The sequence below is a fragment of the Haemaphysalis longicornis genome, unplaced genomic scaffold (assembly GCF_048455015.1).
Source record: "Haemaphysalis longicornis isolate Haplotype H1 unplaced genomic scaffold, Haemaphysalis longicornis Haplotype H1 scaffold_1, whole genome shotgun sequence".
Classification (NCBI taxonomy): Eukaryota; Metazoa; Arthropoda; class Arachnida; order Ixodida; family Ixodidae; genus Haemaphysalis; species Haemaphysalis longicornis.
Window position 1 is genome coordinate 461,129,886 of NW_027526203.1, and position 71,758 is coordinate 461,201,643.

General features: G+C 46.7%; 2 protein-coding genes across 3 annotated transcripts; one reads left to right on the forward strand and one right to left on the reverse strand.

Moving 5' to 3' along the window:
* Positions 1 to 20,392: 20,392 nt before the first annotated feature.
* Slu7 (Pre-mRNA-splicing factor Slu7) lies at positions 20,393 to 42,833 on the reverse strand. Of its 2 annotated transcripts, none has more exons than XM_077687976.1 (15): positions 42,746 to 42,833; positions 42,227 to 42,425; positions 41,977 to 42,124; positions 41,823 to 41,903; positions 40,598 to 40,762; positions 40,449 to 40,520; positions 39,247 to 39,381; positions 37,124 to 37,221; positions 36,645 to 36,712; positions 35,597 to 35,793; positions 34,042 to 34,146; positions 32,213 to 32,323; positions 25,699 to 25,848; positions 21,735 to 21,899; positions 20,393 to 20,652 (listed from the first exon to the last, which is right to left on the reverse strand). In XM_077687976.1, exons 2-15 carry the CDS (start codon positions 42,379 to 42,381, stop codon positions 20,491 to 20,493), a joined length of 1,812 nt encoding a protein of 603 aa, XP_077544102.1. In that variant the 5' UTR covers positions 42,382 to 42,425; positions 42,746 to 42,833; the 3' UTR covers positions 20,393 to 20,490. The 2 variants fall into 2 exon arrangements, with proteins under 2 accessions (XP_077544102.1, XP_077544103.1); XM_077687977.1 differs by lacking the exon at positions 42,746 to 42,833 and adding an exon at positions 42,594 to 42,739.
* Positions 42,834 to 42,956: 123 nt separating this feature from the next.
* On the forward strand, positions 42,957 to 54,148 carry LOC144156145 (NADPH-dependent diflavin oxidoreductase 1). The gene is made up of 5 exons (XM_077687978.1): positions 42,957 to 43,810; positions 44,151 to 44,373; positions 50,157 to 50,468; positions 51,837 to 52,151; positions 53,266 to 54,148. The coding sequence occupies exons 1-5, from the start codon at positions 43,141 to 43,143 to the stop codon at positions 53,489 to 53,491; spliced, it is 1,746 nt and encodes a 581-aa protein (XP_077544104.1). The 5' UTR covers positions 42,957 to 43,140; the 3' UTR covers positions 53,492 to 54,148.
* Positions 54,149 to 71,758: the final 17,610 nt, after the last annotated feature.

Sequence of the window (71,758 nt, forward strand, 5' to 3'; positions counted from 1 at the left end):
GCTGCACAGAGATACGGCCACCGCGGGGTGAGGGGGAAACGACGCTGGCGGAGGCTTTGGGATTTGGGGCGAGGGGGAACCTCAACTTCAAGGCCATAGAGGTGACGAAGAGGCGACTGGAGTGGTGGTGGAGGAAAAGTAGGGAAGGGATGGGTACGCAGGCGGAGTAATCATGCGGACGAGAATTTAGAACAGCGAGGGGAGAAAAAAGGGGGGTGGGGGCGATGAGTTTAAAACAGAAAAGAGGGAGAGATGGGAGGGAGGAAGCAAATCTATAGGTTAACCTGGGAGTAGGGCAGGTAAACGTAATAAAACAGGCAAGTTGGTTGCTGACAACCGACGCCCCGATTCAAAGGGAAAGCCACTAATCATCATCATCATCATCATCAGGCGAATGGAGGAGGAGACGATGCAGCGGTGGACATTGAGTCACAGGCAGAGACCACCGAGCGGACGAAGCGTCGTCTCGAAAACTGGTTTGCGGTAGGGAAAAAGAGGTGTGGCGTCGTAGGCTAGGACCCGTGCGGAACATTTTTCCGAACGTTGTGCTCCGCCCGTTTCAAAGGGAACAGCCATCAAGACATCATTTGTTTTTGACCGTATTTACACCTGGCTTTTTTTGTTGTTGTTGTTACGGTAGAAATTAATCGCTTCGTAAAACATGGGGTATGCTTGACAAACAGGGTCACGTAAGGCAACGTCGCTTACGGCAAACAACCAGCGTCGTATAAGACAACTCCAAAGCGTCGGACTGCTGTGCAGCTAAAACAAGCATAGTACGCCCAGTACCAACAGCAGTGCGCATCGGTACTTCTTTGTTTACATGTATTTTCGTAACTGTTGCTATTTACCGCACCATTCTAATTGCTGTAAAATGGATATGCATTACATTTAGGCGCGAATAGCTCGTTCGACAAGCTTATAAGCTCTGCCTAATTCGCGTTTGCTTTTGCCGGCCTCCGCCTATCTCAGAGCAGGCTGGTATGACATCATAGGCTCTGCTGCGGGAAATGAGCTAGTGGGTCGCATGGTCATTCCCTTTTTTCCTAATTATGTAGCTTATTTGAGCGAAGTTTACGTTAACAGTGGTGTCAGTATGATTCTAACTAGGCAATCTTTTGAATGAACCAAAGTTGTGTTTTGTCTTCATGGCTCCTTTAAGGGCCATCGTTTCTCGTAAAATTTCTTGAGTGCAGTTAATCAATTTTTGACCACAACTCTCGTAGAGAGTTCTTCACTCTCTGAAGTTCAACGAACTCTGAGACGCTTTCCCGAAAATGCTGTCGCGTTGGTCGGGCGTCTACATCACAATGAAGACAAGCCATGCACGAACGCCAAATAATTTGCAGACCCAAAAACATGATACTGTCAAATGGCACGCCGTCCTATTTATCAATGCGCACAAAACGTATGCCGTATGGGCATAACTTATTCACCTTAGGAATACACGTGCTCTTGCTTTTATAGCCAGCAGCGGAAAGCCTACTGATATAGTCGGTGATCTTGTCACAAAAATCAAATATTTTAGCGCTAACTTCGTAATTATGCATTTTAATATTAGCATGTATACAAATCAGCAAACGGATTTGCAATATCTTTTTCGTCGTAAGGCGGAGTGGAAAAAGTGCTGTATAGTTATCATGTTCAATAAGTCATGCAGTTTTGTTAAATACCAAACACCTGTTCCACACCCTTTCAGCTCCCTCCAAAGCGGGCGCTGGTTATATCAACACCCTTTTTGCCACATAGGTGTAAACCTACAAATTAAGGTGTTGGAACCTAAGAGAAAGGATGTAAAAAAACCTCCACGTTTGTAGGTCTTTTCAGCCCTTTTACAGGAGCGGACTTGAACATTTTCTACGAGCGGGGAGGAATTTGTACCTCACGCTGTGTAAAACAATATGAGTTGGCATAATTTACTAACAGCGGAGCTTTTTAAGGTTGACCTTGGTCCGGTGGCGTTATAAAAAAAAAATACCAATAAGAAACGAAGCCGCTTGTAAAGGGCGCACCACCGCAGATAGGGTATTATAACTTTCGCACCTGCTCGAGTGGGGGGAACACGAAGGGCATATGCGTATATGCGCACCTGTTACTATATCATTTTAAATGCGAGTCTTTTTTTTTGGATACTAGAAAGCAAAAGAATTGGCGCAGCTTGCACTAGTGGTGCAACGCTGGAGAAGCAGCAGAGCTGTGGGTCGACCTAGCTTATTTCCCCTGGGATACGTTGTCAGTGTGGGGGACCGACCAGAACGGCTTTGTGAAATCTGGCGAAACACGGTCTCACCCTTCAGCACTTCGCCTAGCTTAGCAAGGACATCGAAAAACCTAACAAAACCCAGCAAAGCCTAGCAAAACCAGAAGAAGCAAGGTCGACCCCAACCTCCGCTGTTTCTTTCATAACTGAACACCAATTTCACACCATTTCAACAACCTACAGAAAACCGAAGGTGTTGCAGTCGGTCAACACCATTTTCGCCACACAAAACGGGTGTAAAGCCGCAAATTAGGGTGTTGGAACCTAAGAAAAAGGGCGTAACGACTTCGCGACACCGTTATTCGACCTACACTACACCTTTTCTATGCGATAAGGGTGTAAAAATGCTTAGTGTCGATTGGGAAGCATTCTGAACGTAGATGGCCGAACGAGAAGAGGAAGAAATCACGGACATAAGCGCCTGGATGGAGAGAGTCACCAGTGACGTCAAGACGGTCACGAGGGAGATTACAACGGACGACGACAGGATCGATGGAGGCGATTGCCGGCTAGCACACCTTCTGGAGGCCAAGCGCTCTATACGAGAACGATGGAAAAAGCGAATACTTTACAGGAGATTGTGAAAACAGGTGGCTGAGCTCAATCGCAAAATCGAGGAGCACAGCCGTGTGCTCAGCAACCAAAAATGAAACGAAATTTGCAACGCGGCAGACGGCCAAATGCATCATGGAAAAACTTGGAATCTGTTTCGCCACTTCTTGGACGAAACCAAGATAAAATCTCATCAACGGAACAGACTAGCGAAAATTATTCATTGGGAAATAAAAGATAAGTGAGTTTATTTATACCGAAATTTCGCGTCACTGCGATTTTATTTTCGCGACATGCAGGTTGAATTGGACAATATGAATTGGACAATTCGAATTAATGATACGACGTAAATAATTCCAGGTGCAAATTATTTATTACATAAATTTGCATCGCCCAAAGAGTTCACAAGCGGGGGACTTCGCGGGAAAGGGGCTACCGCCGCTGAATTGGCGGAAGCAGCTGAACAGAGACTCAACTGGATCACTGTTGAGGCCCCGCGTCAAGACATACTTGAAATTGAAAATAGTAATGAAATAGTTATTAGGAATCATTTCACAAACTGGTCAGCGACTTTATTGAAGTCAATCAAGTGTTTTTTTTATTATTTATACTTGCCCAAAGTTGTTCAGAAGGTACTCCACGAGAGCGACCGTTGATTTTGTCGTCATGATGGTTGCTTCGTAATTCTCCTTAGTGAAGGACTTCGTTCGAGCCCTCGCGCTTTCCAGCTTGATGTTCTCGAGGTATCCGATGAAGTCGGCGACAAGCCACGTGAGTCAATCGCCTTCACTTGCGACACATGGCCTTTGCCTGGATTTTCAGCCAGATATGTCATGTAGGCCGTACCACATGCCAACAATTTTCATGAATGCGGTGGCCGATCCGCAAACACTAAATTCTGAGGCCCGTTCATGAGCTTTGGGATCTTTCTGAAGAAACTAAGGGCTGCTGTGACAATATCAAGGTGGCGCGGGACACCTTCATTTTTTTTTCAGGTTGTTCGGCTCAACGTGCGGTCGGCTTCGAAGTGGCTTTACCAACAGCGTTTGTTGTATCTCAAACAGGGCCTTGAGAAAAAAAAAATCCTCTAATTTTCTGCGTTCCGTCAAACATCTCTCCCTCCAGCAGGTTTGTCCTGAGGTTCTTAAAGAGGTGGTTCGGGTCAAATGAAAGGAACAGATCGAGGGCCATTTTCCCGCACTGGATGCAGCGCAAAATGCTGCAGTGTGTTGTCATTCTATGTTCGAAGCATGGCGGTGTTCGGAGGATGTCCGTGACAATACGGATAAGGGGAACCCCGCTTCCTCAGCTCTGAGCACACTGAAATTCAGGTTACGGAGCCGGTTACTTTTCAGGTTCCCGGTAAAAAAAAAACCCTACGGGGATAACGTAAGCCCTGGAAAGACCCCGCAGGACAAAGGAAAGGAGCCTGTTGGCTATTTCAGTGGCACCGCCGGTTCGAGGTTCACAGCCGATATCAACAAGACCGAAAATTTTGTCGACTTGGCGGTCATAAATAACTTTTTGCTGTATTGACATTTCGTCAATAATCAGGCTGCAGTATGGCTCTTTTTGTGACCGCAAGCTCTGTTTCTGCACTTGGATCCGTTCCCTTATAAGGCTTGTTACGCCAGTCTTTACTGTAGAACATACCACGAACTTTTGTAGTGTTCTTCGACAGAGCAGCTTCAGCAGTTTTCTGCCCCTCACATGGTCGTAGCCTTTGCAAGATGTCGTCTTCTACAACACACATTCCCGTAGCGTGGGCTCCTACCGAGTCGGCTGCGCCTTATCAAAGTTGATAATCTGTTGGCACACCTATCTCCTTGTTTTGCGTTTCATTCCTGCCTTGTAATCGTGTGCGGTGAAGTGAAGCGAACACGCAACGGTCCGGAGCTTGGCTGCCACTGGCAGCCCTTGTCGCTCCCTCGTCGGAAAATGTTCCCCAGCCAGGCATCCCGGAGGTTTTCTTTCGACGGCAACTCATGGTAGCACAGTTCCGGGTCTCATGAGGCATTCGATTACAAAGCGGCACTCAACAATCTTTAGGCATCACGTGCAGTGTTTTCATCCACAGACTGACCTAACAGCAGTCACGGAAAAAACAATTGAGGTCGCATGTCGACCGGACGACAGCCGGGTAAAAGTGTCCAGAGTAGAAAGAATGCCACCTTCGCGCGAGGCGGTGCGAGCAGAGGCAAGGCGCTTTCTTCGCACATCAGCGCCCCCACCTACCGCCGTGGCCAGTAAATCAACTTCTCCTTTCACAGCAGTTCTTTTGTTCGCGAGACGAGTCGGCAGGCTGCACCAAAGGGTGGAGAGGGAGCGGCCGTGCTGATACCACCCAGTGAAATTCAAATTTCCCTCCTTCGCAGTGCTCGCGCGCCCCCTCCCTGAAACAGCCTCAGCGGGAATTCTGTTCTTTTAAATGCAGAGCATTTCAGTAACTCACGATGTCACCCGCGTTGACGTCCGTAGTCGTAGTCCGCACCCCTCCCCCTACACTATATAAAAGAAAATACTATCCGGCGCCAGGTTTCGATCCCTCGACCCTGCGGGCGGAACGCAATGTACATGGTGCTCTACCCACTGCGCCACAAAGCCGACACAGAACGGGAGGCTACGAACGCGCCTTATATCCTTGACTCATTCAAATTACTGCTGACGAGCGCTCTCTCGTCAGCAATAATTTGAATGAGTCAAGGATATAAGGCGCGAGCGCTCTCTCGTCAGCAGTTGCCACAAGTGCAACAACATTAACGTAACGCAAACTACTTAACGTCGTGCGCCCCCGGAAATGATCTGCATTTGATCGTGCCCCTCGCGAGGGGGATGTTTGACGCTACCTCTTGCAAGATCGAGTGCAACCGCCGAGAACAAGGTCCCACGAGCGGCGCGCGCGCCGTGGACTGGTGGCGCCATCTGTCAGCTGCGACGCGAACTACCATCAAGGCAGTCAGAAAACCGAACGCGCGAAATACAAACTGGGCTTTTTTTATACTTATTTTTCCTCCCGCACGTGCCGGCGTTGCACTGCCACTTTTTTCGCTTAATATCGTAAAAACCAAACCAACGAGCGCTCCGAACTAAGTGAATGCGGGTGCTGCCGGTTAGTTACATATATTTTGCCTCAAATGTACCTGCAGTTTTTGTTTGCTTGTTTTTTTGCGCTAGACAACGGGAAGATGTGGGACAAGTTCCAGCGGTTCTCGAGTTTCGCGCGGTTATGTTTCGAAGCCTTAGCGGGACGCCGGGCTCTTGGTGGGTCCGTTATCTCGCTGCGCTACCTGATTCCGGAAGAGTCGCTTGACATCAAGCGTTACAGCTAGCTACGACGACAAGACGAGGCCCTAAAGTGATCTGCACTGATAAGTTATGAGACGGCATGGCGTCATGCAGCCTTCATTCGCAAGCCCACTCCGTTGACGCCGCTCCCTTGCTGTTTCTTTCCCGAGCAACCGGAGTCAGCCCCAGCGCGTGACCCACGAGAGAGAGAGAGCGAGAGAGAAAACGTCTTTATTTGTAAGGCAGATATGACGCGGCCAAACGTCGCGCTGGGCGGTCCCTTGCCATCAGCTACCTATTCGCACCCATGACCCAGCCTCCGAGGAGACAGTGCTTTCGGCCGCTGACGCTCGAGGGCTTTCAACACTTGCTGGACGGCCTCACGCCGGGCGTCGTAGTCCTTGCTAACTACCGCACCGGCCAGGTGCGGTGGTAACGTCTCTGTAGTACCTTCTTTCACGTTACAGTTCCACAGGATGCGAGCCATCGTGGCTCTGTCCTCACACACCGCACACACGTCACTGGGATACACTTCCGGGCATACGTGCTTGGCTATCACTGGTGTCCAAACCGCGTGCGCTTGTAGCTGTCGCAGCGTTACCGCTTCTTGCCTGGTGACCTTATGATGGGGCGGCGGAAACACCCGCCTGCTATCCCGATATACATTCCAGAGTGTCTTTGTATGAGGTGAGCGGTATTACCTCGTCGTCGTCCGTCCCCATAGGTCGGGGGTCCGAGCTTACACCGCGACTGGTGAGCGCGCGCGCCGCTCGGTCCGCCTCCTCGTTGCGGTTCTCGCCCGTGCTGACCGGGCCGACGTGTGCCGGGAACCACTTCACCGTCACCGGCAGCCGCCTGGATTACCCCGCACACCCTCACTGCGCTGGGGGACACGTTGTCTGTAGCGTAGTTCATGATCGCCGTTCGCGAATCACTAATCACTGTAGAGCACTTCGGGTTCACAAGCGCCAGCGCAATGGCCAGCTCCTCAGCCTGATCCGAGCTCCGCGCCCGAACGCTGCCCGCCGTGTACAGCTCCCCGGAGGTAGCCGCGATCACGACCGCTGCGTACGTGCCCGGCCGGTTCTGACCCACGATACATCTTTGATGGTAGCGAAGTCCTTGTAGCTTCATGCCTGCGTTTGTTCGGCTGGAGCTGGCGCGCTCCCATACTGTGTGCTCTCGGGGCACTGTGACGACCGGCGGCTGCGGCGGCGGCTTCGATTTAACTTGTTATGACTACCCTTCGCGTTTCTGGAGTGGCGCCTTTTTTCTTCCATGGAGGTGGGGTTGCTAAGGCTGGCTGCATGACGTCATGCTGACCCCTAACTTTTTTTTTCCTCCGTGCATTCTGCGCTATGCTTCGTGCTCGCCCAGTTACAACGGTGCTAAACCGCAAAAACGAGCGCTTGCTGCGCTTCAAAATCTACCTAATTTAGGCCTGATAAGACAGCAGAGCCTTGTTCTGGGTAATTAAAGCACAATGCTTCGAGCGAATCACACCGCGTTTTTATTATTTTTCAATGTACACGAATAGGTACGGCGAAGCCGCATAGAGCTCCCGGGAGACGTCTTCACATGTAATTATACGCTAGAATCAGCTGGAGCCCCACTTGCCACCACACAGAGTGCGTAGTTCGATGAGGTGACGCTTCGGCCTTGCTTGTAAGAGGAAGGGTGGGCTAGCGTTGATGGAGAGGAAGGCGCTGGGGTGGAGTCGCTGCCTTGGCCTTGAGTTGAGGAGTAGGCTACCCTTGACGTCGAGGACGGCGCTGGGGGCTCAGCTGCTGGCACCACCTCGGCGGTCGAGGGCGAACTGGGCTGGTGCACTCTCCGCGGGAAGAGTTCCGAAGAGGACACTCGTACCGCCAGGCATCAGCCGAGCCAACGTGCCGACGACCATCGGGGATGAGGGAGCAGAAGCAGAGGCTAGTGGAACAGAACTAGTCGCACAACAAGGGGCGCACGAGGTCGTACCCGCCGAACTGGCCTCGCAGCACATGTCGCAGTCCCACGAATCTGAACTCAACCTGAGCTGACTCGGCCGCGGAAGAGGCCCCGTGGATGCCCGCTTCGGTGGCTTGTGAGGCACCCTCTGCTCCATGGACAAGTCGGCCGCCTTGCCTCTCAGCAGTTCTTTCAGTGACGTCGGCTGTCCCGAGGACTGGGTTCCGCAGCTGATGCTCTGAGATGCGCGCTGGGCGCAGGCTGGCGTCAGAATGGCACAGGCTGGCGGAGTGGCGTGGAATGGCGCGTGGCGCTGCCTTCGCGCCGCCACGCTCGCCCCACTGGTTGGTTCGTTCGCCTGAACAACCAGCCAACCAGTGGAACACGCGTGGCGCCACTCGTAGAAGTAGCCACCATAGTAGAAGTAGTAGTAGCAGAAGGAGATGATGATGATGATGATGATCCTTGGGGAATGGCGCATACCCAATAAGAGGAGCGGTCAATGCGGGGAAAACCTGAACTGAATAAACTGTAACAGAATGTGCTGTCGGGCTAGTTGGTACATACTGAATGGGAGGCTTAGCGCAAAAAAAGAGGAGGGCGGTGGCAAACGTGACAGGCGCTACTAACAACTAAGTTTATTTCGAAAAGCACAAACATATATATATATATAACAGGCATGCACTGAAGAAAAAGAAAGGAGGGGAAAAAGTATCTGGAACATCAGAAAAAAGTATGTAGAAATGCACTTTCCTTATCATAAATAGATAGCGATGGTACACTTACGCACAAGGGCCCTTTTCTTTTTATGAAAAACGCCTCGGAAAGCGGTAGCATCTCTGCTTCTTTCGATTATTTTTGTTTTGTCCAGATCGGGTTTACAGACTGAATCACAATCTTTACAATGTTGTGGCAAGTGCGAACCAGTTCCATTTTTCATCGACAGGGCATGTTCTCTCAGGCGATCATTAATGCATCCGCCGATTTGGCCGATGTACACTTTACCACAAATCAGAGGGATATCGTACACACCACCAATCGCAAACTTAATAAAAGGCGTGACATGCTTCTCGCATGTTTTGCGTTTCTGCTCCGGCGCTATTCTTGAGCACAGCGTGGCAAGTTTCAAGGGCGCAGAAAACACAGGTACGTTGTACTTGGAAGCGACCTTCTTAAGGTTGTGTGCAACTCGGTGCGAGTACGGTATGACCGCAGGCCTTGGCTCATTTTGGAAGTGCTCAGCATTAGCCCTTTGAGGAGCACCTTTCGTTTTCTTTAGCCGACCCTCCAACAGAATCAGTCGATCGGCCGGCGGCCGGCGGGTCGTCGCCATTCGTTCGCTCAGTTAAAACCACGGTGGAGGAATGTGGTTGAAACTCCCTAGATGTGTCGTGGTTGAAACTAAGCCACGGCACTTTAGTTTGTTAATTTTTAGACTGTATCGAGCTTAAGTCCAAGTCGCTCCACACAAGCGCACACGCGACGCTTCGCTGACTGGTACGCTAGTAGAAAAATCTAAGGCCAATTGAAGCCGGTAGAAGAGTCAACGAAATTAATATAGGTACTAGGGAATAGAAATCAACCGCAACTTTTATCGTACAACGTAAAACCTTGGTGCAAAAAGCACTTTTTTTACGCTCGGTGAACTAGCACAGGAGTCAGCAGCCAGACCACACATCTGCGAACGCTTTCCCGTCTGAGGAATGCAGTCGCTAGACATGAGATATTGTGAGAATTCGGGGGACGCTTACTGCACGAGCGCTATACAAGAAATAGTTATCTAAGCTGCGTGAAATGCTAAAAGTAAATGATGAAAATGTAAAATACCTTCTATTTGCGCGCCTGGTATACCTGGCATGTGGCCAACTGGTTTGGAGCAGTACCTTCGTTATTTTGCAAGTCGCAATTTCGAATCCCCGAAAGCGCATGTTTTTTTTTAGTTGATTTATTTGTTTGGGGGCAATAGTTTCTATACACTGCATTCACCATTTTTGCGCTGTAACGTCCATTGCTCCACGAGCGAGTTCGCGGAACTGCACAGACTGACATTGACACACTGGCGAGTTCTCGTTGGCGTGGCCATAAGCACAGAGCGTATGCTGTGCTTATGATATGGTGAATAAGCACACTGCATTCACCATTTTTGCGCTGTAACGTCCATTGCTCCACGAGCGAGTTCGCGGAACTGCACAGACTGACATTGACACACTGGCGAGTTCTCGTTGGCGTGGCCATAAGCACAGAGCGCATGCTGTGCTTATGATATGGTGAATAAGCACACTGCATTCACCATTTTTGCGCTGTAACGTCCATTGCTCCACGAGCGAGTTCGCGGAACTGCACAGACTGACATTGACACACTGGCGAGTTCTCGTTGGCGTGGCCATAAGCACAGAGCGTATGCTGTGCTTATGATATGGTGAATAGGCACACTGCATTCACCATTTTTGCGCTGTAACGTCCATTGCTCCACGAGCGAGTTCGCGGAACTGCACAGACTGACATTGACACACTGGCGAGTTCTCGTTGGCGTGGCCATAAGCACAGAGCGTATGCTGTGCTTATGATATGGTGAATAAGCACACTGCATTCACCATTTTTGCGCTGTAACGTCCATTGCTCCACGAGCGAGTTCGCGGAACTGTACAGACTGACACTGACACACTGGCGAGTTCTCGTTGGCGTGGCCATAAGCACAGAGCGCTTGCGGGCTAAGTCCAGAATCAGCCGACCCTTGGCCTGGTGCGAACACGCCTCTTATGATAGAGGCACGAGCCAGGCAAGCTCCAAAGATAGTGAAGAAGCGCATCGCATTCCAAGCAGTGCTGGTAGGCTTATCTGACGCATTTTACAGCGGACAACATGACAGAACCGCGGTATACCGATTACTGAAATATAGAATGCTCGCCCAATGAAAACGTCAGATGCAAGCACGTTTCACAGAACCGAAACCGAAACTGGTTTGAATTCTAATTGCTGACATCGTCCAATCACGTAGCACCTTTTATTGACGTCTCTGCTGTTAGTTGGTGCGGCCGCCGCGAACCGCGCATGCTAGTTTTTTTTTCTTCTTCTTTCAGACCTTATAAATTAAATGCCGCCTTATCGCCCGGATACACAATGAAAAGTGTGTTTATTTGAGCCAGTCTACGCAGTGCAAGCAAAAACAGGGGCTTCACAAATTCATTTAGATGTCCCTTTAATACAATGACCTTTAGATATAGGCACTTCCTCAAACACGTACTACTTATCGGCTGATCCTCTCGTTTGGTGTGTGCCATTCACCAAGGAACTGTTAGGAACACCGTCACCTTCATCTACTTCTTTGGGCGCGCGTGGCTGCCATGCTTGTTCCACCGGATGTCTGCTTCTTTAAGTTGCGGTGTCAGAGTCAACCGATTAACCACTGGGACGGACGTGGCAGCGCCCTTCTACGCAGCTCCGTCAGCCTGTGCCAGAAGAAATTGCACTAGGCCATCCGCGAAATAGAGATTATTCAGTTCAGTTTTCCCCCGCATTGACCGCTCCTCTTATTGGGTATGCGCCATTCCCCAAGGATCATCATCATCATCATCATCTCCTTCTTCTACTACTACTTCTACTATGGTGGCTACTTCTACGAGTGGCGCCACGCGTGTTCCACTGGTTGGCTGGTTGTTCAGGCGAACGAACCAACCAGTGGGGCGAGCGTGGCGGCGCGAAGGCAGCGCCACGCGCCATTCCACGCCACTCCGCCAGCCTGTGCCATTCTGACGCCAGCCTGCGCCCAGCGCGCATCTCAGAGCATCAGCTGCGGAACCCAGTCCTCGGGACAGCCGACGTCACTGAAAGAACTGCTGAGAGGCAAGGCGGCCGACTTGTCCATGGAGCAGAGGGTGCCTCACAAGCCACCGAAGCGGGCATCCACGGGGCCTCTTCCGCGGCCGAGTCAGCTCAGGTTGAGTTCAGATTCGTGGGACTGCGACATGTGCTGCGAGGCCAGTTCGGCGGGTACGACCTCGTGCGCCCCTTGTTGTGCGACTAGTTCTGTTCCACTAGCCTCTGCTTCTGCTCCCTCATCCCCGATGGTCGTCGGCACGTTGGCTCGGCTGATGCCTGGCGGTACGAGTGTCCTCTTCGGAACTCTTCCCGCGGAGAGTGCACCAGCCCAGTTCGCCCTCGACCGCCGAGGTGGTGCCAGCAGCTGAGCCCCCAGCGCCGTCCTCGACGTCAAGGGTAGCCTACTCCTCAACTCAAGGCCAAGGCAGCGACTCCACCCCAGCGCCTTCCTCTCCATCAACGCTAGCCCACCCTTCCTCTTACAAGCAAGGCCGAAGCGTCACCTCATCGAACTCATAGCACGGTAGACGGCGTGATTCAAAGATGAATGAATGTACAGCGCGGCAAAGATCCCCGCGGCAAAAACCCAGTGCTGTCGCCCCGAATGATAATATTAGAGGAACAGTGATTGGGTGGGCCAATTGATTAAAACGGTTTTCCAGATATCTTTTTCATATGGAGGTGAACCGTCGGCAGAAGAGGAGAAAATGTTCTATAGTCTCTAATTCCTTGCAAAATACACAAAGGGGTGAAGGGGCCAGATCACAGCGGTGCAAATAATAATTTAAATTTGGTACGCCACAGCGAAAGTTAGTTAGGCTAACTTAATTGCATTCGTTAGGCTAACTTCGCATTCGCATGATTGGCTAATCCGGCACTTCCAGGAGAACCGGAGGTGCTCGAACTCTGAACCTACGCACGCAGTTTCAGCCATGCTTTTTAGGAGGCCTAATCTGCGAAAACGTGCCGAGGTGAGGAACTGTATGTGCGGCAAGATTTCCACCACTGGGCCGTCCAGTGCAAATCCCGCCAACGTATCTGCCGATTCGTTAATCCAGATGCCAGCGTGTCCAGGCACCCACACCAAACGTAGCTCTCGTAATGATGTAGGCAATAAATAATTAAGGGCTCTACGTAGAGGAGAGCTATTTGTGGACGAAAGAGCAGTGCAAACTGATCGAGAGTCAGTGATTACTATTACATGTTGCTCAGTAGAATCTAACTTTCGAAGGGCTGAGATAATTGCCAAGTGTTCTGCATGAAAAGAGCTAGTGAAATCAGGTAGTCGGAGGGAAAAGGACCAATCTAAACAGGGAGAAACAATACCTACGCCTGCCTTCTCATTACGGACGGAGGCATCAGTGCCGATAATGACGTGACCAGGAAAACCTGTAAGGTGATCCTGCAAAATGCCGGATAAGAGATTCGACCCGCTGGCGCTTGTCATACATCTGCCCGTTGTTTAGCGCAGAAAAAAACAAAACTGCAGGTACACTTGAGAGTCAGTAGTATTAACTCTATGCACTTGAGAATATACATGTAGTTAACCAGCAGCACCCGCGTTCATTTAGTTGGGAACGATCATTGGGTTGGTTTTATGATAGTAAGCGAAAAAAAAAAAAAAAAAAGGCCGTGCAACGCCGGCACGTGCGGGAGAAAAAGCAAGCACAAAAAAGAAACAAAATTTCCGCTGGCGCTGTATCGGGCAGGGGGCGCGCGAGCACTGCGAAGGCGGGAAATTTGAATTCCATTGGGTGGTAGCACTGAGCGGATAACGGCGCTTCAACCCATTATGGCGAATCACTGCTCTGCACTTCCGACAGCTTTCACATTGAGTGGAACGGCTTTAGTATTTTTGCCTAACTTTGGCTCCCTCGCTTTTTCCCTTTCCCGCCGAAGTCCGCCCAGCATATGTGACCATGCACGTGACCCACGATACTTTTCTTGCTAGCGTTGGTTAGTTTGGAGCCAACGGTTTTATATTAGATCTAAAAACGTTGGTTGGAGCAGGCGCGCTCACTCAAGGCGGGGTCACGTGGCACAGCGACGTGAAGGCTGACTTCCATTTTACTTTTTATGACTAGGAACACACTTCTCTAGTGGCGCCATATCCTAACTTTTCTTACGGTTTATTCAAAAGACTGCAGTGACTAAATGACAATAATGCCAATGTTCACGCAAACTTCCAAAAACTGATACATATCGAGGAAAACAGATGAAGCAAATGGTGACCCATTCACTGGGTCTTTATGATATCACAGGGATTCAAGCTTTGATATGATCGGCGGCTGGCGGGCCACCACCTAGAAATATGACCTTGCGAACGTAGTGCTGCAATTTCAATTTTAACGAGCACTTTGTGCGCTGATAGCCATGCTTTTAGTGTCTCACTCATTACATGACTGCTGAAACTGTGCAGTGAAGTTTTGTCTTTTTCTCGTGAAAAACTGCCCTTCGTGGCTGAAATTGATTGGGTTTACCAAAGGCCAGTTCCTTCCAACTAAAGAGAGTTGTATTTTGTCTCCCTGGCCCTTTAAGCTCCCGTTTGCATGTTGAGAGGTGTTGGCTTCATCGGTAGGGTGTGCGGTGCACATGCCCACTGCTAGCATCATTGGAAACACAGCGCGCAGCACGAGCTAAAGGAGAGCGCCAGTGTGGTCGGTTCACCCACCACTCCTCTCTCCCTTTTCCTGAATGTTTTGCAACAATATCAACTAACCTAAATACATGCATTTAAATTTTGGAATATGGAGTATCGCAATTTGCATAATATAAAAACGATATGAAAATTCAGACAATATAACTGTCACTGAATTTTTTATGATGCTTCAACAGTGACAGTGAAATATTTCCAAAGTGCTGAGTAGTAGTGACTTACTAGACCCATATATACACACATGTATGCATGCATACATACGTACGTACACACATGCATCATGCATACATACATACGTACGTTGTTGTTGCAGCTTTTATTGGCTACGACGGCTCTATGCCACGGAGGGGGTAGAGGGTGGGCGGTATGGGAGGTTGTAGCCAGTGGTTGTCTTAGAGAGCGGAGGATGGTATCGCAGACTTGCAAAAGGGTCCCAGTAGTCACAGAAGGCAATGTCGACTGCTTTCTACGACTCCTACGACTCCCTTCTACGAACCTGGTGCAGGAGTAGACCTACGCTATACTGTCCATGCTGGACCGCTTTTAACTTTAATAATACAGCGGGAGCGACGACCGACCGGCATGTCAGCGCCTTATCACGGTGCTCAGCAGCGAAATAGGCGAGAGTATGTGCACGTGCATAGGGCCATCTGCTGTATGAGTGTCGTCTGCTACGCTGTTTCCTTGAGAGTGGCACACTCCCTGCCACTGCATCTGAATGACTTTAAGCCCACGCTGCTTAGCTACCTTTGGCGGTAGCGAAACAGCCTGGCAAGATAAGAAAAACAGGGGGTGTGTTGCCCTGAGAAGAACAGAGGAGCAGACAACGCTCCCACAACAGATAGTTTCTATGCACGTGCGCGTACCCTCGCCTATTTTGCCGGTGAACACCGTGATAAGGTGCTGACATGCCGATCGGTCGTCGCTACCTCTATATTATTAAAAATTTGGGAAGCTGTACGTATGTATGCACGTACATACAGTCGCCCAAAAATGAAAGGTGATCATTCGAGTGGCCTTCAGTACAAGGTGCTTTCTGAAGGCCACTGAATTTGAGCCACGCTCAAATTCATATTAGTAGGACATGCAACCTCGCACCCTTCTCCCAGATTCCGCATGTCCGACGCTTCCAATGGGCGACGTTAGATCGCACACCCTGTAGTGAAGGTCACACACTCGCGTGATCACCTTTCATTTTTGGGCGACTGTACATGCAGTCACAGACAAATTCAATCCAAACGCAGAAATGTGAATTGGAACACACAAATAGTGCAGTTAATAGTGCAGTTTCTTTCCATGGAAGCCAAATTGTCGCATGGCTCTGTAAGGGTAACAAGGTTTGGAAATGTGACTTTACAAAGATGCCACAATCACGTCATTATGTGGTTTCCACAAACCATTAACTTCGATTTTGTGTGTAGGGGTTCATTTTCACATTCACTTTTCATTTGTCCTTGACTGTACATAGACGTGCATGCATGCATTCATTTATGCATGCAGACATACCTCCACACAGGCTTTAAGTCAGTGCAACAGAAACATCAATATGTACTACACATTCACTCTGTTTTTGAGAAAATACCAGATATATACAAAATACTGCATACAAGACAAGAGAAAAGGGAAGAAAGAAAAGAAAGAACGTTGGACTGCATGTAGAAAATAAGTTTTGGTTTCCCATCTAAAGGCACATGACAGGCAACACTGCATGCCTGGTTTGTGCATATAGCATTTGGACTGAAGCTTCTCTCCTGTCATTACAGTGCACCAGCTTACGCAGGAGAAAGGGGGGATATAGATGAGGCCACTGATTTTGCCCGTCATGATACGACGAATACTGATCATCCTTTTGCTGTTCCATACACGTAAGTACAGCACCAAGTTTCATCAGCCCTTTTTCTATAGCCCACAGAAAACAAACGAAAGAAAAAAAAATTCAGGTTATGTAGGTACTAGCACTGCATCCCAGTTTTATTTTTTTATCACCATTTACCCCAAAAAGATCATCCATACACAACTGTTGCCGTGCGATTCCTTATTATTCTCAAGGATAAAGGCCTTGTGCCAATTAGTGGGAGCCTGCTGCGGCTTAAGACTACACCAGAGTGCTCAGAGCATGCTCCAGTGATGGAGTGCTGTTTGAGTCCCAGGGAGTCTGCCTAGTATGGGTGAACCTTTCTGGTTTAGTCTCAATGGTATCTGATCATGTTATACCCATGAAACCCTGCTTGGGTAACCTCCATGCTTGGGACTGTCCAGCAACATAGGGTTGGTACCCTAATTAGAAGGTAATGTTAAAAAGGATACGAATTCCAAAGACAAGCGTTCCTTTATGTATACCGTGGTTATGTTCCTGTCACCTCTCCCACAAACAATGAGGAGGAATGCCAAACAACAGTGATGGCTACTGAAACAAATGGCAGACAAGCGATCAGTGTTCTGTTACAGCCAAATACTGCACCAGGGCAGTCTGATCCTGTTCCGGTGAGAAAAAAATCTGATTCTTTAAGCCATCAGTGCTTCCAGACTGCAACTGCAGTGAGTGCTGACCAAATGGCCTGCCACACTCTTTGGCTGCATGATGCGTGATCATTTAATGAGTCTCAAATCAAGGAATTCAACTGTTGTGCACAGGACACTCCGATGTACATGCTTTCCAAGGAAATTGTTCAAGAGCTCTACAATGACCCATATCTCAGCGTTGGACTGGGAAAGAGGCTAAATGTGCTTGGCAAAACTGAGTTTGACATAAGCAATAAGGACAGAATACTAGTATTGGTTTTGCCCTTCCTGTTTTGTGCTAAGCCACATTTCTTGTAGTGCTTTCTACATGAAATGCCAAATGCTTTGCAAGCCTTAAAACTGGCCTTATTTGGTAACCAGGTCAACAAAACAGGATCCCTCAAGGAGCTGAGAGGAAGCAAGTTATTTGTACACTGTGTTCAGCACTACACTTGATTTTGCTCAACAAATTACAGGATATGTTTGCCTGCTGCGGTAATGCTGTACAGCTCTGCTAAGTTTCATAACGCTAATTAACTTAAAAAGGTATGTTAAATCCAAACTGCAAAGCATTCGCAATCTTTTATCGTGCATCTCTTTGGGCACCATTATAGAGACCTTTGGCTGCCTTCAGCAGCTTGCGACGCTCACCTTTGTCCTAGCCCTTACGTTTCTTGGCAAGGGCCTCAGCCTCACTTTTGCTGCAGTCTGCTACAGGTTTAGGTGGTCCACAATGTCGTGGTACTCGGATGAACTATCATTTGGAGTCTCGTGCATTGTCACAACTATCACTTTGTTTCCCCATGCAACATGTTCTACCAGGCAAACCATGCAGACTTTACTTTTCTAGTGCATATTTCTTGGCCACTGTGGTAGTAGGCCCCTGCTGAAGGGAAACAAGTTCATTTGTCAGACTTTTATTTATGGCTGCATTGTGTCATTCCCTCGTGCATTGCTTTGTTTCCATACTTAGTAGAAGCATCATTTGTAAAGCTTGAAAGGCAAGAAAGCATATTGAAAGGAAAGAAAGCATCAGGTGCTCTTCGCACCCACCTGATGAACCATTGCAATGATGAACTAGTTTGCAGTCAGTGGCCTTTGCTATAGCGAGATTTAATTTCTCCCCCATTTCAGAGTAACATCACTTTATCCACACATATTTTATGCAGGTTGAAGGTGCCCTGATCACTCAAATTATGCCCTGCAGGTTTGCAAGTGTGCCCCCATAACTGATGCCAGCAGGACGTTTAGGAGGGAGGGCATGTGGGGGAAATGGCTCGCTTGATTGCTGCTCTCAAAAAAAAAAGGGGGTTCAACTTGTCCAGAAAGACTCCATACGTAGCCTGCACACTGTAGATGAACTTGGTAAAGCAAGTAGCCTATGTCCACCATTCTCTTCAGTGTCCTTTTAACGAGTATTTTTTCCACCAAGCTGTTTTTTTTTCCACCGTTGTAAAAGTAACGTGCAGGTTAGATTTTAGCAAATCTACAGGTGACATATTGGTTTATAAATCACATAAGCAATAGGTTGTGTAAATTTTAACTTCCAAGTTTTTAGTCCTTTAGTGGAAAACACACAACTTTTTCATTCAGCCATCAGCAAGTTAATTAGGACTAGGTAAGGTATTTAAACCATTTGTGGTACATGTTAGTGAAGCACCAAACACTAAAGAAGGTTCACGAACCTTCACAGAAAGCGAAATCCAGCGCAAGTTGCACCATCTGCCACAACCTAGGCAATACCTTCTCTCTTCTTGACATCAATTTCCTATCTTTGTACTTCCCTAGGACTGCTATAAACAATTTTTTTCTCACTGAAAACATGCCTCACAGTGTAAGCAGGAGATCTGTATTAATGAAGACTCAAAGAAAGCAACAGTGCTTGGTACAGATGCATTGTATGTCAAGGATCCAAGCGCTTTGTTTTACAAAAAGAAGGAAGAATTTATCTCGTCGCCTCATTTTTCATTGAGCTCTAAACCAACCTACGGCTTTTGCAATGCCTTTTTTTTTTCTTGGACCAAAGTCTTCATGATGTAATTCTTTCAAAGTTGTTGGTCTTCCATACAGTCTGTTTTATAAAGAACACAATGCAAGTTTATTTCTGTAAATAACCAGTGAAGAGCACCGACTTCATCGTGATCACCGACTCCTGATTTTCAGCAAACTAAATTCCTTTTAGGATCTAATTTTTGTATATTGTGGATCACTTTACGTCAAAAATAGTCCTTGCAAAACATCTTTGGGGACACTAGGTTGCAAAAGGCAACCCGAGATTCTGAGCTCATTATTGTTCCACTAAAACAGCATGCTTTTGTATACTATTTAAGATGAATCTTGCCAGACTGACTGACTGACTGACTGACTAAGAATAAAACTGAACAGGCACATAAGTCGAGAGAAAAACAGGTTTCAAGAAATAACCCCAGAACCATTGCCAGCAATTTCATTCCGTTTTTTTTTTTTACACTATTAGACACCACATTACACTACTTTAAAGGCAGTGGTGGCCACAATAATTTCTTGCAATATACTAATGCAAATTTGAAAAATGCATGAATCTAAGTTGAAGTAGCAAATACAAATGGAGAAAAATTGGGTTAGTTACCTGAAATATCTTGGTATTTACTCATCACCTGTCAGCATTTTTCTTTTCTTCTTTGCGGGGGGGAGGGTTGCACGGCGCTGCTTTATAAACACGTGCAGTTGGCGCCAAAAATTGACACACTGTGAACAAGCAATTTCCAAGCGAAGCTTTCTCTGCCTCACTGATGGCCCCCTTCCAGTCACCAAAACATGCTGCAGGAAAGCCAACTTTATACACTGGGTTTCACAAAGCAATGATGATAAGCAAGGGAGCATCAAGCGCCTCAAGAAAAAAAAAAAAAAAAAAAAAACACGCTTCCCGTGATTGGAATTGAACCTGAGTCCCCGCATTATGAAGCAGACGTCTATCCACTTGGGCCATCCCAACAAAGTTTCTGAGGAAGCTGCAGAGCTTTCCCTTGTAGCTGTATGGCTGCATTGAGGTGGATGCCAAATTTTCTTTCACGGTTGACGCACTCTTCGACTCTGACTCAGGTTGCATGGAAAGGGGCTTTCCTTTTTTTCTTTGATAAAAACTCATTTATTGGCGAGCGCTAGCAGAGTTTGACATGTAATGGTAGTGGTTTATATAATGGAACATTGTGACCACTGCTCGCACAATTTGTTTGCAAGAGAATACAGACTGCGACATGGGAATGCACACTACGACATGGAAAGGCGGCTGACCGAAAGGGGCCAGTTATTTGCAGGAGGTGAATGTCAATGGACGTCATTATGTTTCACAAACGTGCCTCGAGTGAACAAGACCAACTAAAAACCACATGTTACTGTTTTGCATTTGTGCAGTTAAAATAGGTCCTGATTTAATGGCAATATTTACAAACCATGAAAAGAGTGAGGAACGTTTCCACAATGACAGCAATCATGGAATAAACGCTGCCATTGGGTCGTCGTCTCTTTTCCGCTTCATGTAGTAGGCTTCCATTTCTTCTTCAGTTGGCGCCTTGACGTCATACATGCTGTTGTACTTGCGTTTTCGCTCATCAGTCTCTTGAGTTTGAGCCTTGTCAATTTCCTCCATGGCCTGCCAGAAATAGGTGAAACAAGCATGAAACTTTCATATTGAATTTTGTGAAGTGTTACATCACAAGAGCAGCTTTTCCTGCTACTATAAATTCACAATTTCTTCTGTAATGTTAACAACTTTTTTAATGTTCGTCATTTGCGGCCAAAACGTCACAGTATAATAGCATGTTTCACTGCCATTAGTTCAGGAAAAAATCACTGAACATTGCACTCAAATTGCAACCTTAAAAAGAAGTGTTGGGTATTTCATGCCAAAGTGGGCTGCACTATGTTTGTTTCATGCACATGGTTATCTTTCTAGTCTTGATTTGCTTTTAGCTTACCTGTAAAATATAAAAAGTTGTGTTCTATTGCCCATTTGCTTTTTTCTTAGTTGGGCTACCGCATTCTGTTTAGAAATTTACTGATCCATCCTCACTGATCTACGCATGATCTCAATGTTACGCTAATAATTTTAACCACGTGCCTTCATAAGTCTATACAAAGGCACAGGCTGCGACCGAACAGTGCACTGAGGACATGATGTGAAATTGCACACACACCGTCCTACTGAGTTTGTTTGGGCAACTTTCCTACTGCATCATTAAAGCTTCAAAAGGAGGTTGTTGGTGCAATATCTTGGACCATCTTATTTCCTTTCGGTAGACCAGTTTTAAATTTGACCTTCTACCTTTACAATTTTTCTCAACTTTGTTTCTTTCCTCCTGATGTAGGGCTCATTTCTTGTTGTTTATGCTTGAGAAGTACTTAGTTCTTGGAAGCAGCACTTAGCTCAAGCCCTTATTTCCAACCTTCAATGGTGCTGCAAAGAAACATTTAGTTGGGCCTTAGGAAATAAATTGAACCATTAACCATCCAAAACTGTAGGTGGTTTCAAGCAACAGCCCCTCAAAGTCAGCAAGCACCAATTATATGTACTAAATCCGATGAAGTTGTATAATCTTGCCTAATTGTGATCGCAAGTAAAGCGACAACAGCATGGTGCATTGAGGCTTTCAGCTGTAAATGTTACCAACAGGCACCCGCAGCAGCTCTGATATGAAATGGTTGAGGAATAGCAGAAAAAGCAAATGGTCTTGCCTTCTTGATTTTCTCCATCCTTTCTTTTTCAGCCTTGGCGTCGGGATCCTCAGTGTCTGAGCCGCTGCTGCTGCTGCCGCTGTCCTTCACCCGTTTCTGTTTCTTGGCCTTCTTGGACTTCTTCTTCTTCTTCTTTTTCTTGGTCTTCTCCACACACTCGGACTTCTGAAAAGCACCAAAAAAGCAGGGACCACACCGCTCAACAAGCTTCCCCTAAACATGTCGCAGCACCTTTCCATGAACAATGCACTGCCTTGAAGTCAGGGCGCCAGTACAGGCCCATTCTTTCCAGCAGGGTAAATTTTCACCTTCAAATGCAACATGCAGTGAAAATAAAACTAACCCACACCAGTGTTGCGGAGTTACCACTCCATAATCGGAATGACTCCGAATTCATTCTGCTTTTTCGTGACCCCGGAATGGAATGGAAATGGAATGGAGACAACACTTACAGTAGTGGAATGGGAATGGAACTAGGCCCCTTTTGCCCAGAATGGAATGGGAATAGAATGCGCTGGATTTTTAGACGAGCTGTCAATTTTCAGCTGGGATCTAGAGCCAAGCTGGTGCTTGAACCAGCGGAGTTTGCATACATTTTATTCGCCGTAATTTCATTTCTAGGGAGGTGTTTTAGGGCTGTGAGAAAATCCGCACCAGAGGGGTGGGGGGGGTTACTGAAGGCACTGATGACGGAGGATATTTGCATGGCAATAGTTTTGTGTCCTGTGGGAGTGGGCCCGAGGAAGCCACAGGAGGATGTGAGAGACACTCCTGGGCCGCTGTGTGCGCTAACGAGTTACCTGTGACCCCCTCGGTGTGCACCAAGGTGCAAACCAAATGAATGTATAACAAAAATCAAGCGGTACGATTTGCTCCGAAACCAGCCACTAAGGGCTCGCAGCATGCATTGTTCACAGAAAAATGTGCCAACTTGTGAAGGAGTGACTAGAGCAGTTCTAAACAATGTGCTGTATTGAACAAGTAGAGCCAAGTGAATGCCACAACAATCAACAAGCAAAATAAGGTTAATGAGAAAGAAGTGGCGGCTTTCACAAGGCGAATGCCAGACTACGCTTTTTTGTGAAGCGACCCTACTATCCCTCGCGCTGTCACAATAGCAATTCTCTTCAGTACTGCGCACAGCAAAGGATAACGAGTGCATGTAGGTGTGAACAAGGTGTGGACAACGTGCCTGTGGCTTAGCTACTGCAGTGTATTAACACTGGTGTGATGATACGCGAAGCGCATATCCAGGTAACACAACTCGCTGTGCAAAACGAAGCAAGTAGACAGCAATGTATTCTTCCTGTTTTGGTCAGCAAGTGTTTGCCGTGGCCATGTTAGCAATTGAAGACAAATATTTCTTGGGATTGGCTGAGGGGTAAGTTCTTAATGCTGCCGAGAGGAGTGAAGTGATGCATTTCAGCCTCTCGCAGTGAAGGAACCGGAGGTGGCGTCATACTCGCGCCATTTCAAAGTTGCCACCTGGCGGTGAGTCCGCATGGGTCTGGTTGCGGAAATCGAAAGATACGTGTCAGAGAGGCTGGAGATGAGCAGGTAGAACTACAGACTATGAGGCGGCAAGACCGTGCACTGCCTAGTTACCTCCCCCCTCTCTCCAGGGCTCCCACCTGCACCGGCGTCCAGGTGATGCCACTGCCCCCAACATATGTACATATTGCCACTCCATGCCTGAAGGCAACATGCAATATCTTATTCTACACTGTTCCGCTTTTGATCTGCATCAACAAGATTACAGTGTTTTTCAACATTCTGATATTGAAGCTGTGCATAAAGACGCACTCAAACAGCCTCAGCCCCTGGTCACGTTAGCCCAAGTCGGCCTGGCGCGCTTGATATGGTGGGTGCCACCGCCGACATCCAGTCCTAGTCTCCCAAATACAAGAATTTATCAACCAATCAATCCTTTCTCTAGCGCCACGTAAGAGCAAGCCATTACAACATGCTGAACATCCAAATATTATAATAGGGATCGGAAATACTGATCCTTCGCGAGTTATGAAGGCGGCTGTTCTGCACGAGATGCCACCAAGGGGCTCCCATCCCTCGACATTGTCAACGTGCATGCATATTTCCGCAGTTCTCAACGCGTCTGATAACCTCACCTTCATGTTGCATTCATAGGCAACTCGATACGAACACCAGGAGGTAGTTTCAATATTCAGGAATTACAGGAATGGAATTGGGCTTCCCGGCCATTCCAGATGTGGGAATGGGCAATATTTTGGCATTCCGTGGAATTGAAAGGAACGGAGAGGCGGTAGTTCTACTTCCTCGGAATGGAACTGGAATGGAATGGGACTGCCAATTCCGCAACACTGCCCCACACAGCCTTGCTTACAAAGTGCAAGCGTACATTACTCAAAATCCTGCTCTGCGACAGACAAGTAATACCAACAGGACAGAAGTCTTCGCAAGTGTACTAAAATGAATGCAAGAGACCAGGCAGAACAAGTGTTCACTTATAGACATCCAGGCCATGACAACAGTAAGCAGGGCCAATGTCTTTTGGCTCAGTTGTGGTGCATGGGTACAGAGCGCAACACATTTGTCTATAACAGCCAGTTCAGTTTCATCTGGTTACCTTCGAGAACTGCAGGTACAAACTTTTTACAAATGCATCGAGCACAAAAGTGGTGGACCTAAAGGGGCCATGCAGACAAAACAAGTTCGGTTCATTCGAAAAATTGCCTCGTTAGAATTATAATGACACCACTTTTAACGTACGCTTCACTAAAATAAGCTATATATTCAGGAAAGAAGGGAATGGGCATGCGACCCACTAGCTCATTTCCCGCAACAGAACCTATGATGTCATATGTGTAGAGCTGTGCATTGGCTGAGGCCAGCAAAAGCAAACGCAAATTAGGCATGGCTTATAAGCTTGCCAAGCGAGCTATTTGCACTTAAATGTAATGCATAGTCATTTTACACCAGTAAGAATGGTGTGGTAAACAATGAAAGTTACGAAAATACATGCAAGCATAGAAGTACCGATCCGCACTGCTGTTGGTACTGGGCGCACCATGCTTGTTTTAGCTGCACAGCACTCGGCCGCTTTGGAGTTGTCTTACATGACACTGGCCGATTGGCGTAAGTGACGTCTTACGTGACCCTGTTTGTCGAGCATACCCCATGTTTCACGAAATGATTACTTACTACAGTAACAAAAACAAGCAGGTGCAAATACGGTCAAAAACAAAGCAACGGCGGGCAACGGCCCGCAGCTCAGTATGGCAGCATCATCTGGGAGGACTGACAGTAAGCAAGGCTGCAGAGCTGATTGAAGCAGTGGAAGTTCGTCTGAATAAGTGCTCTTCTGACTTCATGGTGGACATTACGAAAACACACATTTTGGTGGGAGAATCGAAATTTTAACCTAAATTGAAAATTTCTCAGTGAATACAGCATCATTTGCTGCCGGACAAGGAAGCACTGGGGACACTATAAAACACGAAATCTTTCCAATAAAACAAACTGGTATTTTGTCTGCATGGCCCCTTTAAGACTTCAGAACGCTGCAGTAGTGTTCTGTAAATACTCTTCAGGCGAGGCAGGATAAGGTTGGAAATACAAAAGCTGTGTTATAGACAAGTGTGTTGCCCTCTGTACAACAATACTAGTTATGAAAGCTTTCCTGGCAGAGTAATGCTTATTTTGTTTAAGCATTACTTAAGCAGTTATCAAATGAACACCTTGAGCAAGAACACTACCATGAATTTCAGGTTTTTGCACAGCTCTCAAGTTGCACGTTGTATGCAACTAAGGCGCAATGAGCAATCCGAGACATGGTGAAGAGCTTATAAGTGATGTGGCCCGTCTAGTGGTTAGAAAAGTTGGGCACAGCCTGAGGAACAAGAAAAGTTGAACAACAACAAAGCAGCAAACCTTTGAACCAGACGGGAGAAATACCCTGGTGAGAAAACACGAGCTAAGAACTCACCGCTGGCGACGAAGCTTCATCCACTTGCGGTTTTGATGCACCTGAACCTTCTGGCGAGTCTTCCTTGGCCTTCTCCGGGTCTTGGGCCACTTCAGTGTTCGCTGGTGGACCTGCTGCCATTTTGGCCGGCATCAGCATCGCACCTACCGCCTGCAAAGAGCCACCAGCATGCTAAGCACACGAGCCCACAGGGCGCTGCTCACTGGATTTTTACGGTGGTCAACTAATCATGAAATGATAACCTACATCCCACCACAAAAACAGGGACAGTTACGAGATTGGGCACGAGCTTATAGTTTGGGTCTCGCATAAAAAAGCCACAGCTTGGACAGCAGACTTTTCAGCTCTATCAGAGAAAGAAAAAAAGAAAAAAAAAAAAAAAAAAAAACTCGCACTGAAGGCCACCTGCCATTGGCTACTGCCAAAATGTGGTCGCAATAACAAGAAATGGAAGCTCACACATCACCTCGGAGCAAGTTGATGGCATAGGCCAGTTAATATTTGAAACATCACAATATTGTCACGGGCTCCGTCCCTTGGCTCCTTACTATAAACGGAACCAGTGCCCAACCCCTACTCTGCGGGTATGCGCCCTCTGGGATAAGTGAACCCATAGGCTAGAGAAGAAGAAGACGCTCGCAGATGTTGGTGTGCGTGCAGTACTTGGGACATCGCGGCGCACGCACTTGGGACATCGCGGCTGCCTTGTCTGCCTTTAATATCCCGTCTATTTTTGTAATTACAATATCTGAATACATCCCCTTCGTTGCCACGTCACAATATGCAAAATCAGACCCACTGACACCCGACACAGCAAATGTGAATCTGCTGCTACACCTGGGATTCCATGCTCCTACCAACGAACCTGACGGCTCTTTCATTCCCTTTTCAAAATCCCAGTAATTTATTGCTGCATTGCGTTTAACATACCACTACACTAAAGGTGCTGCACACGCTCCATGCGAGGAAAAAAAAAAAGCCTGCATACTGCGTCACGTGAACCTTGTGAAATAAGGACTCCCATTACTTGTTACCAGCGTGACGCAAACTCCTGGCTTCCTTTCACGTTCATGTACATACTACTATGCTGCAGCCTTCCTATGCATTTATCAACTGCATTTAAACATTCTAGGAATAAACAAACACAACACCAGCTGTCACTAACACTGGCTTAAAGGGCCAGCTGCAGTGAAAATTTCGACCTGTTGAAAAATATTTCCATATAGCCTGCCTAAGAAGAATGCAAGATACAAAATTTGACAGCTGAGATACGCACATGAACGCCGCAAGCAATCAGCAAAAATCGGCGCTTTTGAAACTGAAATTGAGGAGAGCATGGCCACTGCAGCCAAACTGAGGTGACATTGCCGCCGGCGAAACAGCAGCCGCCTGCCAGCAGCTCGGGAGAAAATCTGAGCACAACCTCTCCACACATGGAGCCGCCCTGGGAAAAGCGTGCCCAGCGGAGCTCAACCGGTTCCCCTGGCTGGCCAGAGGACAAAGAACCCGGCCAGCCACAATGTCACTTCTGCTTCATGGCTGTTTGCGTGAGCTGCCGGCAGATGCCACGTCGTCTGCTGCAGAGCTAGTTTAGACCCTTTCAACTTTCAAACTGATTAACAAGGCATTTTGTGGGGCTACCAGTCATGTCCCAGTGGGTTTGGTGGTGCGTACTACTCAAGATAAATTTGGCAGAGGTGAAATTTTGGTGCAGTTGGCCTTTAACCTCTCCCAACCCTACAGCCAGTGTTAGCTTCACTGAGGCCAGCACTACGTGTCAGGCACTATGCGCTTGCTTTCACTTAACTCTACCCGACGGCAGCCTACCCCAGTTCTGGCACACATTTCCACGACGTTTTTTGCACAGATAGTTAACGCACTTGCACATGGCTTCCCTTTTCACTGTGGACGACTTGGAATAATGCTCAATGCTGAACAGTCCCCCAAGTTTTCCTCATGTCCCCCGTTATAATTAAAACATGTTTTCTAAAAGGGACAGACAACCGATTTTTGTCGCGTATATGTTCTCTAGCTCAAATGAAAGCCAGCGTTTTGCATAGCCCGGTAACCACAAGCAATTTCTAAACAAATTGGCGGAAATAATTTTAATTTGGCAGCAAACTTCCTGAAATCGGAAGGGTGGCGGTTCGTAGTGTCGAAACTTGACACTACAATATGTGTCCCTGTCACATGACCTGAAAACCTAGCAGCTACTGTAACTGCTGAAACGTTTACTTACGTATTGAAAACCTTTTAACACAAGTATTTGTAAAAGGTTAAATTGTATATGTACATTATTTTGAAATTTTTAAAGACACGCCGCCCACTGTCGCTGGGTGGCTCTCAGTGTGGCTAACTGAGCCTCCATGCCCAGAATCAACGGCAGCGTTCAGTAAACAGACCAAGCGAAGGAGCTTTGACGATTCTGCCTGAGTTAGGGGCATTTGTTCTGCCAAAATATTTTATTTCAGTTTCCAAATACGCCAACGGCAGCTTAAAAAAAAAAAAAAAAACGTCGCGCCCGGGGAGAATCGAACTTCCCACCTCCACAACGTGAAGCCAGATTCTACCTATCGTCTATCCCAAAAGATGCCGCATTCGTGCAAAATAGACCGTTGCATTAAAAAACACACATAAAGGAACAGGAAAGCCTGCGATTCAAACTTTTTTAGCTGGGGACAAGTTTTTAAATATTGTTTTTCATTTCGCATGCAGACAAAAGTATGTTGCCGAGCTGCTCTATGTCATGGTTGCCAACATTATTTTTGGGAGGGACACATACGGCTCGTAGATCTAAAAATTTATAAAGTTCTAGGGCATTAGTATCAGCAAAACCGTTTCCCGTCAAGGTGCTTTAAGTGATGCCCTTTCATTTGGGATAGAGAATATATACTCGACAAAAATTGGTTGTCTATCCCTTTAAGCTTTAAACATTGATTTCTAGTTTTTTGTACATGATTTTCATGTTTTTTGTAACCACATTAAATGTTACAGTGCACAGAGCAGTCAATAACAATGATGCGGAATCTGCCTGTTTGATGGGGCCGGTATGGGGCCATAATGCCTGTATTATCAGCTTTGTGCCACTTGAAGAACTTGGCTGGGCCAGGTGCAAGCAGAATGCTTCTTTTCCCACCTTGGGAGTTGACATGCATTGCATGCAAGGCTTTACACAAAAATCACCCTCGCATAACAGCAACAGTGAAAAAATACCCAAGCATACACACATGGCAACACTAAAGCTCAGGTTGGTAGGGCCGCACCGGTTAAACGAAAAAACGAATAAAACAGCCTCCATGAGCGGCTACTTACAGGGAAGTAAGGAACCTGCGTTTAATCAGAGAAAGAAGGAACAGAGGAAGAGAGAACAGGAAAATTAAAGCGAACAAAGAAAAAGGGTGTTTGATAGGCAAAATGGATGTGTTACCACTAAGCCAATTCGATCACAAGCCACTTGCCTAAGACAGCCTTACAAAGTGCAGAAAAATCATGTTCCCTCCATTAACTTTGCATGTCTATCCTCACACAGCTTCTAGATCTTTAGCAAGCAAGCAGTAAAGTCACATGGTACAGATTATAAGCTGGAATACAAGTCTCCTGCCAATTTATATATTCTAAAAACAGGAAAAACAGTACATACATACTAACAACCTGTATGTACAACTAAGAAGGACCTGTTCACATGCAAATAATAATAATAATAATAACAACAACAACACATGCGGTAAATTGCCGAAACGGTTAGCACAGCAGTGCTCGAGAAGCTTATACAGTAAAGAAGCAACAAGGAAGCAGCCAAAGTACAAGCACAACTGGACAATGCGCAGCTAGCTAGTACTTGCTTCAGCTTGGTGCAAATCTGAATTTGCAATCTGGAAAACAGCCCATCAGATTGCCTGGTGACAGTCAAACTAAAGCTGATAAGGGATGCTGATTTGCAGAATGGCAAGCTCCTATTGCAGACCCAACACGCTTCTGGAGTTGTGAATGGCACGGCTCCTGCTGTCTCAGGCGAGAAGGGTTTACACAGAACTGGGCAATGCTGCCACTAGACCACTCAAGGATTAGCTACTCTCGCATGCGAGGTCTGACATAATTCCCTACCCTATATGTCATTTCGCCAATGCATAAATAACCATTAAAAAAAAACCTGCACTACTCTTCTTTACTTCTTTTTTAAATATGAAATTCTTTCAGACCATGGTCAACAAGTGCATCCAGTACTCAGAATAGGTGACCACAAAGTGCATTAGCCAAATATTACTGCTCTACACTCATCAGATAAATTGGAAGCTCGCTCAATAGGTTTATCTATTTTTTTGGGGGGGGTCTGGGCAAATGAATGAAGTCATTCAAGTGGTACTGCGGCTATTGGCCTGGTTCCTTATTCAGTTGAACCAATACACACCACCCGTATGAGGCGTGTGAGGCTTGCCACGATATGGTGGCGCCATCTAGGTTCAGAACGGGGTTCCTCGAGAACAGCACCACCCTGCAGGGTGGAGACATCCTTTGAACGGTCGTGCCGCTGCAATTGGGTCAACGTGCTCAACGCGTTGTTCTTTTCATTTCCCATGATACCTAGCAACGCAAAACAGATAAAATGATTCAAACTTTGCCAAAAAAAAAAAACCGCGTTGCGGCGACAATTTTGATGAGGTTTTGACACGATGACTTGCTTCGGCGGCGAGCGAACGTCCCAAAATGGCGGCACCAGCGTATATGCGTCTCTACCCTGTACGGCGGACGCGTGAATCAAGGTACTCTAGGCTGCAGAGCGGTCGGTTCCTGTGATGTCATTGCAGACCACGAAAACAAACGATTTAGCGGGAAAATCAAAATTTGAACATAAATTGATTAATTTCTCAGTGAATAAAGCATCATTTGTATCCGGAAAAGCGCTGGGGGCACTATAAAACACGAAATCTTTCGAATAAAACAAACTTGAATTTTCTCTTCATGGCTCCTTTAAGTAAGGGCAGAAGAATTCTTGCAGGAAGTAATTTTGGAATTGCACTGTTTCTTAAGTATCTCACAGGCTCTACAGAACATCAAACATAAGAGAGTAGTCCACTACCCCTGGTACATTAGCCTGCCGAGAAAGGGCAGAAACAGCCAGACAAATTTATCGTATAGCAAAATCTCACCAATCCCTTTTTCAGGTGCCCCTAAAAAAATACAACAGCGACCCAGGGAAAACAATCCATAAACATATTCTTTGTATAGATGCATCATGGCCGCACTCGTGCAATAGCCATATACTTAACTTCATAAACAAAGCAGAAAAATAAAGAAATGTAAACATTACCCACATATAGGCTGCACCAACAATTTCAAGAAAGTTGGAAGCTCCATTACTGAGTGGTACGAGAGTTCGAGATCCTTTCTTTTTTTCTAGCTTTTTTTTCTTTCTTACTGCTGACAGAAGACATGCAAAAATTACACACAATTCTCAGCAACGGGAACTGCCAGGAATAGCCAGTGCCACTGCCGCCTGTTCACAGTTCTGTTTTATCTCTTTCAACAATTGCACACAAGCTCAGAATTGGAACATATCCATCGTCTCTGTTCACTAGCAAGTTCGCTGTGATCATAGCAGTTTGGGGTCGACGAAAAATGTGTACGATGATGGTGCTCACAAGAAAATTTGCTTAGGAAAACAAATGTACATAGGCACACTTTCCAAAGAAAGCAGAGCATGTTCCTGGAGATAGAAGACTCACCTCTCCAATACGTGATGGAGATGCGGAACAATCGCTATGTAGTTTCAACAGAGATGCTGTGCACAAAAGCTCAACATGGCACAAAGCAACGGGATTCCACAAAGCACAAAAACTCAACATGGCACAAAGCAACGGGATTCCAGTGATTTCAGCTACGTCTATTTAAAGCCAGCAGTAGATGGATCTCTCTGCCATTGTGAAACAATGTGTCAAAGCCCACAGGAAGAGTATGGGAAAAAAAAAAGTTGCTCTCATTTGGCTGAACCACCAATTTTCACCTAAGTCTGGGAAAAATACCTGTGGCCATTACATGTGCAAATACTACGCTTGACCAGAGAAGTTGCATTGAGACTGAGCTTTCACCATGTAACTACCGAACACAACAACTGGAAGCGTATCAACGGGGTTCACCATATTGCTTCCCAGCTTAAAAAAGACCCCAAGAATCATAAGCAGGCAAAAGACCATCCATCACACAGCAGATCTGTACGCACATGTCATCAATGCCCGTTCACTCCAGGTAAAATACACCTCCACAAAAGAGTGTGCCTTCTCAGCTACCAGAAGTGCCATTATGTAAACAGACAATACTGTGGTTATTGTTTTTGACAAGCAGAAGTTCCTAGCTCCCAATCTATGGTTAATTAACTGGCTCATAAACTATTAAAAAAAAAACAATAAGGAGAACAGATAAATTTTGTGCACCTAACCCTGTAACCCAAGCACAATGATAACGAATGGTTGTGCATCACTTTGCTGCATTGAGCACTCAGGAGAAAGTGGGAACTTACCATTGATTGCACCTCCTTCCCACTGGCCCCAGTGCAGTACGAGTTCTTGATAAAGGAGTGGCAACACTTGTACCCCCACTGAAAGTCTTTCCAGTAGGACCCCCAGACAGACTGTAAGCAAGAAACAAAGCGTTTACTTCACAGTGGTCTATAGCTCAATCTCGCTGCTTAGGCTCTGCTTCCATATGACGCTGCCTGACAGCAACGTATCTCAATTCTTTCTCCTTTTCTACAGTTTACGTGACTACCACTCAATACATGGGTTCTTTATTCATTTAAAAGCCTAAGAGGACAAAAAAGAAGCTCTCTTCATTCCCCATAACCCCCCGTAAGAGTGACATAATTGTCAGTAAATTTAGTACCAAGTGCAACAAGTCTATGGTTTAATATTTCTAGCAAATTCAGCATGCCTTGCTCTGAAAATTCTTTATTTATTTAACACATAGTATTCTCGCAACAGTTCACTGCGTGTTCCTCACAATTTCTTAGTGTTTGCCCACCCATATTTCTCTCCTGCCATCACCGCCTGCTTTTTTTATCCCTGGGTGTCTCCTGACGGAATCGGGCCAAATGCATCCAAAACATCCCGCGGGTTTGCCTTCTCGCACGTTTTTCTCCTTGGACCTCAGCACCGAGTATTTCTGAGCATTCAAGCGAAATCCAGCTTCTTTTGACAAACTTGGCCAGGCAGTGGCACCTCCTTGTTCCAACGCTGTTCACAAAACTAAGTGAGCACCGCTTTGTTGACGTCCAAGAAGGCCACAGCCGTCACTGTATTGTTTTGCGCACGTGCACCATTAAAAATGAACACTTTCGGGCTGGCATAGGCATCTTACTGAGAGCAAATGTGCCAATCGCTGCACACACAACAAACCCACGTGTGCTGTTCAGCAGTAGCGAGCTAGCGCACCTTAAGCCAAAGCCACGCTATGGTCCCTAGCCACACCGTGAGTCACCACGTGTCACACCCTGGTGGTGTCACTGCAAGGCTGCCTTCACGGCCGTCTGCTGCACGGTTGCTTTTGTAAACAAATGTGGCGGCGACCATGCAAGCGTGCTGAGGCAAAAGTTTAATCACTTGGAGTCTGAAAAAAATGCATTTGAGTACTTTTCGGACACTGTTAGCCTCAAATGGGTAGGTAAAATGTTGACTGGACTTGCAGTGAATTTCGTTAACATGGGATTGCTTTTCCAAAAACATTTCGTTGCCACGAGGAGTGAAATACATGGGCATCTATGGACGTCCGCCAAGGATCCAAAAATATTCCGTTGCTACGGGAATTTTGTAGTCGTGGGATTTCATTATCACGGGGTTTGACTGTAGTACGGTATGCTTCCAACAGAGGTGAACTTACAAAAATCTGCAACTGCCACAAGACACTGCTGATCCAAACGTTGTGACGTATTGAATAAGCAAGGTATTTAGGCATGAGAGGGTACTTTGGCCATTGCAGGTCCCCACTTCAATATTTTCAATACCATTTCCTCAAGACACATTTTGGACCCTCAACAAAAGAGAACTCAATGAGTGAATTAATGGAAAAAAACAAAAAACAACAACAACAAATGGAGAACAAAGGTCCCAGTGATAAACTTCAAAATGATTGACCCCTTAAAAGTGCACAAATGCCAACACAGTGGGCTTTATCAACGGGGCTTCGCAGCTCCCATATTTCAGTAGCCTTGAATGTTTACAGGATGCCTCATTTGTAAAAAAAAAGTTGTCCAATGAAAAGACTTTACAGTAGCCACATTTATTGTTGCACCCCAGTGCAAAACCATGGCACCTGCCACTTGTGCAGACACACGGTGAAAATCAAGTTGCTCACCGTGTGGTTGTTGATGAGAACGTGCTCCTCATACTTGGACCGAATGACTGGCTTCTCATTTCCTTTGATCACTTCCCCATGCCTCGAGTACTCAACATAGTCCTCCTGCAAAATTGTCAACAGTGTCACATTCAACAAGGTTTCTTTACCAATATGGCAAACATGGTGGAGCATATCTTCTTTCAACAATGTTAAAAACAATACTATGTACTCAACAATGTTATAACCATTCAGAAAAAAAACTGACATGTAAGCACTCTAAAATACTAAATCTAAATGAACTTTCAAGGTATGCCTATAACACCCTCCCTCACCCACTGGAGAATCAATTATACGAAAGGAATGTTTAAACATCTATTTTACTTCTGACTCCTAAGACTAATAACGTTAAAAGGATTGGTGCAGCTGCTTGCACTAGTGGTGCAAGGCTGGAGAAACAGCATAGCTGCCAGCCCCTCTCCCTTCATCGGAGACCAGGCTGTTGCCCCACATGACTTTCCGAACTTGCCGCTGAAAATTCTCCATGACTGGCAGGCCCGGATAGTTTTGTCCGCAAGGTTCCACATATTTTCCGAAGTGGACCGCGTTACCACGCACTAGAACCGGCGGCAATCGGCTTCACGAACTCGGCGTCTGTACTACAGCGCGAGCTGTAATGGGCTCCCCACTGCAGGAGCGAATGCACGTGAACTGGCAAGGAGAACAGAATGCATAAGATCATGCCACGAACGCTGGGCAGAGTGTTCTCAAAAGTCAAGCGGTGTGGGCATGTGCTGTGCAATGGCATCATAGCTAGGTAAGGCTTGGTTCCGCCTGCGCAGCTGGGCAAAGATTGTGCCGGGTACTTCGCGCTGAAGAAGGTTGTTGTGTTTCTTTCTTTCTTTTTTTGTGAGCGCCAACGAACCAAGCTCAAGCTTAAACAGCTCTGCTGTTAAAAGAAAGTGCGTCTACAGCCTTACTCTTAATTGAAGGCAAAATAACATAAATAGTGAATGAATTTCAGTTATTTATAGACAAATAAAGTTAAACCAGAATGACCTTAATGTCGTGATTACTAATGATTGAAGGTGGAATAAACTCACAGAGCCTTTCACGAAGCCAGGAGTGCAATAATAAACACAGGATACTCTTCTAGTGGAGATATACACTTTCAATAGGAGTGGATACTAGCTGAAATTCCTGGCAATTTTTTTCAACCCCAGGTTGAAATGAAAGGGATGCGGTTTGATAAGTAAGCCACTATTCCTTGTTCTGCCAACACATATAACTCAAGCAATCACGAGTCATGATAGGTGAACTTGACACTGACAGCACGAAAAGCCTTCCCCATACCTTTCTACAGCCTATGCAATCATGATGCATAGCACTAGTAAAAAAATAAGCTTCAGAAGAAAGCTTCATGGAAGAATAGCTGCAGCAATGTGAACAGTGAAACCACATGACTGCCAGCGAGCCTTACTTCTTGTTAATTTCCCACGAAGCTCTACGAAGCTCTTGTAAGATGGGTGAAACATTTTCTGACACTTGCAGCAAAATTATGAAAGTGAGAAATTACCGTCTGGGCAAATATGAGCTCCTTTGGTGGCATCTTCAGGTGCTCTGCCCCGCCATACTTCTCCAAGATGCTGTCCTTCATGGAATGCCGGAACTCCTCCTCCTTGGAGAGGAACTCTTTGTTCAGCAGTTCAGCTTTGGTGGGCTCTGCTTGCAGGTGAACATCCACACCTTTTTCATATGCCTGCCATGCAAACACTGAGAGAAAAAACACCAGACGAACTTTAGCCTTCATTTCATTAACAACACTCCATTAAAACCTAACTTGCCACCCAAGCATTGAATGAACACCTTAATCTGCTGCAATATCAGTGATTGATTTTAGCGTACAATTGATAACCGGCTTTATAAACCTGATGGGGACAACAGAGATGTCCGAATAATCAAACAGTCTGGAAAATCGAGTGTGAAAAAGCACTATTATGTGGCTGAATTTTTTCAGCGAAAGTGTTCAGATTTGCGGGTAGCCGGGAAAATCTGTCAAATTTTTTATTATGCCCTGGTCCGTACCTACACTTTTCCCATGAAATTTTGAAGAAGTGGAAAGATACCTGTTATAAATCCAATGGAACACAGGTAAGTGGAAATTATGATACTGACAGATGCCTCCTCTTCCAAATGCTAAAGCTTAACTGCTTGTTCATTAAAGTTAAGTGGCCCAGGAACTATAAAGAAGACTCATTTACCACTCAACAGTATGGAATGAAAACTCTGGTAATGGGCACTAAGTTTGAACAAATCCTTTCAGTGCACCAATTTATATGGGCTAGACTTGGGTTTAGAGAACATAGAAACAGTGAATGGCAAGAGGTAGCCTGGTTTGTGTAATGCACATGTAGGTGGCATGTGAACCTACAACCACCCATAAATGTATACAGCACATACTAGCGGCCATTTCACTCTGAACTTCTGCATATTGCAAAGGATTTCTCCCTGACAGCACTGAAGATTGGGATGTTAAAGAACAGAACACCAGAGAAGTTTGCTTAGAAAACAAACTTCCCATGAGCTCAGCTTTCTTTCTGCAGAATGGCGGAGGCAGCACTTACATTGGGCTTCCGCTATCTTCTGAGTGTCCCCACTGTACCGAACAAAATTGTCTCCGGCAAAATGCAGCCTGAATAAAAAAGAAAGCGAAGAATACGGTGACACAATTAAGTACAGCTTCTTCAGCACTTCTGTCAGCTAAGAAAACAATTATTGCTGGCTATCCTGATTTAACACTCAAGTTCTCTTCAAAGAACAAAATGGTCTCTGGAAAAATGCAACCTAAATAAAAAAGAAGCTAAGAATAAAGCGAAACACAATTGAGTATAGCCTCTCCAGCACTGCTGTGAACCACAAAAGCAAGCATTGCTGGCTAAACTAATTACATAATAAAATTCTGTTAACTATTAACTATTAACTGCCATCACAATAATCAGCATAATAGACAGCAATCAACAAGTAATGATGCATGTCCCTCTTTAGAGAGAAAATACATTTTGTAAAGCAAATGCATCAATTACTCTTAACTTTATCAACTCACTCTTCCGGGGTCTTGTTTGAATTCTTGTATGGATTGTCCCTCATGGAACGTGTCTTAGGGTCATAGTAGGCCGAGTTGGGGTCCAGATTTCTCAGGTACTGAATGAAAAACAGACATGAGATTATGTATTAAACCAAAACACTTTCTGTCCTGCAAAAATAAAAAATACAGTATATGCAATGCTACAAAAAATTTAGTTTGCGTCCTTTCTGCTGACATTTTTTTGTATGTCTGTGGTGTTCCAAACAGGCATTCCACCTTTGGAAGTGGTGCGCAATAAAACTAGGATTTAAACCTTTTGCATTCACACTTTTTTTTTTCCAGGGAGACGTGCCTGCCCAATCAGGTCATTTTAGGTTAGGCACATCTACTGCTAATACTGCTACTGCTAAAATAGTAATAAAAATAGTAAAATCTACTGCTAAAATAGTAATAACAGGGTTCGTACAGACTTCAAAAGCAAAAATTCAAGGGTTTTCAAGGACTTTCAAGGACCAGAAAACACGTTTTCAAGGTCCCCATCTAATGTTTTATCTGGAATTATTTATAACTTTGCCAACACAATGCAACAGTTTTTTATTGCACAATACCTAAGCACATTAGTGCACATTTAGATAGGTGCTAACGGGTTTGTATATGGTCCCCCAGCTTTATTTTTTTTTTATTTCATGGCTGGTATTTGGAGGTTTTTCTTTTTTCTTTGTGTTTTACTGAGGCTGTTCGATTTCTAAACTTAGTTAATGTTGCCTGCATCTCCTGCTTCGTCAGCAAGAGTATCAGCTGAAATTAAATCGAGCAAGTGTTGCTTCAAAGCAAGATGAACTATGTACACGTGTACCATTTGCACGTAAAAGCAAACGTAGATAGAGCGTATGAGGCACAGCAAACATGCAATGAGCAAGCGTCTACAGACTAGATGGAAGATGCATGATAGAGAACAGAAGCTGGCTTTCACTGGATTGTATCGCGATATAGATTGGATTGACAAGTGCCTGCTCCCAATGTTGCCTTGTAAATAATGAAAATCCACCAAACTTGTAATTTCACGCAATACACTAAAACTTGATTGTTACAATGTTTCTTTACATAAGACCTAAAATCCATGACAAACACTTTAAACTTTTGTGAAAAGACAAGGCCATTGATTCTGTCCGGAAAAAATCAAGGGTTTTCAAGGACCATTTAAAAATTCCAGGACATTCAAGGCCTTGAAATTGACACTTCTAAATTCAAGGGTTTTCAAGGTTTTCAAGGACCTGCGCGAACCCTGAATAAAAAAAATACAATAAAAATTTAATATGCTTGACCTACTTTCCCTGCATGAAGAGACATCTTCCCACATGAAGAGACATCTTCCCGCATGACAGACATCTTCTCGAGTCCGAAAAGATATCCATAACTTTTTCTTTTTTTCTTTTTAAAATCCCGATTCCAAACATTATTGGAATAGGAAAATTGCTGCTATCAATGAAACCGTTACAGCCAGAAATATGATCACTCAAACCACAGTTAAAAAAAAAAACTGGAGAACCAACGCATGCCGCTTTCTTGAATTCCCTGCGTGAGTCTCGACTAGTTTTAAAATACCCGCCGCGGTGGCTCAGTGGCTAAGGCGTTGCGCTGCTGAGCACGAGGTCGCGGGTTCGATTCCCGGCCGCGGCGGCCGCTTTTCTGATGGAGGCGAAAAGCAAAAACGCCCGTGTGTACGAGATTTCGGCGCACGTTAAAGATCCCCAGGTGGTCAAAATTAATCTGGAGCCCTCCACTACGGCGCGCCTCATCGCCTGCGTTGCGTCGGCGCGTTAAACCCCACAATCAATCAATCTAGTTTTAAAATCTGAAAAAAAAAAAACTAACGAGAATCACGCCAACAAAAGCTCACAAGTTAGTTTTAAAATCTGAAAGAAAAACTAATCACGCCAACAAAAGCTCACAAGGCAACGGATGTAAACGGTGGTGGCACATTCTCAAGTACGCCACGCTTGAGCAATACCATGCAAGTTTTAAACGATGTACCTCAGTTGTACATGTATGGTAGCAGCCATGAGGAACACCCCCATGAGGAAGTATGGCCATGACAGGGTGTTGAGGTTCAGCCAATTGAAAGATCGAATGCCCCGTACCTTTGCCACGTCCTCACGTATGCGAAGGTTCCGCACAGTGATCCGCTGCTTGCTGTCCACTTTGGTGCCAGGCATGTCAGCATTGTCCGCATACTTGTCTTCATCACCATCAGCTTCATCCTCGCTGTCATCTCTCTGAAAAGTCCCCCACGGCACCGACCAACACAGAGATTACATTTGCTGGAGAAACATTTCAAAATGGTATTGAATGAAAAACAATGGCAACAAAATTGTTTTCCTTACGTCTTCCGGCTAGAATAAAAATGAGAGAAATATTAGTGGTAACAGTCAGTTCAGCTCGACACCTGTTCTGAGAATATTCAAAGTAAAAAATGAGGACGACCACACTGGAGCACTGCTAATTTAGACACCAGCTGAAGTAATTATCAATTGGAATTGGGCAATTGATTAAAAGACAATAGTTACTATTGGTTGGTTGTAACTGTCCGACTACTGTTGCATGAAACCTCCATGAATCCTCCTTGTGCATTCTACTCTGCTGTCATCTTGAAACTGAGTGGTTGATCGAACGATTAAAATTGTTAATTTATTTTAGACTAATTTAAATGATCTGATCAGACATTTTATCAAGCCTTCGGCAATCTCCCTCTCTGAGTAAAGGCTACTTTATTGGTATACTGGTGTAATGTAACCGGGGAGGAGTACGTTCAAATTGAGAGCAGCCTTTCCACTGTCTGATTCAACATTTGATGTTTAGCTTCTACACCAACCCCATGTGTCGACGAAGACAACAATAAAATGAGATAGCCTTAAAATCTACAAGACAGAAAAAGACTGTCAACAGAGTATGCCCAGATTTCATGCACAAACGATGCAAAGGCATGACAACTTTCCTTACACAACTGACTCTTTAAGTCCAGTCCCACGTGTTTCATCCAACTTCTAGGTCATGCACAATGAAAATAAGGTAGCCTTAAAATCTACCAGGCAGAAAAAGACTGTCAATACAGTATGCCCACATTTCATGCACACAAACAATGCAAAGGCCTGACAACTTTCCTTACACAACTGACTATCTAAGTCTCGCGTTTCATCTAACTTCTAGGTCATGCACATGCGGGATGTTAGAGATGGGTGTGCATGTAGCATCTTTACACCACCTAGTTTGCAATAACATCCCCAAATTTGAAGTTGGTGGTAATCATCAACAATATCAAGCACAACATGTTGGCTAGTGTCACCTCTCGTGTGCTGGTACCCTCCATGCTCAGGATGTCATGCTTCAGCTTATCTTCTTTCAGCTGCCGTTTTGCCTGCAAACATCAGAAAATGAGCAAACTTTGCGACTTCTGCTGGGAAAACAAGAGGAGAATGAGAGTGCATTAATTACCTCCTCCACCTTCGTGTATTCTTCTATGACAGCCTGGTAAGCAGCAGGGTCAAAGCCGTTCCATCTGTCCCGTTTCCCATCATAGTCCAGATTCAAGGACGGCAAGTCTTTTTCGTCCGGAGCAATGTCATCGTTTGTAAACCTGGCACCAACTTTACGAGGCCTCTGAAAAATTCGCAAGTAAAAGTTAAAGAGCAACCAACAGTAAAAAACAAATGCATGTTTCTTGAGGCCCAATGGCCGACTTCATTGTATCCTGCAAAGTACAGGTTGTGAGTGCTGATCCTAACCACAGGGAAGGAATCCAATGCATAACTACTATGTGCTCAGGTTCACTTTGTCAGCACTCTCAAATAACAAATAGTAGGTTACCTGTCACTAAAAACAACAGCATACAACTTAAGCATACTGCCGGTGATGACGTATGGGGCAGAAACTTGGTGGCTTACTAAACATTTGTAAAAAAAAAACTTGGGTCAGACCAACGAGCCATGGAATGAAACGAATGAGCCATGGAACCAGCAGCAATGCTTAGGAAAAGTAAACGAGCGCCTTGGTAAGGGAACAAACTCGGCTGGAAGACATCGTAGCTTAAACTAAGAGGAAGGAGTGAACTTGTTCTGGGCATGTGACGAGGAGAACTGACAACTGGTGGACCGCCAGGGTAACGAAGCTACCCTGGTGGACAACTAGGGTAACCATTGCTACCATCGTGGTTACCATAGTGGTGGACCACTAAGGTAACCGAGAGACAGGAATAGAAGGGGAAGACCATTGGCTTGATGGAGGGACGACATAGGAAAAATCAGGGGCAAGAAATAAACTCAGGCAGTGGATGACAGGAGCTGCTTAAAACAAAAGGGAGAAGCCTTCGTTCTGCAGTGGACATAGACAGATGATGATGACGTGAAGTACGGCACAACCTTTGCAACGAGGCAAACTATGTATTGATGGCAAAGTAAGGAATTTCCTTCGACATATAGCTCGTTTTAGCCCAGACAATCTTCGGACTATTTTCCCTCGTTCCAAGGAGCCAGTTTTAAATGCTAGACAGTATCAAGACGAACAATGTTAAATACAATTAAACAGCACTATTTCTTACAGTATGTTTACTTAGACTTCACTGCATTCAAGCTAACTTACTACACACCCATAGCGAAAAATATCGTATATCTACGCCATGCTACAAGTTCTCACATGTAGCAGCACCATGGGAGCATATTACCTCCAAACAGTCCTTCCTCTTGTGGGTAAGAGCCCCGCAGTTTTCGCAAGCGCCTTTTCGGTACTTGTTAGCTTTACCTTCCTGCAAGACATGATCATTATAAAATATAAACACTTTCCGAGTTTCACTGAAAGTTCGAGGTTGCTTCACTTACGAATTCTCCACGAGAATAGTACTCGCTGATTCGGTTGAATTCCTTTTGCTTCTCAGGCTGCGGGCGCTGGTGTTTCAGAGTGGGCCCTTTCGCCCCAAAGTACCATGGTGCCGAAGATATGTACTGAGGGATATGAGGGTTGATGTCCCTGAAAGAAAGGCGTGTAGCAGGCGTCAATGCATCACCTCTCGAAATCCGGTCTGCATGCAGAAACACAGAAGGTAATGCAGCTCAAGCTCTGTGGACGTACTTTCCCTCCTCATCAACTGCAGCTGGCGCTGTGCCTGCTTTTCTGGCCTCTTCAAGCTCTTTTGCTTTCCGCCAGTCTTCTCTTGACTGCTTCTTCGGTTCATCAACCTCCGTGCTTTTGATGATTTCCGACACGGGCAGGTTTGGTTGATTCATTTTCGCTCAGTGAGGTCCACTTTCACGTTGCCCTCATTCAAATACTGAAATAAATCATCCAGTAACCACATTGCAGGAGACCTAATAAGGCGAACTATATCCGCAGTATGCTTCAAAATGATACCAACTGGGCGTATTTATACACCACGCAGGAAACTTTGCAACCAAGGCATCGAGATGGCAACTCGGGAAACTGAACAGGTAGTACTTACCTCAAGGCTAACAATTAAACGCTGACGATCGCTGATACTGCCACCAAAATAATGTAAAAATGTTCTCGCGGTACTCTTAAGAACGTCAGTACACCAATTATTAAACACAGTCACTTAATGCATTACGGCAAACGACTAATCACACAACTCACCTACTTCGTCGACATCTCTACGCAGGAGAGGCAATAAAACTTACCGCATCCAAACACCACTTTTGCTGCGAAACTGACACAAATTTTTACGGTAGTTACATACTATAAACTTATTTATTTATGGTTTATTTTTTATTTCTCATTTTGTTTTAATAAATAAGCTTTTTATTAAGCAAGGTAGACCTAATCAGAAAGTACGTGGTAGGCCGTAGTGGCGAGCGTGTGCGTCCCGAGCACGAGCATGGTTCCGAGCAACTTCTTTCGCATTTCGCCTAAAAAGTTTGACTTTGTGTATAGTGCACTTTGTGGACTAGATTTTGGTCGCCTCTGTCGCTGATCTGTTTACCATCGCAGCCTTGCAGAACGTTTGCCTATAAAAAAGAGCCGTTGCGGATATGTCGTACCGTCGTTTGGTCATCTTGTACGGAAGCCAGACAGGCACCGCTGAGGATGTTGCCGAAAGAATCGGCAGGCAAGCGAGGCGTTACAGATTTTGTGTCAGTGTCATGGCTATGAACGATTATCCCGTGAAGGAGCTGATCAAGGAAAAGTTGGTCCTGTTCGTGTGCGCGACAACAGGTCAGGGCGAAGAACCCGACAATATGAAGCGCTTCTGGTCGTTTCTACTCCGAAAAAGCTTGCCTCACACTTCACTAAAGGCTTTGACTTACACTGTGATTGGACTGGGGGACTCAACGTACCTGAAGTTCAACTTCACTGCAAAACGCTTGCGCAGGCGACTGGACCAACTAGGTGCCAAGTGTGGAGTGGAACCCTTACACGCCGACGAACAACATGAACTTGGTGCGGACGGAATGATAGATCCCTGGCTTGAAGGATTTTGGAAGTTTGTTCTGGGACTGCATCCACTGCCCGTCGGATGCCCACCTCTCAGCGACGATGAGCTGCCGGTCCCAAAGTACACAGTTCTTGGCGACACAGAAGTTATTACGAATCCAAGTATTGCAAAAGAAAACGTATTCTTCGGCATCCTGATTTCCAATGAGCGTGTCACCAGCCGCGAACACTTTCAGGACGTGAGGCTGATCAAGTTGGATGTTGGAGGTCAGTTACTTTGACTGATGCATCTTTATGCGAGTCCTGTATTGGTGCGCCGGTGGCAATTAAATGCGCCGTAAACAGGCTTTTATTGAGTTAGGTGCGTAGTAAGATATGTATGAGGAGGAAAAGCACCTGATTCAGTTTGCAGCTTAGCTGCAGTGTTGTCAATCACTGCACACCATGACAGCACCAAGACATATTCTGGACATAAACATGGGCCTGGTTGGATATTATTTCTTTGAACAGTCAAGGGAGCTCTAAAATGGGACGCTGCTCTTGATGCATCAAGTAGAGCGGGCTGTAGCGGGCCTTAATGAGTCTTTTCTATTCCACTGCTTAACAGGTCTTGCGGTCGACTTTGACCCTGGAGACATCGTGGTTGTGCACCCAGAGAACTGTAAAGAGGACGTCGAGGAATTCTTCAGGTTATTCGGCCTAGACGCCAGCATGAGCTTCATGGTCGCACCAACACAAGACAATACACCACTGCCACCTGTTTTGGCAGGGGAGATTGAGCTAGGTGAATGTGTTCGAAAATACTTCGACCTGACCTACATTCCAAAGAGGTGAGCTTCTGTCTGGTGATATGTCAGAGTTGTAACTTGGCACATGACATAAGCAATTGGGTCTCCTGTGTACACAAAGGCCATGGTTCACTTCGAATGGTTCATTTTCGTCTGAACGATGTACTGGGAGTGTTTTTTTTTTTTTTTTAATAAAACAATTTATGGTTGCATTTATGTCAGTCTAGCGTAGAACAACATTTAGTAATACCGCACCCGAGTGCTATTTTACACTGTTCATAATTGCAGTGAGTTGCATAGAAGAAACTTCGGTGTGTAATGGTACGTCTGGCCTACCCTGGACTCGGAGTCTAAAGACATGTCGGACGTAGCCAGCGAATGTCAGTACCAGTTTGTCGGACGCACCCGCTGTTGTATTCCTGAGCAGGCCAAGGGCGCTCCATGCTTGCCATCCGCTTCACCTCTCGGTGAGAGCAGCCTGTCTTGATTTTTACCCAACTGGCCAATCTGCTTTGGCCGTTTGGGTAAAAATCGAGACCAAAGCTCCTAGCATGAGCTGTGAGGTGGATGGGGCAGCGACTGTGGCTAGCCAGCGAGTAGAAGCAGTTCGACCGGTTGAGTAAAAAGTGAGACAGACTGCTCTCACCATGAGTTGTGAAGTGGACAGCGAGTGTGCAGGGCCTCTGGACTGCCCAGAACACACCAACAGGGGTGCATCCGACGGACTGGTAGACATGCACTGGCTACGTCCATTGTATCTTTAGACTCCCATGGGAGCCTCCCAGTCTCGGGCATGTCCAACACACTGCTAGCTTCTGGGATCCGGGCTTTTCTTACATAGCTTTAGCCTGTCTCATCAGAGCATGTCTGACGTACCTTTAGACACAGCGAAAAAACATTCACTTCATCTGGTCGGCATCACTTACTTTTGCCATTTTCATTGCCTACTTGGGAGCACACATCAATTGGAATTAGAGCAGAAAATGTCAAATGCACGAAACAAGTATCACTGCCCCTGTACATTTTCCCACACTACAATTTGTGACATTACAAATCGTTCATGGTGGAGAGGGATCATTGGAGCTTGTTAGAGCGTTCTTCTGAAACAAACGCTGATTCAGAGACGTGTAAGATTAAAATAAATGTATGCGAGAACTTTTACTGGTCATGGGCTTTTTAAAAGACACAGACCTCACCTGCCAACATAGAATACAATGTCTCAGCGCAGCTTTGTTTCAGCTCCGATTTCATTGAAACTGTGTCGCCTTCCATACAAGTGCAGTCATACAAGTGCAGTCCCACTCCCCCACAGTGCATGTGGGGGAGTGGGAAAGCCTATCACACCTACTGACCACCAGCACATATGTATGAAGCAGCCTGTGGCAAAAGCACATAATATTGGCACAATCAAATTTCAAACGGGATGGCCATCAACTTTTCTGACCAACGGCGTGTGTATTTCTAACACTGCTGCCAGGTGGTGGCGCCTCCCGGGCATTCCTGAAAGCCTTGCTGGCGTCACCATGCCTTGCCAATACACAGCTGGCACTTGGTGGACAATTTCGCTGTATGCCACCACCAAGTTGGCGTTAAAAAGATCCTTTCTTATTGGCTGCAACAAAAGTTTTGAAAGCCAATGGGAAGGTTCAGGACGATGGCGATGATCAAGTGAGGTCGGGCGCAGCTCTGTGGGGCTCACTATGTACCGTGACAAAATGAAAGGAAAACAGCTGAGAGAAATGCAAGCTATTTTATTTCCCGGCAAACAAGGTGTCGTTGGCCATCGAACAAAAGCCATGAGAGCTACAAAATGCGTGATCCTCCAGTTAAAACAATATGTTATTCAGCCTTTAGTGTCCCTTAATCCTCAAACCCTCAACTGCCACTTCCTACCATCTCAGGCTGTTGCTAAAATTTTATGAAAGTTTGCTGACGACGCTGTTCTTCTGTGTGACTACAGCAGCCAAGGAATGCACTGTGTTGCACAAAAATGTTCAGTTCTGAAAAAATTCACTCATAACTCTTGCAAAGACAAGACATGATCTATTCATGCTCTTGACATCTGTGTTCATGATAAAAGCACGCAGTCATCTGTGTGTACTAACTGAGGAGGGCTGTGCTGTACATTAACATAGAATGCATTAAATAGCTGCTAAAATATGCACTCCAAATTTATTCCCTGAATACTTATGGGGTTATCCTTGTTGTGTCAGTGCACAGAAAAAATCTGGCAAACATCGTGCATTTTTTACCACCAGTGTGGACAAGAAATTGCAGTTTGAACCACAAATGCAAGTGCTTAACTTCCACGTGGGGAATTAATCATTTGCATCTGACTTAAAGGAGCACTGACACCAAATTTCAGTTTTTAAAACCTGATATGGTTTTCCTCACAAAAATGCCATGATGGGTGCCGCACATAGCTTGGAACTAATTTTTTTTTGGCACAGCAGTTTTGAGAGGCCAGGAAATGGCGGCTCAGTCGCTTCATGATGTCAAAGGCACTGGAAGTTGCACGGTTCGACCAGTCAAGCGCGAATTGGTCTGTCCCTTCCATCTGAGCGGCATGCGTGTTAGTGAGGAATGAAACCAACAATCCAGTGCACAGCAAAAATTTTAGCACGAAAGAAACATTTTGGTGGGGCTTGTGGGGTTTGTTTTTGTTTTCTCTCCTTTCACCTCTTTACTTCCACTGCTCTGGGCAGTTTCAGACCTGCTGAATGCAGTGCGACTAGTCACGCCTCCTTCCGGGCTGTAAGCAGCTGAAACTGGAGCCGACGAAGTGAGTGGCGCTGTAGTTCGCTATTGGCCGCACATTGACCAGACTTAATTCGTGTGTTATAGTTACAGGGGATTATAAAAGAAAGAAAAATGCAAAATATACATTTGGTGTCAGTGCTCTTTTAAAACACTCTTACTGTATTTTTGCATCTATACCTCGTCTGTGCATACGAAATGCACACCAAATTTCAACATTTATACACAAAAAACGTCGTGTATACCCTGCCTGGCCATTTGCCGAGAGCAGTCTTGTGCCGTACTGCCAGGCAGGGTTTTAGATAGGCCCCCCAACATGTAAGGACTTGGTTTTCCACTTCCCACAATTGCTGCCGTCAGTACCGGAAAAGGTGGCTGTCCTCCATGATGCGAGCAGGACACATTGAATAGACAACTTCCCTCATAGTATTGTAAGTGTTGTAAAAACTTGAGTATTATTGCAGTGAATTACCACCATGGGCACTTTGTAGTTATTTTATTTTGTGCATTAAAATACACCCAAGAAGCAGGATAATGTTAGTTAACAATGGCCACTGGACATAAATTAATATGGGTGGACTGACACCTTCAAGGCACAGGCCTCCATCCTTGGAGGCTGGGAGCCAACCTGTATCTGTAGGAATGCATTCATGGCAGAGGGCGTATTATTGCGTAAAAAAATAGAAGGGGAAGGGGGGCAGCTAGTCAAAGCTCGGTGAGCAAATGGTGTACAGAATAGAGCAGAAAATAGATTCTCTGGGGCTCCATGTGGCTTGGCACACAGTACAGTGAAGCCACGCTACAGACCAAAGTTTGCAAGTACAGTTAAAACCCGATCTAACGAAGCCACCAGGAACCGCAAATTACTTTGTTAAATCCAGAACTTCGTAAAATCGGGACTGTCATTTTACAAGCAGTTGATTTCATAAATTTGATGTCTGAAGAGAGGTGCATCCCAGCAGCTACCATGATACCGTAATTTTGGCGGCCACGGTGTTTGCCTGCCAGCAGCTTAGTAATACGCTTTAAGTGTGTGGTAAAAAAATATACCCCATCCGGGGCTTGCCCTGGAATAGGACACCCGAGCAGATACGCGAAACACAGCACTTTTTATTGTACCACTTCACCACTGAGCAGAACGCTCTTGGCTTCATATTGAACCAAAACAGGGCTTCTTCCAGCTTCTCATGCACATTTGCCTTGATGCTATTTTTCTTCGATGCAATTCCAGACAAATGGCGCAATGATCTTCACGGCGTTCTGACGAAACACATTCGAAATTGGTCCTTCTTTAAATGTGTCTGTTCCTCTAAATACTTAGTTAAATCAGGAACGGCGCTGAATCTATTTCGTTAGCTTGAGTTCATAAAAGCATTGAGCCCGAATTTGTTCATTAGATCGGGAAAATCGTAAGATCAGGTTCTGTCAGATCGAGTTTTGACCGTAATCTGCACCTACACTTGAATTTTTTTTTGTGTGTGCTGACTGTATTTGCAAAAGCAGAAATGGTGGGTAAAATGTTGTTTAAAGATATCAGTTATTGGTGTTTGTTACTGCTAATCATTTGTAGCTACTATCATTATTAATTGTTCATTTGTACTTCAACAGCTGATATTCGAGGCTGTTATTTTTGCTTCCTGATAATTGCGCATGATCAGGCTCAGATAAGTAATGTGGAGATAAGGTCGACGCTGAAGGTCTGCTAGTCTCTGGATGGCTGTGCTAAAGTCGCTTTAAGGGGACCTTAAAGTGATAGGCTCTTGTTAAGAATAAAAATTTTTACCATCATTTTTTTTCATTTTAACAGCCGAAGAGCGTTTAGTTTTGCCATATAGCAATACCAGAAAAAAATACAGAGGAAAAAGACCAAGCGCGTGTGAGCGTGCGCCTCGTGGGGAAGCGCACAGCGTTGGCCAGGCTTGCGCGTGGGCTTGCAGCACAGGAGGAGCTTGCGGAAAGAAAAAAAACACCACCTAGAAAAAATGAGAAGTGAGAAGCGCTCGATGAAAAGCGCCCGAAGCGCACTTCGAGAACACACTGCTCAGCGTTCATGATGTGATCTCTCGCGTGCTCTTCTACTCGCCAATTCACGTGTGTTCGCGCCTGAAGTAGGGAGCACAGACGCCGAGTTTGTGCTACAGACGCCGAGTTTACAAAGCCGGTTGCCACGAATTCTAGCTTGTGCTAACGCGGTCCACTTTGGGAGAGATGTGAAAGCCTGCGGACAAAATGATCCGGGCCTGCCAGTCATGGAGAACTTTCAGCGGCAAGTTCGGAAATTCATGCGAGGTGCAACAGCCGGGTTTCCGACGAAGGGAGAGGGGCCGCCAGCTTAGCTGTTTCTCCAGCCTAGCACCACTAGTCCACTAGGGCAAGCTGCATCACTAGTGAAATACGTGTCACGAAATACGTGCTCAGAGAGTCCATCAGTTTGATAAGCCTTTCCAAGACGTAATGAACAAAGAAATTTTATGATTCTCGCCCTTCTTACATCCTTGTGGGTAAAACTTCAGATGCCATTGCCTCGCAGTTGAAAGCTTTCACCACATGACTTAAGTTCTAACACCTCGTTAGTTATTATAGTATCGTAGTTGCACCTTCCTGCAAAACTTTGACTTCCGGGCCGCAGTGTGTGATTACCCTTGCTTATCACTTAGAGGAGTGTAACGGTTAACTGTCGCGTTATTCGATAAAACAGTTGTATTATTCCATCATCACATTCAGCTCAAGCGAGAGATTATAGAGGCATTTAACATAACCAGGCTTGGTGATAAGTGTGTTAGTCAGCCCTCTGTATGTTTACACGAGCAAAAAGTGACTTTCCTTGATTGTTGTTAAACGTCAAAGCAAGGGTAAATCGTTCCTGTTATCTCTTTCAGCGTTTGAGTGTGATTCTCGCCATTGCGCATGCGCAGTTTTGAATTTTCATGTATAAATGTTTCTTCTTTTTCAATAAATCTCAGTTGATAGTAGCGCTCGTCCTGTCCGGTTCTTTTCTTCGTGATCCTCTTTTAACGCGCTGTTTCCAACCAACCATGTCGTGTTATTCCCTTCTTTTCCCTGTCCAGGTCCTTCTTTGAGGTCTTCTGGCACTTTGCTAAGAGTGATCTCGAGAAGCAGCGCCTTCGGGAATTCAGCACCGCTGCCGGTCAGGAGGATCTTGTGGATTACGCCATACGACCACGGCGGACCGTGCTGGAGGTGTTTGCCGACTTCCAGGAGACCACAGTCAACGTTCCGCTGGCCTACCTCTTTGACCTCATTCCACCCATACGCCCGCGCTCGTTTTCCATTGCCAACTCGCTCCTGAGCTACCCCGGGCAGATCCACATTCTGGCTGCCATAGTCAACTTCCATACCACGCTGAAGAAGCCACGCAGGTGCGGATTGTGTCGTATTTTGAATTACTGCGAGGTGACCAATGTCGCCATTGTATTTTTAAGTGAAGAAATGCTGTTATTAGTTCGCTTACTCCATAGACACATGGTTGAGGAAAATAAGGGAAGACAGCCAGGTTGGTGCTGGGATAGCTTTTTGGTTTCACAGATGGAGTTCAGTAAGCACCCGTAGGCATTGCTAATCCATCGAGAGTGCCATGTTTTGCTAGATTCTGAGCCACCCTCCCATTTTACAGGAGGGGATGTGAAACAGCGAAAAAAGAAAGGCAACATTTTACGGATATATGCTTAGAGTCTAAGCACTTTTTCCGGCTTCAAGCCTCACGGTTTAAAAAAATCTGTTTTTTTTTTTATTATTATTTACGATTGTACTCCTTCCCTCTTTTTTTGCTTAGTTGTGCACACCTTTTCAAGACCACCGCTATGTTTAATACAAAGGGGTTAAAGGAATGTTCAAAAGTATGCCTTGGCATGCTTCAAATTTCACTACCACCTTCATTTAAATACATTGTAGGTTTAAAAGAAACAGTCGAGTAAATTGCAATGTTCCACAAAAACAGGGCCTGTTGGAGCTGTGTGCCAGGCAGTAGCACTGACCTTTTATAGCTTATATGAAAATACAGTCGATCCCTCATATATCGAACAGTCCAAACATCCCCTTGGAAATCCTATGCAATAGAAAATATTTTGTATATCGAATTATCGATATATCGAACTATTTTGCGATCCCCTTAGAGTTCGATATATCCGGGATCGACTGTATACCCATTCTGTACTTTAAGCTTCGAGTGTTGTGCAGTACTCATTTCAATTGTGCAGCACTAATGTTCCTGGCAGGCCAGCTCTGCAACACCTAAATTTGAGCAGTAGATCTTTTCATTTACCCAAATTGGAACCTGCCATTCTTTTAATAACCGGGCCATGTGTGACTGTGGCTATTTTGTCTTCTCATATACTTAGGTGGCACTTACCACTTGATCAGCACCATCCTTGTTTTGTTTTTTGTGCTTTATGGCTTGTGGGTGTGTGGAGAGTAATACTGATGGTTACTTTTTTTAATCATTTGAAGTGGTGCCACGAAGTGGATGGGCTGCTTTGTGTAATAAATAGAAAAATTGGCAGTGGAGTATGTGTTATTCAATAATTTTATTACTTTTGAGATAGAGGCAAGCTTAACTGTGCAACACAGATGTGGGCTTATGAGCAAATGACAGAGGTGGGAGGAGTTTTTTTCATTGGCTAGCCTTTGAGGTAAACAGCTTGCATGTAGAAGTAATCAGTGGAAGTTTCAAGGTGCAGTGGTACTCGGGATGTGGGTACATGTGGTGACGTTTGTATGGCGCCGTGCAGGGGTTTGTGCACCACGTACCTAGCCAACCTGGATCCGTCTGGGCATCCAGCTGTGGCCTTCTCCGTCAAGAAGGGCAGCCTGCGGATGCCGCCTGATAACGTGCCTGTCATCATGGTGGGACCCGGCACGGGTTGTGCACCCTTCCGGGCCATGATCCAGGATCGCACGATGCGGGGCATTGGCCAGAACTACCTCTTCTTCGGCTCACGCAGCGCAAAGGCAGACTTCTTTTTCGAGAACGAGTGGACTTACCTGGAGGCCCTTGGACTGCTTGAGCTGGTGACGGCATTCTCACGAGACCAGGACCATAAAATGTACGGGGCTAACAGAAGCCTGGGGGTTTTGATAGGGCCACACTTGTTGAAGTTGGCCTGATGGTGTGCATTCTATTGTCCCCTGCTTACTCCATGGCCTTGTGTGTGTCCTCATTCGTGTTTTTATATGCATGGCGTTGTTGGCAGCCTGTTTTCATGTGCGAACGACGTGTTGGAGGTCTGGCTGTGCGATTGATGTAGGCATCAGTGGGAACACTCAAGCTGGGTCTCAACCTTACTCCTGCAAACCATGTTTTCCTCTCATGGACTGATCTGACACCTCTTTCAGTCTTGCCATAATAGAACGTGAAAGGGAGGAGGCGTTTTTATGATGGCAAGTAGTTGCCATTGCCCCAATGTATTATGATGTTTGATTTATTTTCCTCACAAAAAGTTGACTTTAACACTAGGTTATTGTACGATATTATTACTATTACAATGGAACGGTTCATTTAATATCCTCAAAAATTTACATTGTTAAAAATGAATCAGAGGGAAAAATAGCTATCTCTCACTTGAGTATAGCTGGAGATCTCAGAAGAAAGCTGCAGAACACTTCTTTTTTTTTCTTCGATTTTTCATTCAAACCAAAATTTCATAGTCGAGGGCCTAAACTCATGACTGCCGCTGCAACGTTCAGATAGGATTAACTAATCTTGACTCATTAGTGGCTGGTTTTAGTGGATGCTGAAAATGTTTTATTTTTGCGGCCTTTTCCATGATGTCACATTTGAACATTTTTTCTGGACCCTTGGCCTAGAACTTGTGTCCTCTGTAATTCTAAAGCAGCTAATGAGTAATGGCCAATTGCATGAAGCCGGTTGAGTCCTGTGTTTGAGTTGTCCGCTCGGATGTCTGGTAATATGCTACACCCGAGGCCAGGAACTGTGGCGCAATGACCATTCGCTTGTACTAAAGCTTCTTCTCCAGTTAGCAAATGGGAGTGAGGTATTGTGCCATTCGTAGTGCCCCATCCATCATGCACCAAAGTCAGGGTTCTGTATTAGGTTTGTGCCTTTCTGAAGTAAACATAGAAAGAAAGAAAAAAAATGCTAGGGCGAGGGTAAAAGGGACTCAATGCGTGGTTTTGAGTCGCTCTGTCCTGTCCTTTCAGATACGTCCAGCACCGCATTGCGGAACACAAGGACAAGATTTGGAAGCTGATAAACAACGACGGGGTCATGTACATAGCTGGGAACGCCAAAGACATGGTGCCCAGCGTGCGTGCTGCCTTCAAGTCCGTACTGGTGGACCCAGGCTCTCTGTCTGACCCCATTGCCGATGAGTTGATCACAAGTCTCGAGAAGTGCAAGCGGCTCCAGATAGAAGCGTGGTCTTAGGTGATGTTGTGTTTGGATTGTGTGTTTGGTAAGCGTGTTTCGGTTTTGGGAATAGTTTGAGAGGTATACTTGCAAATGGTATTCCAAAGGAGAGTAATGGCAGTTTGACTTGCACGTAACCAAGTCATTCTTGTTCCTCACATTGTCAACATAAGTGAACCTGAAGTGCCAAAGCGGCAGGGGATATTAACGTTGTAAATACTGACAAACATTAGTAGCGACTTTGCGAATTTTTTAACCGTGCATTTTGAAAGGGAAACTAAGAGCACAATCATGCATGGACATTTGTACTGCCGCAAAGTAATTTGTTGACTGAAACGGGGGGCTATCAATTGTGAAGAGGCTGTCGTAACGAAAATGTATGCAAGCAATGACCTGGTTGCTCTTTTTCTTCGCTGCAAATGCTATATTATCTTTTTTCTCATAAAGCTGGCCTGCAGCTCTTGTAAAACTGTTACGCATGTAACTAAGCTGTTTGTCTTCATGGAATTTTCATTCCATCTCTATGTCATGCTCAGAGACTCTCCTTTTCCATTTCTTTTTTTTTAGCCTCCTCTCTGCAATAAAGTCATTCATTCATTCATTTTTGCAGAAAATGGCACTGTGCCCATTTGGAGGACTTGTTTTGTCATTTCAATAAACTCTTTTTTTTTTTTATGACATGGCTATTGCATCGTTGTTAAGTATTGAAATAACCGCAGTGGTTATCGCCTTATCTATTGATTAGCAATTCACTTAAGTATTGAGTCACACCTGATTGCTAGCTTGCTAAAAGTCAATCTGAGCAGGCTAAATCTGTGCATAAATGAATCTGAACATGCTAGAAAAATGGTAATGTGTATAGGTGCAGTGTTTTTTACCCAAAAGCATATTTAACACCTATAGCCATAGCATTTTCGGGAAATACCTGCTGGTTTTTCTGTCTGTCAAATATATAGGTAACACTCGGTTCACTGGAAGAAAACTAAATGCACTTAAAAGAACCAGCACAGCACACAGTTCTATGTTTACTTTCTTCACCTTCCATCTAGCACATGTGGGGAGATCACTTTTTATGAAAAAGATTGGTTTACAGCAGTCTCCCTAAATATTTCTTGGCCTCAAAAACTATGGTCTTTCTTTCTGTCTTTTTTTTTTCCAGTTTCACTAATATAATCTATCACATATACACAAGGTCCCCGCTAGTCAAACTCAGGGGGCAAAGAAAATTTATTTATCGGAAGTCCTGCCTGATAGAAACGTGAAAGATATATATTGCAGGGGTTGCCTAAATATTGGTCTGTTAAAAGGCGTTTGTTTTAGTTGTTCCGACTGCAAATTGTATTGCCCGTTTTGGCAAGCAACTTCACTACTACCACCCTCATGGCCAGCATCTAAGAGCAGTGCTGCTTCAAAATTTTCACTTGATGAGGATTGGAAGAAGCAGAAAACATATTGCTAAAGCTTTTGGTTAAAAGTGCGGGCACCTGTCTTAAGTTAGCAGTCTTAACCGAGCACATTTACTCTGCCAGGACCTCTTAAAAAGGTCTTGCAATGTTTTGTCGTTTTTAAAACGTGTGCTGAAAAAAAATGTTTTTGATGTTAGACTATTACTACAATTGGGCTTTATATTAAAGGCTCTATTCTGGGTGCGGGCTGGCCAAAATGTGACGAGAATTCCAACTGACCCCCCTAAAGCATGGCTAAACTGAAGCGAACATTTTGTGCATTCTGTCTGCTGGAAACCAACCAAACACTTTTTGTTCATTCAGCTTACCTGAGAGTTTAGATTACCTGGCGCATTCGGAGGAAAGAAATGTTGCAAGGATGCATCCTCTAATAGATGTCATATCAACCATGTGAAGTGAGCTTGGCACGAGGTCAGAGGCTACAACAGGCTGAGTCACACAGTGAGGTCATGGCCTTAACCTCAACGTGCAAAGTCCAAGGTAAACGTGCTTAGTTTTGCGCATTGACACCTTTCTGCTTTCTGGTGATGTTGCGCACTCGTTATCGCCCTTTGGAAGGGGGAGGTGGGGGAGCCTTGAAGGTAAACAGCAAGCAGCTTGCTGTTCCCCTGAAGGAACTAAAGTCAAACGTGAATCCTTTCTTTCTTGCATCCAAAAGGTGGGTTCGACCCCATGAGAATACATTTCTTTTTGAGTATTTTTTGTACCTTTCTGGGGTTGGCACGATGCGCTGTTTGTCTTTTTTTTCCTCGTTGCTGGTTCTGATCAAATTGTATGCTGAGAACCGTCAGTAACGGCGCGCATGGGAACATTGATGCACTCTTAAGAGAGTGTTTAGGTCATGTGCACATTTATAAAGATCACCTTGAGTGGTTAATTTTCATGGCGTACAAGTGGCCGAAAGTGTGTTATTTTTATGTTTCTTCTCACTCTTGGTTGTTCTGCACTTTTGGAGGCATGGTTTTGCAAATAAAACCGAGGCGCTTGGATGTTTAGGGGGAAAAGAGAGAGTACAGCTTGATGCAGGCACTGCTCGAACTCTGCCCTGCTGTGCCCTTTATATGTAAATGCTTGTAAATAAATTGTAAATATTGGAGAAGACCGTCGTCGGTCAGGTGCCATTGATATTGATCAAGTACCCATCATCGAGCCGCAGAAGCGATCAGCGCCTTCAGGGCCACATCATTTTGATATTTTAACTGCTGGTGTTGAGTATATGTATGCACAGTTGCGCTCAATGTGGCTTACAAATTGCAATACTTGTTAGTATTCACAACTTTCATATCGACAACAGGCGCGGAAAGACGTAGACTAAGAAAGAAATACACAGGACGACGCGCTACTAGCAACTGGCAACATTTATTAGGAAACAGAAATATATAGGGCGACCAACCGACATAATTCACTGATTAAAGCTTATACATAACTCACTGAGTAAGACCTATACATAGATTATCAAATAAAAGTTTCCCCAGACATAAAAGTGCAACCCATGAAATGCTATTACCGCACGTGTCGTTCCAAGAACGCCAACTCTGCTTCTTGCAGACTGACTGAAGATTTACTCACGCACATTGACCCCTCCCGGCTGATATTCCAAGCTTCCATTATCTCCCTTTCTGTCTTGCCCCTGTGCCTAAACAACACGGTTGTTTTTTCGAACATGGGTTTGCACCCCCCCTGTACCTTGCACTCTTTACAGTGCGTAGCCAGGTGCGTGTAAGGCCTGCCCACCAGCGAACTGTGGTGCTCCCGCAGTCGTATGTTCAGGCATCTGCCTGTTTGCCCGATGTAGGCCTTGCCACAAGGTAGCAGCAGTCGATACACCACTGATTGGGTGCATGCAACAAACTGCTTGCCATGTTTCACGTGGCAGCCTTTTTTGTGCCGCCCCGGCTTATCAATGCGTCTGCCAACGGCAGAGCATATCTGGCCTACTCTCTTCTCGGCAGAAAACACAACGTTCACGCCGTATCGGGAACCCACTCTCTTCATGCCATGAGAGAGCCAATGAACATACGGGATTTTTGCCACTCGTTTTCTTTCTTGTGGAGCAGGTTCTGAAACAACCGTGTCATTAGCTTGCTTGATGGCACGCCTGATTTTTTCGCACGTGGCTGCAATAGCGCCATCCGGAAACCCCGCCTCCTTAAGTCTTTTAACTTGGCAATCAAAACTAGTGCCCATCAAGTGCGTGCACGACTTGTCGAGTGCTGACCGTAAGCATGCCCATGCTATGCTATTCTTAACCAGCCGGGAGTGTCCTGAGCGATAGTCAAGAAGCGGCTTTGCTGTTCTCGGGGAATGCATCCAACATATGTGGTCTTTTTCGAAAGATAGGCACACATCCAAAAATTGCAGCTTCCTTTCCTTTGGCACTTCAAATGTGAAAGTCAGTCCCAGCCCGTTTTTTGAAAACAGCCCAAGTACTGCCTCACGCGTCTGATCAAAGTTAGCGGATTTTGGATGTGTGCCTATCTTTCGAAAAAGACCACATATGTTGGATGCATTCCCCGAGAACAGCAAAGACCACCATCAAGTCCACCAGACGGCGCAAGCGAAAGGTTCCTTTTGGTATAGAATACAAAACATTCATTCCGTGACTCAAAGAGCCCACACAGTTCGCTTACAATGTGTTATTTAAAAATATTATTAACAAGTTTCACATCAAACATCCGTTGAGCAAAAATGTACGCAACTTTTTACGAATAGCCGAGGAGGAGGAGGAATCACTTTATTGAGCCTTAGGCTGGTTTACGGAAGCGGTGTGGCCGCCGGTTTGAGGCCGGCAGCGACGTTGGCAGCACGGGTGACCAGAAGTATCTGGACCTCTGGGTCCGAGCTGCCCAGCGCTCCCTCCCACTGCTCTTCATTAACCACGGGTGGAAAGGGGTCTTGAGGACAGGCCCACATGGAATGAACCAACGTGGCTAGGTCCCCGCAGAGTGGACAATTTGGCGATGGGAATTGCGAGGGGTGAATTCGGTGCATAAGTGCTCGGCAGGCCAAAGAGTGCGTCTGCAGGAGTCGCCAGAAGCGCTCCTGGTGCACCACCTCGTTTCTGAATTCGCAACCACAAAGCCGCCAATTCAAATTGAAACCGCTGCAACGGCCCACCGTTTCTATGTGCGCGGAGCACTGTTTTCGTGACTGTTATTGCTGTTATGTGCTTTTGCGTCCATCAGTTGTTGAGAGGACTGGCAAAACACGGGAATTGAGTGCTTGTGGAGTGACAGATGTGGGAAATTCCGCATCGGAAGACAGCTGTCGAGGCCAAAATATTTGATTCTTCCAACAGAAGGTGAGTGTTATGCACTCCGCTAGAAAGACGGTGCAAACGAAACCGTTGTCGCCGTCAATACCTCATTCGTGCCCTTCGTTCGAAATCTTAGCGCAAGTGAACGAATTATGGCAAAAAAAAAACTGTTGTCATGAAAGCGACGTACAATTGCAGCGATCGAAATGAAATGATGTCGTGGCCTCTGTAAACTTGCGGATGTCAATAAACGATTTGTTCTCACTTGCTGCTCACTGTGGTCTGTGCCAGTCGAGGCCATCTGGTCACCTGGCGTAACATCACTTCACTAGCGCGGCGCAAGTAAACACGCGACCAGCGTGCCAGCCAGGAACCAGCAGGAGCAGCCACGGCCGGACTCGACGCCCCTTTCGCACGCGGGAGGAGGAGAGTCGAGTCCGGCCGTGGAGCAGCGAGCCGGCGGCCGCCGTGCGAGGGCGGCCATGTTATTAAGGAGCTCAAGCGGCCTGTGCAAAAAACATCCGCCATGTTTACAAAGCCGTGTTTACAGCGCCATCAAGCGGGCGTACTGGGTAGTTCACGACGCCGCCACTACGCTTTTTCTGGCACTACAGGCAAAGCTAGACCTTTGCTTCTCTAAAATCCTCCCTGTTCTGTGGCTACGGGGGATTATGGAAGAACAGGCCTCCATTTTTTTCCGCCTGCCAGGCGCAGTTGAAGCTGCCCCAGGCACCACGCATGGATTCGGTGGCAGAGGAATTTCTCCATGTCAGCCGTAGCGCCTACCTGTCGGCCGCTTTAGAGTGTTTTAAGCGAAGTGGGGTGGCATACCGACTTCCGAGGTCTGCCAGCCATCGCCGCTGGGCTGTTGGACCGGCATTACGACCCCACGCAAGCTGCATGGTACGTCGCGCGAACGGCAGGTGCGGCAGAAATTTTCTAAAAAATCTCAAGCCACAGCCTCTGTTCGAGTGGTTCGCCCAGTCCAGCACAGCACGAGAGTGGGGCATCCCACAGCAGGTGCCCCTTCGGAAACGCTACGCACGTGCGTTGCCTCTCGACAGCGACACAGCGATTAAAACAGCACACTCTAAACTACGCGAACAACGTTAAAGTGAAAACGCTAAAGCAAAAAATGATGAAAATAGAAGAAAAATTCAAAGATACAGAGCTCAGAAAACGGAGCAGCACTCAGCTGGCTCGGCGCTCACAAGTAATATGGCGTCGTTGTGTTTCCATTTTGCCCCAGTAATGCCGGATTGGTCGATGGGAGCGAGAGTAGCGCATGCGCAGAGTGCTTCTGCCACTTCCCTCACATCTCGGCTTTGCTGAATATTTCAAAATAGGAAAAAAATTCGGAAGAAAAAAAATTGGAGCACTTCCATCATGGGGATAGGAAGTCTAGCGAAGCTGGCGCTGTAGTGGCATTTGCTGTGTTGGGATTTAGCTATATTGGGGATTTGTTATGTTGAATCATGAATATAGTGGGGTGATCTCTACGTCACAGACCAGCGGCGCACCCAATCAGCGGGTAGAGACTGACGCCTACGCCGCAGGGAAAGCCGCTTACAAAGACCAAGCCACACCGACCCCCGAAAAGTTGGCTTCACCTCTAAACACGACTACATTGCTGGGAATACCTTTTTTTTCGGGGGCAATATAAACCGTGGTCTATCAAAATATGGAGGCCCTAGGACCTGTCTCATTTTTTATCATTTTTCATGCGCTCAAAATTGGTCTACGCTCGGTCTGTCGGAGGAAGGGGATCTGCTGGATCCCAGCCACAGACAGCGTCGATATAAAAGAAAACCGAGTTGGCACCCACCAAGAAGGATTTCGACACCCTCCCCCCGCATGGGCATACACCTCCCCCCCAGCACCCCCCTCAGAAAGATTCCGTAGCCCCCTCCCCGAAATCGAAATTCTGGATAAGCCCCTGCATTTGCGTCCCTTCGAACGGTATGGTTTGTCAGTGCTGGAAGCCTTACACGGAGCTTCGGTAAGGAGAGAATGAACTCGTCTTTTTGCGGGAGTTCTCTCATCCCACTCGTCACCAACATTGAACAAGATTATTTTCTCATGCGTTATTCGAAACAAATGAATGAGACCCGATCTTCCCCTTGCCAAAAGATCTCCCTCGTCGCTAATGTAGCTAGGCATCCTCCCACTTTTAGCTAAAGCGAGAAGTAGGATATAAAGCCCCTCCATCGCGTTTACGGCCGCTTTTGAGTGGTTGTGGACGCGACTAGAGCGTGGCGGACGAGAGCACGTATGCACTATGATAAAATAAAGAGGCTCTCCAAGGGATATGTGATATTTCCTGCCGTTTCTTATTCGGAGCCGAGCCACACAAGCAAAGACAGCGGCATATGAAGCCGTCACGGACAGAGCCCTGGACGTCGCGGGGGCCCTTTGGGCCTCCGCCACCCCCTTACCCTGAACCCTATGCAAAATAAAGTGGCTCTACTACGTACTATGCAAGCATCAAAAAAAAAATTGTAAGCACCCCAGTCATAGGCGGAGAGTTTTCATTCTCCCCGGGGTGGCTCGGTGACTCTGCCCCCCTTGACTTGCAGCCCGTGTAAATGATGATAAAATGTACCCACCATCATACATACATACATACATACATACATACATACATACATACATACATACATACATACATACATACATACATACATACATACATACATACATACATACATACATACATACATACATACATACATACATACATACATGCATACATACATACATACATACATACATACAGGGACTCTATACACCCCCGAGGTTTATACACGCACCCCCAGGAGGATTTTGACACCCCCTCAAAACCAAAATTCTGGATATAAACCCCTGGGCTGGACGTCAACAGGCTCACATCACCCGAGCAACACAGTGACTACCGATGGAAGAGGCGAGAAGTAGGTGCAGGAAACAAAGCTCGCTGGAGGAATGAGACTCGAACATTCAGGGGAGAATGAATTCAGTTGACGCTCGATACGAAGGGTCGGAATGAGAGAGGCCTTCGTCCTGCAGGATCCATCAGCAGATCTATGATGAGGACGAGTTCTAAGGTAGTGCAGGTAACCTAACAAAGTATGGATTTCAAGAAACTATTATCAGCAATAGCTAAAATTACCAGCGTGATATTTTCCCCATCGTCTTGCTGAAGTTCACTTTGACACAACTGTACCAATTAGAAGCATAAAGTGCAAAATTCCACGCGCATTTCGGCTTGTGCTCTCAGGCTTTACAGCCGTGTGGGAAAAAGAGAAAGCCTTCTTCCATGCCGTATGGGGTGACAGCGATGTATTTTCGCATACGTGCTTCGCAGACGGCACGAGCGCATTACTCCATGGGCGAAAGCACGCGGGCGAGACTCGTCGCGCCAACTCATTTCTATGCACGTGACAGGCACGCGCGTTTTAAACACGAGACGCGCAGCCACACGCCCTGTTTACAAGCGCACGTGCGACTGTGGCACGCTCGGAACGTTGAGTTATCGAGAGGCTGTTTTCTCGCGGTTACCTAGTAAACATGGACCGTGTTTGGCTTGCGTGAGCATTTGCGAAACCGCGGCACTGCAGCAAAGTGTGTGTATACGGTCTCCGTGCTGCCGGATCAAGTGCCAAGCCATAGGGGCGAGTTCAAGCATTGCGCAAAAGACGCCTTCGTTGCCGTTTTTAAAACATGCATGTGCCTTGTGAACAGGTACAACTCGCAGGCTGAGAGAGAGAGAGAGAGAGAGAGAAAAGACTTTATTGAATGTTCGCCTGCAGGAGGGACGAGCAAAGGCTCCGCGGAGCCACCCCGTCTCTCGACGCTGCCTAGGGCGTCCTCGAAGCATTGCCCCGCAGGCGTCCGCCAGTTCGGCGCGCGAGGGGCCTTCGGGGATGTCCCCTCGAGGCCTCCGTCGGCGCCTCCCCGGGCTTCTGCCTGGCGAGAGCCGCCTCGAGCTGCTGGACGGCTTGCAGCTGCTCCAGAAGCGGTCAGTTTGTTCAACATCGACCGTCCCTACACGTCTTCTGACACCGGGAGTCGAACCCGCAGTGCTGTGCGCAGCTTTTGCCACACCGGGCGCCTCGTCACGACGAGGGCCGAATGTCAAACAAGACTCTCATGTTTCCTTTGGAGGAGGGGATAAGCTCGCAACAAACTTTGTCGCCATTCTTGCAATTTCAACGGCCTCAGTACAGCATTTCCGCTTTTGAAGGTTACATCTGCAACAGCGAACACTGCACGATACATTTTGTTGGATGATTGGCTGATGCGAAGAGAATAAATTCAAACACTTATTTCGGAAGCCCGTTTTAAGCGCTTCGGGAAAATTAAAATAAATGATGCGCACTGGGCTCTCATCAAATCCAGTGATTGCAGAATGGCGGCAAGTCAATGGGCAGATCGTGAAACGCAGTGACGCTCATCCCGCCCATCAATGTAGTCTTTCCACCTCTCATATCGAAGATGAGAAGGTCGTGCCACCCGCTCTCGACTGCCGTGCCGGGGGGAATGAAGAGTAGGGCAGGTAGTGCTTGCAGCAGAGCTGTTAGAATCCTCCTCTCAGAAATAGGAAAAGGCGCGAAATGTCCCCCTTGAGGTGTCGTGACTCCTTTCCGCAAGAGCTAGGAAGGGATGAAGGGCTTTGGTGAGCAGTGGGATGACCACCACTGTCTGCATAATTTACCCATTAAATTGCTGTGATTCTCCAATCATGTGGTGGTGAGCTTGACCAGTGTCATTGTATACGCCATTTTTAAAGACGACAGCCCACCTTGGGCTGTCTTAACGCGAAAATGCCAAAAACTTTATCGGTTGGCCTGCGCACTACTGGGTTACTGACAAAGTAGGATTAGTGGGTAAGGGATTTGTGAGAAGTAGATGAGCGAGGGGTAGAAGGAAAGTAAGATGGCAGGAGAGAAGGGAAAGGAAAAGTGAAGAGGGCGAGGAGGGGGGGAGTCAGAAGAAAATGCTCCCAACCGTTCACGCTATTCAACTCCCTCTCCGTCCGATTCACCTCAGACAAAAGGTCTTCCCGTCAGAGTGGCGCCAACGACATTTCGCCCTCGTGGTCACGTGGGAAAGCACCTGCGACGGCTTCAAGCGTGGGCGGGGCCTACGTGTTTCGAACTGTCGGCTCCTGATTGGACCAGACTTTTGGAGTTCAATTCCCTAAGGAAACTATAGGGAATGTTGCTATGAACAAAAAGGCGGTGCTGTGACGCGGCCTGTGCGCCGCCGAGTGTTGCTCGTTGTGCGATGCGGTTCGAGACGCACCATCCAAACCTGTATACTCATCATGTAAATACTTGTACAGGGTTTTCTCCTTCATCAGCAAGCCTCAGTCCCCTGATCATAGCTTCCGGAGCTCCAGCCACGCTGCCAAAATGGTGACCCGAATCCGAATCCACAACACCACTGATTTTGAGTGCATGATTCGGTAACGCACTAAAGAGCAGGCTCACCAGTGACATTTCTGGCCGAAACGAGGAGACAGACAGACACAGACAGACCAAAATTTTCCTAATAAATCGTATCACCTTTAAAAGTTGTGTGCGTCATGAATGTCGCTACTGCTTAAAGTGGACCAATATCGCTCGCCAGGGGATGTTGCCGTGCAGTGTTTGAAGAAGCTTAGTGTAATCCGCAGGACCTTATACGTCAATTCGATACCGCGGAGAAAAAAAACATCGATTCCCCACTAGACGGGCCCGTGCCGAAGAAGCAGCCAGAACAACGTCAAGTGAAAGCGCTCCAAACAAAGGACTATTTTGTCGACCGGTGAGGTATTAGCCATTTTTTTCGGGGAAGGAGGATGGGGGGAAGAGGGGAGCAGTCAAGGAATAATCCTTATCGACTACTTGCAGAATGCAAAAAACAAGCGATTATTACGCAGTGTGATTGTACCGTTTAAAAGAAGAGCTGAAAAAAAAAGCAGCTCAGACTGGCGCGCAAGGAAGCGGCTCTTTCACCAATACACCGCGCCGTCCCACAAATCAACCGTCGCAATGGCGAAATCGCATAGCTTTGTCTTTCAACTGTATACTCCGTGCTCTTTTTCGCTATATTCTCCCGATTTAGCCCCGTCTGACTTCTGCTTGTTCGTGAACTTAAAGAACTGCCTCAGCGGCAGAATTTTCGTCCATTCTTCGAAGATACCACAACCGCCGTCAATGCGTATTTCGCTGCACTGGACGATTCCTACTTTTGTTACGGGATTAAGAAACTGGAAACTCGGTGGATCAAGTTCGTCGCTCAATAGACTACGTTGAGATATAAAGTGGATTGTTTTAAGAAAAGATGGGCGGCGTATTTGCCCACTTCACTGCAAATGTCGTCGAAAGACGATAGTCTTCTGTCGCCTCTGCCACGTAAGTGACTCTCGTCTCTTCCTGAACCACCTTTCATGCTCTTCCCCTTATTTTTGATCCTCCCACGATAAGCACAAAGGAGACAGAGAGAAGAAGCTTTATTTGCGCAGTGCTTAGTCGCGATGGTCGGGCCCTCTAGGAGGGGGTTTAGTTGCTAAAGCGAATTCAAGTTTCCCGTTTTCCATTGCTCGCGCCATCTACTGTAACCTCTTGAAGTGTAACAGCGCAAGGAACGACGAGGGACACAGAAGAAATTCATCGCGCCCGTCTTGCGAATTTCTTCTGTGTCACTCGTCGTTTCTTGCGCTGTTGCACTTCAACATGAATGCCCACCAACTCGCCCAACTTTCCATTTTGTTGGAACCTCTTGCTACTGTGGGCTTGGAAGACTGCCATGAGGTCCAGGCTTGCGCGAGCTCTTTTTGTATTTTTGTTTCAAACTATTTTTTCCAACGCGTATTTTTCATTCGCTCTCCCAAAAATCAAGCACACATTTATTTTCAAATGAAATAACACCGTGAGTACCAGTTTTACATTGATGTTTTGCCTCAAATATGTTTAATATTTTCTTTTTGCTTGACAATATTTACAACTATAAAGTATATGTTTCCAGATTTAGTGGTTCGGAAAGGTTTTGGCTATATAAACTTGTGTTCAGTAATTGTTTTAACTTTTGACCGCATGGTTGAATCGATCGAGGGACAGACAGAACCAAAACTTTTGGGTTAGAGTAGCCCGAGAACTATCGTCTTTAAAACAAAGTTGGAACATTCATCAGGGCCCAGCACGGAGACTTGAAAGCGAAATATCCCTGCGGAAGAAGTCAAGATTTTCGGTGCTTGAATATCTGGAGAAAACTTGCCCGAACCACCTGCAAATTTTCACGGATGTATCAGTTAATCAGTAGTCAGGGACTAGCGCAGCGGCGTACGTCATTCGAGCTGCGCAGGCTGCCTGGGCTGCACGACTAGACCATGTAGTTTCCTCCACAGAAAGTGAATGTATTGCCGTCGAAGTCGCTTTGCGGAAAAAAAAATGGCCGCGTATCTGCTCCTTTCGTTGCCAATACATTTCAACATCCCCGTGGGTGGCAAGGGACGATGGGCGATCTGGCGCCACGCACAAGTGTGCGCGTCATCGGCGCGCTGAACCAGTGGGCTCAGCAATAAGGGCAAAATCTGGGGTGCTGGCCGATGGGCTCGCAAGAGAAAGACACTGTCCGTCCGTTCCCAGGCACGTACCGCACGGCGTGATTGTCGAGTGTCAGGTACGGCTCATATGTGAGCGAAGGGACTAAGGATCAACATAAGGCACGGGCCGGCAGCCGGCGCAAAAGAGCTGCGACCGGACGGTGAGGGAAATCGTTACGCACCTTAGGCGTCTCCCCGAACGGACCCCCGCGCCGGGCGCGTGTCCCGCGTCCCGGCGAGGGGGAGTTCAGGCGCCGTTAAAACACGCCAATGAAATAAGGTTAAGCAAGAACCAGGGCAGGGCGGCCGTCGAGCTGACAGTGTTTTATCGCGCAACGGCCGCCGGCGCCTTCACCTCGTCAGGAATTTGAAACTTTGGCTCGGCCCAACGCAGTGGCGAGCTGGCCCTAAGGGAAGAGAGGGGGGAAGCGCAGGGGGGGGGGGGGGGACGAGCGCTCACGCAATGGCTCGGACGCCAGGATCCCCACAACTGGCACCCCTGCAATGTAAACGCCTCCCTTCTCTTTCCCGCTCACCTCTCATGCTGTTCCTCTCCCGTCTCGTTCCTCCCAAGATAACACGCTAGAGGTTTGCTCAAGTCAATTTAAATTTACCGCGCTCCACTGCTCCAAGTCGGGTGTCTCGATGCCAGCGCTGCCGTACGGCGGAGATGCGCGTGAATTGAGCCACCCTACTGCAACGTTTATAGAACCAAGTTATAGACCACGTTTATAGTTATAGACCACGTTTATAGACCACGAGCGGTCCAAGCGGAACATGGATCCTATCTAGCGGAACCTTTCGTTGCTGTTGCGGTTTGATTTCTTAAATGCCGCCAGGGGCTATAGTGGCGCGGGCAACAGCAGGCGACGGTTTCTGCCGTTGATGTATTTTATTTGCTATCGCAAAAACCAATCATCCATGAATGCTTCAATAAAGGAACACTGCAAATATCCCTTACGCGTTGATTTTCTTCCTTATATTTGCGTAATGTCCTGTTCTTGTCCAACAGTGTTGACAAGTATGAACATTGACACCGGACTTCAACGTTTATATTTGGCTGTGGGTATATAAGACTATTGCGCAGCTTTTGCTTCGCTTTGGCCGGGTGACTGAATCGAGTCACAGACGTAGCACATTGCGTATATCCTGTGCCCTGTCGACCCGTGTAGTAGCTAACTTCAGCGGGTCTATAGTTTTAATAAATTCTCTTTTCGACAGACAGACAGACAGACAGACCAAAATATCTGGGTTTAAGTAGCACAAGAATGATTGTCGTTTTTAATAAAATTAAGTCATACAGGCCGCAGCATTGCCATCCCGGTGGTTGCTAACATGTAGTCTATGCTTACTCACATTAGTAATCACCGCGGCGGCCATTTGTGTTCACTCCCATGACTGCGGCAGCATATCACTGTTTGAACCATGCGTTGTGCGAGTGCGACGCATAGGGAATAAAATGCAAGGGAGATAATTGAGGCAGGTTTGATTAATATCGATTGGTCGGCTTGCGTGAGTATATATATACAATCACTGAGCTTGACAGATGAGGAGTCAACATTTCTGTCCATCGCTTCAAAACGTCGTCATCGACGGTAAGAGTGAGGCAGAGAGTGCGATAACGCTGTGAATATTTAAATGTGTTTTTTTTAAATAAATCTAAGTTAGCGCTGTGTGGTGTCCCTCCTCTTTTCTCCGTGTTGTATGCGCTATGAATTTTTCAAGGAAAGGCATGCAAGTTGGAGCATTGCGTGGGATTGTTGGGAGGTGATGAACTTACTGTCTTGAGTATTTCCCCATCTTGCTTGGAGGTCTGAAGTATTCTTGGTTACAGCTTGTGAACGTCACGTCAATACTCGAGATTGTTGAGTATTCTCAGGCCTGCAAAAGATACTATAGGTACGGCCTTCTTTTCGACGCCCGAGTTTTACCTAACGTAATTTATAAAATTATACCTATAAATCGTGCTGCTTGATACAGTGATTCAATGGCATTGCGTGAATGCCTCGCGTTACTTGAGCAGCATCCGTTTTTCAATGTGCGAAATTTATTTGCAAGTTGCGGCGATTTCACCAACTATTCACCTTGGCATGTTCGTCCAAGTAGATTCCGAGAATCGGTGCGCTTCTTTTACGTCAAACTGTGGGATCCGCAATTTGGAGTTGCATCAATCCTTTATCTCGTTACGCTTTTCCGTGGTCGCCGTAAGGACACTGACGCGCTCTGAGTTCTCTGGAACGACATTCATGCACTCCCCTGCTTTCGAGGCATGTATGTTTTCCAGGCCTGTTTTCCAGGGGGATCGATTTCTCCTCGACGACATGCTGTAACGTGCCATTCCGTTCCCGTGTAAGTAGAAGCCAAGCACGTCTTGTATGCCACTAGCGTCGTCTACCGGTTTGCTTGAAGTCAGACGCTCGCTTCTCTTGAGCCATGGTCTAAAGGGAGCCCGCTTTTCGGTCTGCGTGGCATGTAGGCAGTCTCTGATTCTGGCGCTAACAGACTGGGTCGAGCTAGACTGGGAGTTGTCTGCCAAGTCCTGTGATTTTTACAATTTCCGGTTAAATCAGTTCTAGGTACTTTTTTTTCGTAAATAATGGTGATTTGGTATCGTTTCGGTCGGTCTAGGTATCGGACGCAGCCTATCACCGCGTTTGTTGTGTTTACGTTCATTTAATAGCCGAAGAGAGCAAGCATACTCGCGAAGCTAGATTAGCATCCCGTCCCGTGGTCTCCTCGACTGAGGGACCACCCCCACATCACCAGGCTCAAAATAAAGTTTTCCTCCTCCTCCGCCTCCCCAGATGTAATACACGGCGGGCAGGACTGTGGAGCCGCCAATGGTAGTGGGCAACTTTCCGCAAAATCCAGGCCTGCCACCATCACGTGTTCTTCGAGAATGTCCATCAAAAAGGGTGAAGATCTGGCCGAGTCGAGGCTTAGCAGCAGGTTGGGAATTTCCTATTTCCCCTTTCCATCTGATTCAGTGCGTGTGGGCCACCGGTGTGAGAACCTCTCCCAATCGTATCCTCCGTAAAGCAACCTCCCCCATCCCTGCGAGTTCGAGGAGGAGGAGAACCGAACGCGTATGCATAAGAGCTCGCATTATGCGTCGGGGGTCATCCTTTGCAGCCATTCGGGCTGCCCATGGGTCACTTGGTAGCAAGGTGGGTGGTGACGGGGCCGGGAAATTGTGTTCATCCCGTTCATTGCCTGCAATATTGGTGCGGCCAGGCACCTTGCCGTTAGTAAGGTCTGCCCGAGTCGCATGCCCAAGAAGCATGAGCGCAGCACCAGGTCAATTTCGAAAGAACTCCCTGACGCGGCTTTGTCAACTGGCCCACGCTCTACACCGCTGGGCGTCACCTGGGCTTCTACTGTAGCAGGACCCCCCCCCCCCCCCCCGAAGTTGTTTCCAATTGGCGCTCTGCCCGACAACCACCCGTTGGTGATAAAGAATTCTCAACTTCGCCGCACCCTCTTCGAGCTACGCGCCGAGATGGCATCCATGGCATCCAGCTCGCAGCCCTTCGGCACGTCTCAACGCGCCGTCAGTCGGTCTCTCCAGCACCGAATAGGTCCGCCCCTACACGTCGTAGTCGCTCGCGCACGAATCGTCGCAAGCCCGCTTCTGATGCAGTGCTGAAAACTGGAGAGCGGCCCAACCTACACCACCGAACAGATGCTTACATAGCGGGACGCCCGTCTCAAGTTCGAAAATAACAAGGAGTGGCAAAGAGCTTCAAGTGAGATAGTCGCCCTCCAAGGCGTTTCTCCCGTGTCATCCCAGCGCTGACACCAGTTGCGACCGGGCGGGGGCACCCGATCCGAACTTCGTGGCCTCCGACATACGAGTGGTAGCGTGTATGATGTGAGCGACCAGCCACTGTTGCAGCCGTGAAGAAGTCCAGAAGCCGAAGGCTAACGTAACTGTTTACTTCATAGCGAGAGGTGAGCCGAAGCCCCCCCAAAAAAACAATGCCCCGACGGGCGAGGTTACAATAGAGGACTCGAGCAGATCGGCAGCATGGATTCGCTGCTCAAACAGGAATGAATTACAGCGCATGGGCGGCTTCTATTTATACCCAAAAGCCGCAACGGTCAAAACGCCAACAAGTAGCAACACGCCACGAACGTCACAGACACACACAACACTCCTTCCACAGTTCGTGAGTCGTCGGTAGCCTCGGCGCACGTTGAGTCCGAGAGAGGGGAGAGAGGAGGATTCCGCTGCGACCGACGGGGCCTCTGTGTCCTTGAAACATGCCTGGGCTTGTTCAGTCGGCGCGCCATCGAATGTTGATCGCGGTCTGAGCCGGGCATGTCGAGGCGTGAATGTATGACTCACCGACATGCTGGCGCCTGATGGCAGAAAGGCGCACGCGGTGGCTTCGCCGCCCAGCCGAGGAGTGATGCGGGAAAATACGGCGGCGCTGGCCGATTCGTAACAGCGTGGTTACCTCGATTAAAGAAGAACTTCGCCAGTTCATGGAGCTAGTGAAGCAAAGCATTCAAGCCCCCTGTCCCTCTCCGAGTGAATCGAAAAGGAAGAAGAAGCATTAAAGATCCAATATGTCTTCCGTATAAACCCCCCAAATCGGTGCATTTTACAGTGGAACTGCCGTAGCTTTCTACAGGCCGCACCGCTCCTAAAATCCCAAGTGTCAACTCAGCGTCCTCTCACCCTTCTACTCCAAGAAACACGAGGCCCCTGCAAGACACCCAACTACACCACATTTATGGATCCAGCTATACCTCATTATACTCGATGCCACAATAAAAAAAAACCGGGGCAGGCTGCGATCGTAGTGCATAATTCCTGCCAAGCGGTACACCACCGCTGGGATGGCGCTTGCAATGAAACCAGAGAAGTCATCATTGCACGTATTACACCCCCAGGCGGTAAACCTATGTTGATTGCGTCGGTGTATTACAAACCGAACTCTGGCGCCATCCCTTCCACTCTGTATGATTGGATACCGCATCTCCTCTCTGAATTTTTCAGGCCCCATCATTATAGGGGGTGATTTTAATGCCCGAAATGCCCTCTGGGGTTATTCCTCCTGGAACCGCTGGGGCCGGCTCTTAGAGCAAACCCTCGAATTCGGGCACTTGCAACTCCGCAATGAACATGGAGTCCCCACCCGTATTGGCCTCCACCATTCCCAGGACGATACAACACCGGACTTGAGCATCACCACCCCCGGAGCATGCAGTGAAAACATGGCTAGTGGCGTCGCTAAGGGAGGGCCGGGTGGGCCCTGGGTACCAGCCTCTCAGTAAAGGGAGGGGGGCAACTTGTGCCCCTCTAAGGTGTAATGCGGACGTCGAAAACTGGAAGACGGCTTTAACAAAACCACAGCTTTGGCCTGTTCAATTTACGTCGCCACCAGCCTATTCAGATTTGCTTCCTGGTATAATGGAAAGCGAGGAGAATTTTGGCATCCAGGAATATTGCGGAAGTCGAGGATGGGAGCGGAGGCGAATAAGAAACGACTCCTCCAGAGGGGGTGCCGTCGGTATGACTGCGACGACGCTCGGAGGGGTGTAGCGAGCGAGCTTGTTTTAGATGCAAAGCATCTCTTGCTCTTGATCTCGTCCATCCATCCGCCGGCCCAGGAAGACACCGGCAACACTGCCGCTCCAGGAGCCCTTTAAGGGGAAGCGTGCTCGTCTTGTGCCGGCCCAGGAAGACACCGGCAACACTGTCGCTCCAGCATCTCATGGTCGGGGCTATGTCCCTCCCTTGTTGTGGAGCCGTCCACACCCCCACTGCGCATGCTCGGCTCATCTCGGGCCGGCCCAGGAAGACACCGGTAACACTGTCGCTCCAGGAGCCACCACCAGGCGTTCAGCAAGCCGAGCATGCGCAGTGGGGGTGTGGACGGCGCAACAACGACAAGGGAGGGACATAGCCCCGTCGCATCTAATAAAATTACACCATCTTCCCGTAGGGGAACCCTGAGTAGTATGCGAAACAGCCATGGGCACAACGA

Excerpts from the sequence above, each read along its gene's own strand:
- Slu7 (XM_077687976.1), bottom strand. The coding sequence starts at position 42,381 with ATGAATCAACCAAACCTGCCCGTGTCGGAAATCATCAAAAGCACGGAG. Across the intron at positions 40,521-40,597 it reads AATACACGAAGGTGGAGGAG|GCAAAACGGCAGCTGAAAGA; the intron begins GTAATTAATGCA and ends TGATGTTTGCAG. Across the intron at positions 34,147-35,596 it reads AGCTCATATTTGCCCAGACG|GAGGACTATGTTGAGTACTC; the intron begins GTAATTTCTCAC and ends ACAATTTTGCAG.
- LOC144156145 (XM_077687978.1), top strand. The coding sequence starts at position 43,141 with ATGTCGTACCGTCGTTTGGTCATCTTGTACGGAAGCCAGACAGGCACC. Across the intron at positions 50,469-51,836 it reads ACGCTGAAGAAGCCACGCAG|GGGTTTGTGCACCACGTACC; the intron begins GTGCGGATTGTG and ends GGCGCCGTGCAG. Across the intron at positions 52,152-53,265 it reads CGAGACCAGGACCATAAAAT|ATACGTCCAGCACCGCATTG; the intron begins GTACGGGGCTAA and ends CTGTCCTTTCAG.